Source organism: Theropithecus gelada, chromosome 1 (genome assembly GCF_003255815.1).
Source record: "Theropithecus gelada isolate Dixy chromosome 1, Tgel_1.0, whole genome shotgun sequence".
Classification (NCBI taxonomy): domain Eukaryota; kingdom Metazoa; phylum Chordata; class Mammalia; order Primates; family Cercopithecidae; genus Theropithecus; species Theropithecus gelada.
In genome coordinates, this window is record NC_037668.1 from 131,693,023 (window position 1) to 131,765,111 (window position 72,089).

The 72,089-nt window shown below is 35.9% G+C and overlaps 2 protein-coding genes and 1 pseudogene across 5 annotated transcripts in view; all 3 read left to right on the plus strand.

Moving 5' to 3' along the window:
• Positions 1-16,191: 16,191 nt before the first annotated feature.
• Positions 16,192-47,582, plus strand: RNPC3 (RNA binding region (RNP1, RRM) containing 3). 3 transcript variants are annotated; one of them, XM_025359268.1, is made up of 16 exons: positions 16,200-16,446; positions 16,577-16,772; positions 18,190-18,237; positions 25,303-25,421; positions 26,358-26,441; positions 26,953-27,064; positions 27,726-27,794; positions 28,866-29,008; positions 33,253-33,378; positions 35,177-35,328; positions 36,803-36,964; positions 38,118-38,212; positions 38,878-38,936; positions 43,254-43,386; positions 44,030-44,097; positions 45,589-47,582. In XM_025359268.1, the coding sequence occupies exons 2-15, from the start codon at positions 16,581-16,583 to the stop codon at positions 44,090-44,092; spliced, it is 1,557 nt and encodes a 518-aa protein (XP_025215053.1). In that variant the 5' UTR covers positions 16,200-16,446; positions 16,577-16,580; the 3' UTR covers positions 44,093-44,097; positions 45,589-47,582. The 3 variants fall into 3 exon arrangements, with proteins under 3 accessions (XP_025215043.1, XP_025215062.1, XP_025215053.1); XM_025359258.1 differs by having other exon boundaries at positions 16,192-16,772; positions 47,374-47,582; XM_025359277.1 differs by having other exon boundaries at positions 16,192-16,772; positions 35,180-35,328.
• A 15,850-nt stretch (positions 47,583-63,432) lies between these two features.
• Positions 63,433-64,558, plus strand: LOC112607939 (annotated as a pseudogene).
• A 146-nt stretch (positions 64,559-64,704) lies between these two features.
• LOC112607926 (pancreatic alpha-amylase) overlaps positions 64,705-72,089 on the plus strand; it is a 9,014-nt gene continuing 1,629 nt past the window's right edge. The window contains exons 1-10 of one of the 2 annotated variants that reach the window (XM_025359299.1): positions 64,705-64,867; positions 65,446-65,659; positions 66,006-66,152; positions 66,967-67,164; positions 67,614-67,844; positions 68,581-68,714; positions 69,512-69,634; positions 69,729-69,828; positions 71,814-71,932; positions 72,043-72,089. The exon at positions 72,043-72,089 is cut by the window's right edge and continues 79 nt beyond it. In XM_025359299.1, coding sequence (XP_025215084.1) covers positions 65,492-65,659; positions 66,006-66,152; positions 66,967-67,164; positions 67,614-67,844; positions 68,581-68,714; positions 69,512-69,634; positions 69,729-69,828; positions 71,814-71,932; positions 72,043-72,089 — 1,267 coding nt within the window. In that variant the 5' untranslated portion in view covers positions 64,705-64,867; positions 65,446-65,491. Of the gene's footprint in view, positions 65,110-65,445; positions 65,660-66,005; positions 66,153-66,966; positions 67,165-67,613; positions 67,845-68,580; positions 68,715-69,511; positions 69,635-69,728; positions 69,829-71,813; positions 71,933-72,042 lie in introns of both variants that reach the window. The other variant, XM_025359291.1, reaches the window with a different exon arrangement.

Below are 72,089 nucleotides of genomic sequence, written 5' to 3' on the forward strand. Positions count from 1 at the left end.
GGTTGTAGATGTGTGGTGTTATTTCTGAGGCCTCTGTTTTGTTCCATTGGTGTATATATCTATTTTGGTACCAGTACCATGCTGTTTTGGTTATTGTGGCCTTTTAGTATAGTTTGAAGTCAGGTAGTGTGATGCCTACAGCTTTGTGGTAAAGCAATCAATGCAATAAGAATAGTTAACTATCCTTAATATACATGCACCCCATACAAGAGTACCCAGATTCATAAAATAAGTTCTTAGAGACCTACAGAGAGACTTAGACTCCCACACAATAATAGCTGGAGACTTTAAGATTCCACTGTCAATATTAGACAGATTGAGACAGAAAATTAATAAGGATATTCAGGGTTGAACTCAGTTCTGGACCAGTGGGCCTAATAGGCATCTACAGAGCTCTCCATCTCAGATCAATGGAACATACATTCTTCTCAGCACAACATAGCACTTATTCTAAAATTGATCATATAATTGGAAGTAAAAACTCCTCAGCAAATGCAAAAGAATAGGAATCATAACAGTCTCTCAGACCACAGTTCAATCAAATTAGAACTCAGGATTAAGAAACTCACTCAAAACGGCACAACTACATGGAAAGTGAATAACTTGCTCCTGAATGACTACTGAGTAAATAATGAAATGAAGGCAGAAATAAAGAAGCTCTTTGAAACCAATGAGAACAAAGATATAACATACCAGAATCTCTGGGACACAGTTAAAGCAGCATTAAGAGGGAAATTTATAGCACTGAATGCCCACATCAGAAAATGGGAAGGATCTAAAATCGACACCCTAATATCACAATTTTTTTTTTTGAGATGGAGTCTCGCTCTGATGCCCAGGCTGGAATGCAGTGGCCGGATCTCAGCTCACTGCAAGCTCCGCCTCCCGGGTTCACACCATTCTCCTGCCTCAGCCTCCCGGGTAGCTGGGACTACAGGCACCCGCCACCTCGCCCGGCTAGTTTTTTTGTATTTTTTTAGTAGAGACAGGGTTTCACCGTGTTAGCCAGGATGGTCTCGATCTCCTGACCTTGTGATCCGCCCGTCTCGGCCTCCCAAAGTGCTGGGATTACAGGTTTGAGCCACCGCACCCGGCCCTAATATCACAATTAAAGGAACTAGAGAAGCAAGAGCAAACAAATTCAAAAGGTAGCAGAAAACAAGTAACAACTAAGAACAGAGCAGAAATGAAGGAGATGGAGACACAAAAACCCTTCAAAAAATCATTGAATCCAGGAGTTGTTTTTTTGAAAAGATTAACAAAATAGACCACTAGCAAGACTAATAAAGAAAAGAGAGAAGAATAAAATAGACACAATAAAAAATGATAAAGGAGATATCACCACTGATCCCACAGAAATACAAACTACAGAGAATACTATGAACACCTCTACACAAAATAAAACTAGAAAATCTAGAAGAAAAGGATAAATTCTTGGATACATACACCCTCCCAAGACTAAACCAGGAATAAGTCAAATCTCCGAATAGACCAATAACACGTTCTGAAATTGATGCAGTAACAAATAGCCTACCAACCAAAAAAGCCTAGGACCAGACGGATTCACAGCCTAATTCTACCAGAGGTACAAAGAGGAGCTGGTACCATTCCTTCTGAAACTATTCCAAACAATAGAAAAAGAGGGACTCCTCCCTAACTCATTGTATGAGGCCAGCATCATCATGATACCATAACCTGACAGAGACACAACAAAAAAAAGAAAATGTCAGGACAATATTCATGATGAACAGCGATACGAAAATCCTCAATAAAATACCGGCAGACTGAATCCAGCAGCACATCAAAAAGCTTATCTATCACGATCAAGTTGGCTTCATCCTGGGATTGAAGGCTGGTTCAACATATGCAAATCAATAAACGTAATCCATCACATAAATAGAACCAATGTCAAAAACCACATGATTATCTCTACAGATGCAGAAAAGGTCTTTGATAAAAGTCAACAGTGTATCATGCTAGACACTCTCAATAAACCAGGTATTGATGGAACATATCTCAATAAAAGCTATTTGTGACATATCCATAGCCAGTATCATACTGAATGAACAAAAGCTGGACCATTCCCTTTGAAAATGGGCACAATAGGATGCCCTCTCTCACAACTCCTATTCAACATAGTATTGGACGTTCTGGCCAGGGCAATCAGGCAACAGAAAAAAATGAAGGGTATTCAAATAGGAAGAGAGGAAGTCAAATTGTCTCTGTTTGCAGATGACATAATTATATATTTAGAAAACCTCATCATTGGCTGGGCATCTTAGCTCACACCAGTAATCCCAGCACTTTGGGAGGCCTAGATGGGCAGATCACGAGGTCAGGAGATTGATACCATCCTAGCTAATATGGTAAAACCCTGTCTCTACTAAAAATACAAAAAAAATAGCTAGGCATGGTGGCACGTGCCTGTAGTCCCAGCTACTTGGGAGACTGAGGCAGGAAAATCGCTTGAACCTGGGAGGCAGAGGTTGCATGATCCGAGATCACACCACTGCACTCCAGCCTGGGTGACAGAGTAAGATTCTTTCAAAAAAAAAAAAAAGAAAACTCAACCCAAAACCTCCTTAAGTTGATAAGCAACTTCAGCAAAGCCTCAGTATACAAAATCAATGTGAAAAAATCATCAGCATTCCTATACACCAATAATAGACAAGCAGAGAGCCAAATCATGAGTGAACTCCCATTCTTAATTACTACAAAGAGAATAAAATACCTAGGAATACAACTTACAAGGAACATGAAGGACCTCTTCAAGGAGAAATACAAACTGCTCAAGGAAATAAGAGAGGACACAAACAAACGGAAAATAATTCCATGCTCCTGGATAGGAAGAGTCAATATAGTGAAAATGGCCATACTGCCCAAAGTAATTTATAGATTCCATGCTATTCCCATCAAGCTACCATTGACTTTCTTCACAGAATTAGGAAAAAAAAAAAAAAAACTACTTTAAATTTCATATGGAACAAAAAAAAGGGCCCGTATAGCCAAGATAATCACTTTTCTTAATAAGAAGATGTACTAAGGTATGAATGTTTGTATCCTGCCCAAAATTCTTATGCTGAAATCTTACCGCCCAAGGTGATAGATAATATTGGGAGATGCATCTTTTGAGGTGGTGATTAAGTGATGAATGGATTAATGCTCTTATGAGAGAGGCCCTAGAGAGCTGCCTTGCCCCTTCTACCATGTGATGACATAGTGAGATGGCATCATCTTTGAATCAGGAAATGGTAAAACTCAGCAGATGCCAAGTCTGCTGGTGCCTCAGTCTTGGACTTCTAAGGCTCCAGAACAGTAAGAAATAAATTTCTGTTGTTTATAAGTTACCTAATTCATGGTATTTTGTTATCGCAGTCCAAATGGACTAAGACAAGAGGAAAAGAGGGAAAAAATATTTTAGCAGTTGTAAGAAAAGTAACCACATTTCTTTCTTTTATCCTATGACACATCAAGGCACAGAAAAAAAAAAACATATTAAAAAATAGTTAATTTTTTAGGTCTATTTTATTCAGTAGTTAACTTTCAAAAAGAAAATAATGATTCTTTGTAAATATTGCTGTACTAAAAACAATCAGCACCATATTAAAGGTACTATTATTTATGTTTGTTTACATGCCCACAATTTTAATGTATTTTGGTAAATTTAACTTGCCAAAGCATATATGTACATTTAACCAATTCTAAAATTTATATTTATAAAGATAATTGTAATAATTCAATAAGATGATCATTTAAAGATTGATTATCTAATTTATAGGTTACTTAACACTCTTTTTTGTTCCTTTATACCAGGAACCTTTTGATAATTTTGCTAAACAAAGGTGAAGTTGGACAGGTACAATAGCATTGAGCCTAATAGTTTCTTTTTCCAAGATGGTACACTGAGAGTTTAAAAGAATCAAAAGGGACATATACTTCACATCAATATAGGGTGGCTAGTAATCAGAAAAAAAGACAAAGTTCTTGCTCAAAAAGGTTAGCTTATGTCTTAGCCAAAATCAAAACATACATTGGAACCGGCAGGTAAAAGGTATGATTTTGAAAGACGTGGGAAACATATGTTGATAAAGAATACATTAAGGGACCTTTTGAAACATTGCTTTTTAAACAGAAACGTGTGAATATAGTAACAAAGGGTCAATGGCATGACAGTAATGCTAAAATGCATCACTATACAAAAGATGAGCTCCCCGGGAGGGTAGAGTACCTAATGAAATGAAAAAGAATAAGATACAGGAAATTATTATTTTTAAGTAAAGGTTTTATCATCCTACCAGTCTATTAAAACACATACACAAAATTTTCCCCTATTTAGGGCTACTCCTCAGTTTCTGGTATTAAAACATTTTGCTTTGGCTAGGACAAACTTGCCATCTAGCGACAACGACTGGTAACTACAGAATATGAAAATAGGCCCAGTGCACTCAAACATACGTGCACGCATGATCTCAAAACCGAAACCAGTTTTTTATTAAAAAGTTCAAAGAATATTTATAAAGTACATATTATGAACTGTGGCTTGAAGATAAAGTGATGGATAAAAATTAATATGGCTCCCAAAAGTCTAGTGAAGAAGATAGATATTCAAATAATCATCAATTAAATGTAAAAATAACAAATATAACAACTTCTATAGCACTCTGTGCCACATTAATTCATCTGATACTCATAAACCTATGAGACATACATATTATTATCTGTATGTTATATATTTGAACATTGAGGAAGACAGATTAAGTAACTTCTCCTAGGTCACATAACAGAGCAGGTATATAAGTCTCAGATATTTTGACTCTTGAATCTGTGATTTAGCCACTTCTGAATATAAAACTGAAAGTCTAATAGTGTGATAAACACGAGCAAGGTAAATATATGATTGGATAACTTTCATTCATTCAGTTATTCATCTCTTTATTCACTCATTCAACAAGTACTTATTGCATACCTATAATATGTCAGGTACTACTTTTGGCAGGTGAACGAAGTAGCAAACATGACAAAAACTCTTACCTCATAGAGCTTCTAACACACGTGCGTGCACGCATACACACACTCACAGACACACACACATTAGTATATATTTCTAGGCTGCTATTTTACAAGAAATTAATAAGGCAAGGTTAAGTTATTAGTGTTGGCTAGGTGAGGAGAAATGCTACTTCCAGAGATGGCATGAAAGTCCTCTCTGAGGAAAGCACATCTGCATAAAAACTGAATAAACATGAGGGATATGAGCATCTGGAAGAGGAATGTTAGAGAGATAAAGGACATTTGAAGAGATTAGTTTTTTTTATTTTATACCCCCACTACCACTGCTGCAAGAATGACTAATGGGGAGTGCTCATGAAGCAGAGAAGTAGGACATAAGACGATAGAAGTACCAAGAAAGACTTTATATGGCAAGAGAAGGACTGTAGGTCTTATTCTAACTGTGATGGGAAGCCAATTAAAGGTTGCAAACAGGAAAGTAATGTGATGTAATTTATGTTTTTAAAAATCACATGAGCTATTGTGAGGAAAACAGACTGTAAAGTGCCTAGAATGGAAGCAAGGAAACTAATCTAGAGTCTATTGGAACATTCCAGGTAAGAGAAAATGATGAAGACATATGATGAAATCTAAAAGTCAACCAAATTACATTTTCCAATAATTGTAATAAAAGGGAAACTATATGGGTCATAACAAGCCAAAGAGTTTACTGAAAATCAAATGAAAGGTCACATTTAGATGAGAATCAAGAAAATCATTAGCGGTATGGCATATGCAGCATATTTGAGTATAGAAAGACAAAAATACGTGGGTGTCTTTAAGAAAGTATAGTTTAGCTTCCATGTAGCATAAGATGAATGTAAGGGTGAAACATAAAGAGTCAACTAGATGGAGGGACTTAAAGGATTCGGGAGATAAAAATTAGGCTCTCCTTTATTTTATTTCTTTACTTTCTTAAGCAGCATTCAGCCCTATAACAACTCAGTCACATGCTGGTTTTCATCTACTGTGATATATGTCTTTTTAATACCTTTGAGAGTGTTGGGCACAGAAAATGTTATTCAGGCATGACTAATAAATCTGCTCAAAGACCACCAGACTATGACACATCTATGGTCTGACAAAGTAAGTTTATCATTTTGCAGCAGTAAAAAAACACTACACAATTGATGGGGCATTTTGCCAAAACAGATGAAGGAAGAGCCAGCATTCTGATTCATTTAAGAGTAAGGTGGGGTTGAAATAAAATTTAAATGAACACTTCTTTGACAGGCTGAAAGAACAGCCTGGCTGTATTAGCATCAAGCCTGGACTAAGAAGTGGCTATAGGGTTCTCTTTCCTTGAACACTACAAAGTTAAGATGACTGTGGAATCTTGTATCTGAAAAACATTATCTGCAGCTTTGCTCCTGGGTGGAAAATTGAGGCTGCTTCTCTGTGTTAAAGCACCCACAAAGCTTAGCTCCTCAGGCAATAGTGGGGTGTTCTTGTCTCACTAACATAATTTCAAAAAGCAAACTTTCTGATAGTTTGTAATTTTTACAGAACAAAGTTTTTCAATGCTGTCATTGGAGTTAATTAACAAAAGAAATCATTTTATGCTTTTACACCACTATAGCTTTTAATATATTTTATTAAAGTTTAATTTTAATACCTTGGTTTTGCTGTGAGTCAGGAGCATGCCTATCTTGTGACTGAATAAGGAGGACAGCAGAGGAGAGAGAGTGAAGTGAGGGAGAAATTGTCATTTGGTTAGGCCGCTCGGAAGTTAGTACTAAGAAGTTTGAGATTTTTTGGAAAATAATTGACATCTAGACTAGCAAATCACTGTAGGAGGTAGCTGGACTCTCTATGCATATAGGCCATACCCAAGAGGTTTATCTGTTGGGGTGAATGACTCAAAGGGGTTACAGACAGGAACTGAAGAAGAATCATAAGTGGTCAACCAGCAAGTATATTACTGATATTATGAAACTATATGGTGTAAATGCTACAGGGCCCTCAAAAGGACAACTACAGTGACTTGCCTTGGTAGGACATCAACAGCAAAGACAGAACTACTTTTCCTAGTGGATTCTAAAGCAGAAACACAAAGAGATGAAGAAAATGAAAGAAAAGACTACATCACCTTCCCCACCATAAGTTCCCTGAGCTTAGAGAAGGGTGTATATTTAGAAATGAGATTAGTATTAAAAACTGAACTGAAAGTGAATCTTAATTATAAATAATAGATTGTTTTAAAATAAAAATAAATAGGTATGCCAAGGGTGATTGCAAAGGAGATCCAATAAAGCATAGTGAAGTTGTAAAATAAAGAGTTTGTCTTCGGATTTTCTTTTGGTAGCCCCATTAGGTCCAGCTAATTCAACCTTACAGCATCTGTATACAGATGCTTTTATTTCTATAAGATAGATTTGAAAAGCAGAATTACTGGATCAAAAAGTACGTTAACATTTACCCAAATAAATACTAAGATTTACTTTTCTAAATGTCTGTGACAGACATTTGCCCTCAAGTGCACACCAACATTAAATTTTATAGCTATGTATAATGTTTTCCAGTTTGAGAATTGAGAATTGGTATATTCTTGTGGGGTCTAATTGGCATTCCCATTACCACTAGTAAGGTTAAACACCTTTCCATATGTTAATGGGCCATTCAGGTTTCCTTTTTGTAAAATCATCTATTTATATTCTTTAAACATATTTGTCTATTAATTTGTCTTTCTTTTTCTAATTTTTTGGTAACAGCTGTATTTTCTGACACTTCAGCATTTGTCTGTAATTTAGTTTTTACCTGAGAGAAGATAATCTAGCATTGTCATGTTACAGAAAAACAACTACTTATGCCAGTACCATTTATTTCTCTAGGTATCTTCTGAAATGTTTAGTACATTTTAATTTTTTGCTTGACTAATGTATTTTCATGCTGCTGATAAAGACATACCTGATACTGGGAAGAAAAAGAGGTTTAACGGACTTACAGTTCCTCATAGCTGGGGAGTCCCCACAATCATAGCAGAAAGCAAGGAGGAGCAAGTCATGTCTTACATGGATGGCAGCAGGCAAAGTGAGAGTGCTTGTGCAGGGAAATTCTTTTTTTTTTTAAATCATCAGATCTCATGAGACTTATTCACTATCACAAGAACAGCATGGGAAAAACTCACCTCCATGATTCCATTACCTCCCACTGGGTTCCTCCCACAAAAATGTGGGAATTGTGGGAGTTACAATTCAAGATGAGATTTGGGTGAGGACACAGCCAAACCATATCAACTAATAAATACTTAAATGTATCGGGAGAACCCACTCCTGATGGTTACATGGGTTCTTTTCTATTTCTTAAGTGATTCAGCTGGGTTGAGAAAAAAAGGGAAAGAGCACAAGAGAGAGAAATTTAAAGCTGGGTGTCTGGGGGACATATCACATGTCAGCAGGATCCGTGATGTTCCCCGAGCCATAAAACCAGCAAGTTTTTATTAGCGATTTTCAAAAGGGGAGGGAGTGCACAAATAGGGTGTAGGTCACAGAGAGCACATACTTCACAAGGTAATAAAATATCACAAAGCAAATGGAGGCAGGGCGAGATCACAGGACCACTGGATGGGGCAAAATTAAAATTGCTAATGAAGTTTTGGGCACGCATTGTCATTGATAACATATTATCAGGAAACAGGGTTTGAGAGCAGACAACCTGTCTGACAAAAATTTATTAGGTGGAAATTTTCCTCGTCCTAATAAGCCTGGGAGCGCTACAGGAGACCGGGGCTTATTTCATCCCTTCCACTTCAACCGTAAAAGGCGGCCCGCCTTAAGGGGGCCATCTATAAACATACCCTCAGGGCGCATTCTCTTTCTCAGGGATGTTCCTTGCTGAGAAAAAGAATTCAGCAATATTTCTCCTATTTGCTTTTGAAAGCTGTCTGTCTCACCGGCGGCCAGAAGTCTTATCTCTGGTTTTCCCTGAACATTGCTGTTATCCTGTTCTTTTTTTGAGATGCCCAGATTTCATATTTTTAAACACACATGCTATACAATTTGTGCAGTTAACACAATCATCACAGGGTGCTGAGGCAACATATATCCTCCTCAGCTTATGAAGATGATGATGGGATTAAGAGATTAAAGTAAAGACAGTCATAGGACATCACAAGGGTATTGATTGGAGAAGTGATAAGTGTCCATGAAATCTTCACAATTTATGTTCAGAGACTGCAGTAAATACAGGTGTAAGAAATTATAAAAGTATTAATTTGGGGAACTAATAAATGTCCATGAAATCGTCACAATTTATGTTCTTCTGCCACGGCTTCAGCCAGTACCTCTGTTCAGGGTCCCTGACTTCCCACAACATAAATGTATAGGTTTATATTAAGAAAAATAGCCTTCCAGGTTGCATACATTAAAAAAAAAAAATGTGCTATCCAAATGGATTCCAAATTACAAATGGAGTTAAGAAAGTGTTTTAGAACACGAATATTTTTTGGGTGCTATTTCTCTATCTTCTCTATGTTCCACCTCAGAGCAGCAGATATATAAGCAAGTTATATCCCAGTAGAAAAGGCTGATTAACCCTGCAATAGTCAAAAGTTCACATAAATCGTACCTCTGTTCACTTGTTATTTAAAGGAAGAGACTAAGTCTACAAATAACTATGTGTGAGATCCACATATTATTTAATCTATCAATAAATAACAAAAATAATAGTGACATTTTAACTTTCTGATCATTTTGCCTACGAATCTTTAGACTTGTTTCCTAAAGTCACCATGCAAACTGCTGAATATGTAATCCCTGGTTGTCAGCAGTGTTTTTTATTTTCTTGATAATAACATTAATTTATTCACTGATACATGTTTTAAAACATAAGTCAAATATTCATTAATACATATTTCAGCATTCAATGATCATTAATCTATTTGTAAGGTACTATGCTAATACTTGGAGGATATAAAGATGAATATAGAAATTCTTGTCTTCAAGGAGCTTATTAGTAATAATGAAATTATGTATACAATTATTTATAATAAAGTATATTTATGATAACTTTTATAGCAGAGGTGAAAAGTATTACAATAACAAATGGAATGAAGACATGAATTCTACCTTGGGAAAAAAGAAAAGACTTTGATGATGGTTGTTTTAAGTTACCAAGTAATTGGATGGCTTATTACACAGTGACAGCAAAAACACTGAAAAATCTAGTGTTCAGTTTTGTTGTTGCTGTTTTTGTTTGTTTGCAGTATGGCAAGAGAATAGAGGAGGCAGAGATGGTGTTGACTGACAATGAAGAATTTAACGAGAAAGTCGCATTTGAGCATCTGCAGAAAGTCAGGGAACTAAGCATGCAGATATCTGTAGGAAAAGCATCCCTGAACGAGAGAATGGCAAAGGCAAAGGTCTTAGTTATGGGTCTGAAGTGTTCAAGCACAGCCAGAAGGTCAGTGTGTTTACAGTAGAGGGAAGGAAGAAGGGAAGAATAGATGAAATCATAAAAATAATATACTGGAGGAGTCAGATCATGGAAATTTTCACAGATGAAAAGAACTTCAGCATTTACTCTAAGTGAGGGGAAATGTTACTGCAGAGTTTTGAAGATTTAACAGAATCACTCTAGCTGCTGTGATAAAAATACATTGAAGAAGCAATATATTTTTAATCATGTTAGAATGGACTTTGCATGGTAAAAATTAATCCTAAATTATCAATACCTTTAACAGAAAAAAGTTATTTACTACTTTGATGCAAAGTTTGGTGGGAGTGAAGTGATTCTGCGGGGAGCTGTCATCGATGTGGTGAGTTAGTATTCTAGGCTATGTTTAGCTTGAGGTTCTACCACCTCAATATGTGGCCTACATGATCACTGTTTTCACATCCAATCTTTCATGCAATACTCTGGAATTGACACATGTCACTTTAATTAACACCCCATCTACCAAAATTAATCATATAGTCCCAACTACCAACAAGAGAGTTGGGACATGTAAAGGAATATATGAAATAATTGCTGAGTCTTACTGTACTGTCCAGACAGCAAGGGCAAAAGTAGGAGACCAGTCATGAGGCTATGACAATATTCCATATAGATCATGGCTGCTTGGACAAGGATGGTAGAAATAGTGGGGGCCGTGAAAAATGGTCAAATTTTGAACACAATTTGAAGGTAAAGGGAATTTACGGAATGTCAAGGCATGAGATATAAAAGATATAGAGGAGTCACAGGTAACTGAGATGGGAAAAACTGAAAGAAAATTTTTGAATACTATCAAGAGCTCAGTTTTAGGTCTCTTAGTTTTGAAAGGCTTATACATAACATTGAGAAAATGTCAAGTAAGCAGTTCAATATATGGACTCGGAGTTTAGAGATGAGGTTCAGGCTAAAGATATGATTTGGTAGTCATCAATGTATGGTTCTTAAAGCCATAAAACTGAATGAGATGACCTGTCAAGTACAGGTAGGGCAAAAAGAGAAAGATTGAGCATGGGAAATTCCAACCTTTGGAAGTCAAGGAGATGAAGAGCAATCAGCAAAAGAAACAAAGAGAGCGATCAGAATGATAGGAGTAAAACTTGGCAAGTATGATACTCAGTAAGCCAAATGAAGTGAGTTTGGTTTATTGGTTGTTTGTAGAGTGTTGTTTGTTTCTAGAGCAGAGTAAACAACTGTGTTTAGTGAGCAACGCTTATAGATCAAGAAGGATAAGATCTAAGAAATGACCACTGGATTTAGCAGTGTGTAGAGGTCACTGATGACCTCAAGAAGGGCAATTTCAGAAAAACAATTGGGATACAAATCTGATTGGAATATTCTAAACAGAATATGGGAGAAGAAAATTGGAGACAATGAATATAAATCACCATTTCCAAGAGTTTTGCTATTAACAGAAAGAAATGAAATGGTAGTCAAAGAAGAAAGTGAAGAGAATTTTTAAAAATTATTTTATTTGCTTTTGGTTTTTTAAACAAAAGGTAAATAATCATATTTGTATATACTGATGAGAAAGGCTCAGTAAAGTACATGAAAGGCAGATTTACTTCCCGAGAGAGGTTAGCTTAACCAAGACTCACAGATACAGTTAGGATTAATAGACATGGGAAACCTCTATTATTTGGTTCATTTTTTTCCCCAATGAGATTAAGAAGCAAGGTCACCATTTAAGAATAAAAGTGGGGGCTGGGCACAGTGGCTCACGCCCATAATCCCAGCACTTTGGGAGGCCAAGGTGGGCGGATCACGAAGTCACCAGATCAAGACCATCCTGGATAACACGGTGAAACCATGTATCTATTAATAAATAAATAAATAAATAAATAAATAATTAGCTGGGCGTGGTGGCGGGCGCCTGTACTCCCAGCTACTCAGGAGGCTGAGGCAGGAGAATGGAGTGAACCCAGGAGGCGGAGCTTGCAGTGAGCCGAGATCACACCACTGCACTCCAGCCTGGGCAACAGAGCAAGTCTCCGTCTCAAAAAAAAAAAAAAAAAAGGAAGCATTCAAGGTGACAGGAAATAGGAAAAAGCACGGAGTCAAAGATTTACTGGAGTAAAGCAGAAGAGAAAGTGAGCTTGAACAGTAGGAGAAGTGGTGCGTTTTGGAAATCAAGGGAAGATAGTGCCTCAACGAAGTGGTCAGGTATGCCAAGCATTGCTGAAAAGCTAAAATGAGAACTGAAAAGGCCTACTGGATTTAGTAACTAGGAGGTAACTAGTGACCCTAACAAGAACTACCCTGTGGACTGATGGGATCAGAAGTCAGGTAGGAGCACACTTTGGAGTGCATGGGAGATGAAGAAATAAGAATAATTATGTCTCTCTCTTTAGAAGCTTGGCTGTGGAGGGTGAGGGGAATGCCTCTGGCAAGAAGCCAGGACAAATACTGGGATCAACCCTTCTCCCTACTGTGGTTCTCCAAAGCATGCCAGAGATAGGACCCTATCTTCATGTGGATAGGGTTTTCCTGTCTTCATGTGGAAAAATAGGGAGTTTTCCTGTCTTCATGTAGAAAAATAGGGAGTCTGGGGGGAAAAGGTAAGATGTAATAGGGAAGTACAAATAGCCACGTGGTCAAGTGAGAAAAATTAGGGACACAAACCAAAGGAAGTAAAAAAGGTATTTCTGTCTGAGAAGGTATTTAGTGACATGGAGGAAGATGAAGATGAAAATGAATCCAAGAAAACCATCACATTAGAGGGGACCTCCATCAACACACAGAACCCCTGAGAACAAGAATGAGATAAAGAATCAACAATTGCTCAGTGAAGCCGGACACTCCCAAGCTCCAGTACTTTTCCCTCCTCCCATTCCCCAACATAGAAAAATTAAGGCCGAAAATGAATTAAATTCACGGTTCTCAAACTGTGCTAAGGTGCTCCAGCTACCCTTACCACCTTATAGAGATACTATGGGATATTTTAAACATTTGAGGGAAACATAGCAATACTCACTGTTTACCAGACACTACCTGAACTACTAGCTTGAGATGTTTCTCAATTTGAACATTAGATACTGTTTAATTCCTTTTAAGAATGTCATGTCTTTGAAAAGCTGGGTTTTCGGCTGCTGCTCTCATATAAAACATTTGGGAGGCCAAGGTGTGTGGATCATGAGACCATCCTGGCTAACACGGTGGTTTTCTTGGAAAACCGGAGTAGAATAGGAAATAAGGTGGCATCAAGGGGTGCTAGAAAAAACTGCTGAGACAATAAAGGCACCAATAACTGAAAAAGTTTGGGAACTTCTGGGCTAAAGAGAAGGGAATGAGAAAGGTGCTTCTCAGATACGACCACACACACCTACACTCAGACACAGAAAAGATTAAAGTGTACTACATATTCCTGCAATCCTTTAGGTCAAGCCTGATATGAGGGGAGCCTAAGAGGAGACACCTTAATGGAGTTTGAACTTGACATCTCAAACCAACTGTACTGATAGCAACTGAAAGTGACTAGAAAATTATGACCTCTACCTGACATATTGTCATGGAAAGGATAAGGTAGATTTCATTTAGTACAACTAAAAGCAATTAAGTGGAGAGAAAATAAAATTCTGTCATGTAACTATTCCACTCAGTCATGATACCTGAATTACAGTAGATAATGACCATTAAACTCTGATAGCCCCTGTAGTAATTCCTAACTGTAGGAGATAGTGGTAAATATAAAAGTGAATTCCTTCATGCATTCATTTATTGAATAGATATTTACAGAATGTGCACTATGTGTGGAACATTTTACTAAACATAAGAGTTACAGGGAGGATGTGAGGGTGATTTTGCTGTGGTACCTGTCACCAACTAATCCCAATAGTTGATTTGGCTTATCTGGCTAACTAGCTGGGTTCCCCTTCCTTCCTAACTGCCCCATATATGTCTCTTCCAAAGCTGCACACTCTGCTGAGGAGGATGACTTTCCCCCATAGAGGAGGATGATTCTTCCGTTAAGGCCATACGCGTAGCAGTGTTCCCTTGCTAGAAGCTCCAAACAAGTCCTCAAAGAACACACACAAAAAGTCGGTGAAGGGCAGTGTTTAAAACAGCATGACCACTCCAATCAGTTTATATCACTACCCTATTTTTTCCAAAGCATTTATTATTCTCTGAAAGAACTTTATTTACATGTTTATTCTGTTTTAATTTCAGAAAGTAAGCATTGAGAGGGCAGGAATTGTCTTGTTGTTCCTCGCCTCAACTTCTCAACATCTGCATGTCCCATGACGCTATTCTGGGCACTATTCTATCTATACCCTTTGTCATTCTTTGGATATAAATAGGTTACTGCCATACCTAGTGGTGACCTTTCACAAGAATGCCAAACATACACATTCAACTTCCTACTTGAAACAGGGATACTGAATAGATACCTTAAACTTAATGTATGTTCTTCTATTTCCAATGTCCCACTTACACTTGGTCAATCTTCTCACATTCAGTAAATGGCAGATGGATAATATGGAGCTTAAGCCAAAAATCCAGAATTCATCCTTGCTTACTGTTCTTCGTCTGCAAGTTCCTATCAATCCTACTTTTAAAACATGTATCAACTCCAGTTCCTTCTCTACATGTCCACTTTCACCGAACTGTTTCTGGCAATGTTTTCTCCAGACTTCTACAGTAGTCCAACTGGCCTTTCCGCTTCTATTTTTCGCGTTGCAACCAGAGAAATTTTCATACCTAAACTTTGAGTCTCTCTAATATTTAAATAATTTGTCAGTTTCTAAACGTTCTTCAAATACATAGGGCTCCTAACAAATCTACAGCGTCTACATGGTCTGGCTCTGCCTATCTGGTATTTTGGTGTGTGTGGGGGGGAAGGTTCTTCTCATGTTTGTCTTCTAAGTTTTCATTAGTATCTGTCCCTCTCCTCCCCAGCCAATGCTGGATGACAGCAGAACATTGGTATACAGCTTACTGCTGTATCTCTAACATTTATTTAAGGGGCCAAAAAGAGCTGTAAGAGGAACTCTGGCTCTCCAGATTGTAGCAGCTACATCTAGAATAAAACCTCTCTTTAGAATTCTCAACACCCTCTCTGTATGGGGTGAGGGGTACATTTCTGACCCTCCGGGGATGATCTCTACCTCACTCCATTCAGAATCTACGCAGAACGGTGGATTAGAATGTAGACCCCAAGTCAGAACACCAAGGGTCAAATCCTAGTTCTTCCATTTTATAGCTGTGTGACTTAACCTCTTTGTACATCAGTGTCCTCAGTTGTAAAATAAGGAGAAAAGTACCTACACCTACACACACACACAAACACACACACACACACTATATTTATTAGGCGACCTCTTCCTAGAGGCTGCCATTTCTGTGAAATGAACCCTGGCGGGTACCTATCCCTCGGCTAAATGCTTACTGATTCAAGAAAAAAGTCTCAAGTTTTTGCCCTTTAAACTGAGTTATCCTCCCCATGGTGTCTAATAAGTTGACTGAAGAACTGGTTATTTTTAGATTTTACCATCTAAAGACTTTAAGAACATACCCGGTATTTCCACATCCAAGTTGTCCTACTTGATATCCAGGCCAATTCACTTTCTCAAGGCCAGGGATTAAGCGCCCCGCGAGCAGCTTCTGACTGCACTCGCCGCCGCGCCCCGCCTTGCGCCCGCCCCGCCTTGCGCTGCGCCCCGCCTTGCGCTGCGCCGCGCCGCGCCCCGCCCCGCCCCGCGACGGTCCCAGCCCGCACACGCGCAGTCTTGAGTCCTCGTGTCCTTGAGCATCCAGCTTCTTTCCCTCAAGTGGCTGGGGTTCCTGTTTCCTTCTTCGATTGACAACTTGTGGTAACCCTCGCACTTCTCTGGGCCAGTTTTTGCTTTTAAGTCTTTCCGGAGCTACCTGGAATTTAAATCATTTTGCTTTACTGTCATTAGCACCGCGCCCTTCCCCAAGAGTCTCCGAAGGGTTGCGGCTTTTCCGTGGCGCAGTTCTCGCGAGAAGGTGACTTTCTGCTCCGTATTTCCTGGTTTCCAGAATCCTTAGCGCGAGGCGGAAAAAATATCCCAGCTTGTGTTGATGCTGCGATTTTGACTGAGACTTCTTCCCACTATTTCTGTTTTGCTTCTCCAAGGAAAATGGCAGCTCCCGAGCAGCCGCTTGCGATATCAAGGGGATGCACGAGCTCCTCCTCGCTTTCCCCGCCTCGGGGCGACCGAACCCTTCTGGTCAGGCACCTGCCGGCTGAGCTTACCGCTGAGGAGAAAGAGGACTTGCTGAAGTACTTCGGGGCACAGTCCGTGCGCGTCCTGTCAGATAAGGGGCGACTGGTAAGGGCGCGCCCCGCCGGAGTCTCCCGGGAAGGCCTTTGGCAAGCGACCAGGGAGGGGGAGCGCTGACAGGAGTAAGGCGGAAACGAGTGGGGAAGATGCACTTGTGTGATGGGAGCTCCCCCATCCTACCTCTTTTGTATCAGAATATCTGCTCCGCGAAGTGGAGTTTTAATCGGCTTGAGTCTGGGTTAGTCATAGCACTGCAGAAAAGGGCAATCGTGAACGACAAAGCAGAAGAATAAGTTTAGCTTAGTTATATTGAGTTTTCAGATCCATCCTGAGAGCCTCACAACTTTTTTGAATTTGGGGTTATTGCTTCTGGACTCAGCGTATTCTTACAAATGTGCATCATGGGATTTTTAAAAGTCCTAGTTCATTTATAAGCCAATGTTAAATCGTTGATCAAAATAGAGAAGCTGCATTGGTGACTTGAGAATTAAATGCAGAATTTCAACTAGAAAAGGAGGCTTTTCATAAAAATTTCCCGATGGCATCTTTTAGGGAACAATTTTTTAGGACTGTTAAAAATACCTACGTAGGAATTTACACAATTACTTTGGTTTGCTTTATATCCAAAGATGTTTTGATTTCTCTTCATTAAAATAGGAATAGCGATGGGGCAAGACATCAGTGGTTTAAAAGTTTCCCCAGGTGATTTTAATGTTAATGTGCAGCCCATGCTGAGAGTGACTGAATTATAAGAAAGGCCAATTTTGATCAGTTTAAGTGTCATTTATACCCTCAAATTAAAAAAAAAAAAATTATGGCTCAATTACGTTAGGTCATCGTGGATCAGATTAGACAAAATTAGAGTGTGCAATATAATTATTGAAGTAACTTTTAATAAGCATTGACCAGAGCTCTTCCTTAGCATAGTGTTTCTTTTACCGTTGACTTGTGTTTCTTTTCTGATGGTTTTTAAAATCCTTATAATTTACGTTTAAAAATATGCTGCTCCCATTGAACATTATTACAAAGATAAAGCACAAAGGAAATATGCAGCTTGAAGAACGATTTCTCTGTTGGTGAATGTTTTTAAACTGTGCATTGTTATGTATAGAGGAAAGTTTAAAATCTTTAGGTCTGTCATAAATGAAAGAAATAAATTTTTAGTTGGTTGAAAGTGACCCTCTGTGTAGAAGAGGTCTTTAAACTTTTGGTCTTTTGAACTATTTGCATGTGTAAAACGTGTGTCTTTATATGATAGAGATTGCATAGCTTTCATCTCAAGTCTGCCTCAAAAAATGTTGAAAACCACTGGACTGAAATTAGTGATCAGTTAAATGGTTTTAACTTTTCATACTTTCCCATGATGTTATTAACATGTCACATTACTCCACTGGTAAAATGTCAGATTTCTTTATGAGAAACTGAAATTATATTGGAAGTAATTTGTACCTTAACTCTGTTTCAGAAACATACAGCTTTTGCCACATTCCCTAATGAAAAAGCAGCTATAAAGGTATGACTTTTTCTTGACTATTAAAGTTGTCAAAAGTATCCTCTTATCCAGTCTTGGTTCAGATAATGTTAAACTGTGGTTTTTAAGAAGCAAAAGCATTTGTATTGCAACAGTTTCCCCAACAGACTACATTTGATTTGTTAGTTGGTAGATATTGCCCAGTCCTTTAGTAGATTATCTGTAAACCAAAACTAACTGCATATGTAATTAAAATAATTTCTAAATGATTTAGATTGATAAATATCTCTGTGACTGTTACAAGGTAAGATGTTTCAAGTGTTAAAAGGAGAATATACATTTCTTTAAAATGCCAGGGAATCATTCACAAAGAAAGTGATCTTTTAGCTAGAAGTCTAATGATAATTGGATTTTTTCAACAGGAAACAAGGCGAGATGGGCCTTCGGGGCTTGGGGAACACCAAATAAAGCTGGGAGTCATTGCAAGTTATAAGTGGAGCAGGAGCTAAGGGTTGAGATGGAAGTGGGACTTGAAAAATAGATTGAGTCTGGGAGAGAGGTATTGAGTTTGGTTTAGTAGGTGTGCACTTGATACTTTTGAGCTGTCTCATAATATCAGGCCTGTGAAAGATATCTGGTATAGCTCGTATCATGGATGGATTGGATGCGCAGAATTATTACAGGTAGGAGACCAAATGGAAGGCTGTTATAATGGCCAAGGCAAGAATAACTATCTGAAGAAGACAGTAAGAAGACAAAGGGGGAAGTAGATATATACTTAATAGAGATTGAGTTTGTAGGTTTTGTAATATAGGGGTTGAGAGAGACGGGTTCAGGATATTTGGATTGAGGATTGAGTTATTTGGGTTGTTATATTAGCTGACATGAGGATCCAGAGAATGTTTGCAAAAGTATATGATGAATTCACATGTCATCTGTTAACTTGGAAGGGTCCCTGGGCTACTTTTGTGGAAATATTTAAAAATATCAGTCTAGAGCTGAGGCATGGTGAAGAATGGAAAGATTCTTCAGTCATGTAAATAGATATGATTGCCCAAAGGATAATAAGCTAGGAGAGAAGAATGGGAAGGAGCAGTTAAAGTAGGAGAACTAGAAAGGAAATTATCACTGATGCAAAGAGAAGTGTGTTTTAAGAAGATGAAATCCTGTGATGATGCAAAATGAGGAATGAACACCTCTATTAAAGTCTTTTTGCCATGAAACAATAGAAATGACCCAAATTTTCATTGGTAAAAGGAAGGGAAACCTTAAATCACATTATGTCCATATACTGGACTGCAGCTGTCTGAGAATGATACCAAGTGGTGTGTGTAATAGAGAATGATAGCCCAGAGTACATGAATGAAGTTGTGAAACATTATCTATGATGTAACCTCAGATTTTTTGAAACTAATAGTATACATGTTAGCATATGCACAGGAAAAAAATATAACAGAACTATACACCAAAATGTTAAAAACATCTTTCTCTGAGAGTAGGATTACAGAGGGCTTTCATATTATATTAATATGTACTTTTATAATGATAGGTAATTTTTTTTTTTCAGAAAAAAAGTCTTTTTAAAAATATAGCATAATACATTATAAATAAAGTATGGGAATGAAAAACACATTGTTTTAGGGTCAAAAATAACTTGGAGGAGAGCACATGGAGCCAGTCATTGTCTTTGGAAATGTTTGTAGTGAAAGGAAGCAGTAAGAGGTTAATGGCAGTATTGATAGGGCTTTTAGGCTAGAGAACATTTGGCCTTATTAGAAAGTGATAGATTAAGAAAACAAAGGGAGAAATGTTCAAGAATAGAGTAAGTAGCCAAGTTAGGTAGGAGGCGTTAACATTAAAAGTGAAAAGCTATAAATCTTTGAGAATAAGAACTTATGTGATACCCATTTTGAGAGGAAGAAAGTTGGAGTAAGTCGGGTTAGATGACCTTCATTTCATATCATCAAGCTTCACTGATAATGAAGAGGTCTAACATTCATTTAGGGTCTTGAAAATTATTGAAACATTTTAAAACTAACTTTGTATGATGATGTAAGGCAGGGATCCTCAAACCCCGGGACACGGACTGGTACCCAGACACAGCCTGGTACCCAGCCACGCCCTGTTAGAAGCTGGGCCGCACAGCAGGAGGTGACTAGCAGGCTGAGGAAGCTGTATCTCTATTCACAGCCTCTCCCCATGGCTGCCTGAGCTCTACCTCCAATCAGATCAGCAGTGCCTTGGCCACTGTTGTGATCTGCACATGCAAGGGATCTAGGTTGCACTCTCAATGAGAATCTGACTAATGTCTTATGGTCCGAGGTGAATCAGTTTCATCTCGAAACTATCTCCCCACCCCCTACCCCGGCCTGTGGAAAAATTGTCTTACACAAAACCGGTCCCTGGTTAAGGCTTGTAGTTTCATGTGTTGTAAAATATTAAGTGCCTACTATGTGCTAGATGCTGTTTTAGGTTTTGGAATTATATGTGAACAAAAACAAAGATAATTATAGTTTGTAGTCTCAAAAAGGGAGACAGAAAATAATCTTTAATATTTTAGAAGACGATAAATGCTATGGAAAAAGGACAAGTAGAGCAATAAGATCGAGAGTGCTAAGTGGGGAGAGGTCAGGCTGTAGTTAGGGTTATATTAGAACAACAATTTGAAGGATACGAAGGGAGTTAGCTAATGAAATTTCTGGGAGAAGTATGTTTGAATTAGAGGAACAGCTGGATCAGGGGCTCTAGGATGTGACCATGCCTGTCATGTTGTTCAAGGAAACCACTGTGACTGGAGCATACATAGTGGGAGTGATCTGTGGGAGCAGGGGTGGGAGTGAGCATTGGATTTGAAGTCAGAGAAGTCATAGAATCTATATTATGTAGATTATAGTAAGAAATTTAGATTACTGTCAGTAAAATAGGGAGCCATTGGAACAAGGGGGTGACCTGATCTGACATATTTCAAAGGATTGCTTTCTCTGTTGTGACTAGACTGAAGGGAGGGAAGGTAGAAACAAGGAAATCCATTAAAATGTTGTGGTAATTCAGTCCAGAATTGATGGTTGCCTTGACCACAATGGTAGTGGTTAGCGGTGATTAGATTATTTATATAGTTCGAAGATAGAAGCAAGGATTTCTTATTGTATTTATTCCAATAGGTTTTGGGGGAACAGGTGGTGTTTAGTTACATAAGTTCTTTAGTCATGATTTCTGAGATTTTGATGTACCTGTCACCCAAGCAATATACACTGTGCCCATTGTGAAGTCTTTTATCCCTCACCCCCACCCCCCACACTTTCTCCTGAGTCCCCAAAGTTCATTGTATCATTCTTATGCCTTTGGGTCCTCATAGCTTAGCTCCTGCTTAGGAGTGAGAACATATGATGTTTGGTTTTCCATTCCTGAGTTACTTCACTTAGAATAATGATCTCCCATTCCATCTAGGTTGCTACAAATGCCATTATTTTGTTCCTTTTTATAGCTGAGTAATATTCCATGTTTCATATTTATATCTATATCTATATATATCTATATCTATATATATCTATATATAGGTCTATATATATCTATATACATATATCTCTATATATATCTATATCTCACAACTTCTTTATCCACTCATTGATTGATGGACATTTGGGCTGGTTCCATATTTTTGCAGTTGCAAATTGTGCTGCTATAAACATGCATGTGCAACTATCTTTTTTGTATAATGACTAATTGTCCTCTGGGTAGATACTCAGTAGCTGGATCAAATGGTAGGTCTACTTTTAGTTCTTTAAGGAATCTCCACACTATTTTTCATACTTACTGTACTAGTGTACATTCTCACCAGCAGTGTGGAAGTTCCTTTCACCACATTTCTGCCAACATCTATTATGTCTTGATTTTTTCATTATGACCATTATTGCAGGAGTAAGGAGGTATTTCTTCATGATTTTGATTTGCGTTTCCCTGATCATTAGTGATGCTGAGCATTTTTTCATGTTTGCCGGCCATTTGTATGTCTTATTTTGAGAATTGTTTATTCATGTCCTTAGCCCATGGGCTTGTTTTTTTTCTTGCTGATTCATTTGGATTCCTTGTAGATTCTGGATATTAGTCTTTTTTTGGATGTATAGATTGCAAATATTTTCTCCCACTCTATGGGTTGTCTGTTTGTTGATTGTTTCTTTTGCTGTGCAGAAGCTTTTTAGTTTAATTAAGTCCCATCTGTTTATCTTTGTTTCTGTTGCATTTGCTTTTGGGTTCTTGGTCATGACGTCTTTGCCTAAGCCAATGTCTAGAAGGGTTTTTCCAATGTTATCTTCTAGAATTTTTGTGGTTTCAGGTCTTAGATTTAAGTCCTTGATCCATCTTGAGCTGATTTTTGTATAAGGTGAGAGATGAGGATCTAGTTTCATTCTTCTACATGCGGCTTGCCAATGATCCCAGCACCATTTGTTGAATAAGGTGTCTTTTCCCCACTTTATGTTTTTGTTTGCTTTGTGGAAGATCAGTTTCCTGTAAGTATTTGGGTTTATTTCTGGGTTCTCTATTCTGTTCCATTGGTCTATGTGCCTGGTTTTTATACCAGTACCATGCTGTTTTGATGACTTTGGCCTTATGGTATAGGCAAACAGGATTTCTTAATGGCTTGGATATGGAATGTGGGAAAGAAGCATTAAGGATGATTACAAGATTTTTGACCTGAATAACTGGAATGGACTTGCCATCATCTGAAACAGAGATGGCTCCTGGTGGAGCACATTTTTGGCTGGGGGAGAGATTAAGCGGTTTAGCTTCTGAAATGTTGATTTTGAAACGTTTGTTAGAAACCTATGGGGCACTATCCATTATTTGAATATGTGTTTCTTGACTTCAGGACACAAGTCTGCGCTGAAATTATAAATTAGTGAATCATTAGCATATAGATTTAAACTTCAGATGCTGGATTAAATCACCAAGATAATATGTTGAGATAGAGAGGAAGACCAGGACGAGAGCTCTGGAGCATTCCAACATTAAGAATGTGAGAGAAGGCACAAGTTAAAGAGATGGAGGAGTAGAAACCAGTGAGCTAGGAAGAAAATTATAAGAACGTATGAAGTCTTGAAGCCAAGTGAATGACATGTATCAAGGAAGAAGTGATTAACTATGTTAAATGCAATCAGGTGAAGACTAGGAGTTGATCATTAGCCTAACAATAAAAAATTTGTTGTCTATGATAAGCAGTCTCATTAAACTTATTAAAGCATTAACCTGATTGAAATAGGTTTGAAACTGAATAGGCAGAGAGGAGTTGTAGATAGAGGGTTTATATAACTTCTACAGAGTTTTACTGCAAAACTAATAATGCAAATTTAGGATGGGAGAAATAGGAGCATGTTTTCATACTGATACGGATAATCCAATAGAGGACAGAAAATTAACAGTTTAAATAAGAGTACCCCCCACACCCCCCACCACACACATTTCCAGAGCATAGCTAAATAAAGACCCTCAAGTAGATGAGAGGATGGAATTTAGTATATAAGTCAGGCAGCTGAATTTAGATAGGAATGTGGATAGTTAATAGATTATAACAGATAGAACATATAATTTTGGCATGCATATGCTGGTAGATGGGAAATCTGATATTCTCATGTCATCACTTCAGTTGTCTCAAAATAGGAAACCAGGTGCTAGGCTAACGGAATGCAAGAAAAATATTGTGAGGTTAAGGAACAAGGAGAAAGTACAAAATATTCTCTTATAGATGGGAAAAATAGACTGCGATTGTAATAAGTAATTTTGTGGTATCATTAAAGGTCACCCTGCAATTTGTGGTGCTGTTATAAATTGAAAGTAAGGCCAGGGAAATTTGTTTGTTTGTTTTCTAGCCATTTTCAGCTGTCTGGGTATAAGCAGAGCTGGCATAAAGTGGAATTTAGCGAGATTTTTATTTTCCTCAGTTATAGGAAGTAGTCCTTTAATAAGTACTAAAGGCTTGATAGCCTGAATTTAAAAATAAATTAGGAAATAGTCAAGGAAATGTTTACAGCATTAGCAAAAAAAAAAAGTATATGTAGGGACCAGCCCCACAGGGTCGGTGGGTTTTTCTCCCCATGTCTTTAGACGAGAGACTGTAGAAATAAAGACACAAGACATAGATAAAAGACAGCTGGGCCCGGGGGACCACCACCACAAGATGCGGAGACCAGTAGTGGCCCCAAATGCCAGGCTTTGCTGATATTTATGGGATACAAGACAAAGGGGCAGGGTAAGGAGTGTGAGCCATCTCCAATGGTAGGTAAGGTCACATGGGTCACGTGTCCATTGGACAGGGGATCCTTCCCTGCCTGGCAGCCGAGGCAGAGAGAGAGAGAGAGAGCGCGCTTATGCCATTATTTCTGCATATCAGAGACTTTTAGTACTTTCACTGATTTTGCTACTGCTATCCAAAAGGCAGAGCCAGGTGTACAGGATGGAATATGAAAGTGGACTAGGAGCGTGACCACTGAAGCACAGCATCACGGGAGACAGGCCTTTGGATAACTGGGGGCAGACCTGACTGATGTCAGGCCCTGCACAAGAGGTGGAGGAGTAGAGTCTTCTCTAAACTCCCCCGGGGAAAGGGAGACTCCCTTTCCCGGTCCGCTAAGTAGCTGGTGTTTTTCCTTGGCACCGACACTACCACTAGACCACAATCCGCATGGCAACAGGCGTCTTCCCAGATGCTGGTGTTACCGCTAGACCAAGGAGCCCTCTAGTGGCCCTGTCTGGGCGTGACAGAGGGCTCACACTTGTCTTCTGGTCACTTCTCACTATGTCCCTTCAGCTCCTATATCTGTATGGCCTGATTTTTCCTAGGTTATAATTGTAGAGCAAGGATTATTATAATATTGGAATAAAGAGTAATTGTACAAACTAATGATTAATGACATTCATATATAATCATATCTATGATCTAGATCTACTATAGCTCTTGTTGTTTTATGTATTTTATTATACGGGAACAGCTCGTGTCCCTGGTCTCTTGCCTCGGCACCTGAGTGGCTTGCCGCCCACAGTGTAAACATTGGTCTCTAACAGATCATTTTTAGTACAATTGTGAAATGTTTACTCTTGTTCTTTTAACTCCAGGCATTGACAAGACTCCATCAGCTGAAACTTTTAGGTCATACTTTAGTCGTTGAATTTGCAAAAGAACAAGATCAAGTTCACTCCCCATGTCCCACTTCAGGCTCTGAAAAAAAAAAAAGGTATGTAGATAATACATTTTGTAACATTTTTAAAGTTTTTTTTTTTTTTTAATCAGTTACACAGTTATTGTATTGGTTTCAGACTAGCCAGTAAGTAATTGGAAGAGTAGTGACAGATTTTTCCATTAAATCTAGCACAGTAAAACAATATCTTTATTTTTGCCCCTAATTGTGCATTAGGAACCAGATTTAATATTACAGTTTAATCAGTATGAAGTTGGAAGGGAGTGGGCTGAAATGAATTCATCTTCAACCTTCAATGGAGGGAAAATAACCAGTATAATGTCTTTGTATCAAAGATAACACAATGTGATAAAATCAAGACTGGCATTTGGTTTCCAGCTGTGACTTTTTATAGTACACCTTGACAAATTTGCTTTACACTAGTGGTTCTCAAAGTGTGGTCCCTAGATCAGCTGTATCATCTGTAAACTTGATCAAACTACAGAACCTTGAGCTTTTTTAACCCTGTCATACTGAATCAGAAATTTCATTGAGGGATGGAAGGGATGGGAAAATGCTCTAGAAGTCTATGAGTTTTAATAAACTCTCCAACTGATTATGACATACATTAATGACATTTGATTACCACTATTTTATACTATGTAAACTTTAGTTTTATTTTTGGTCAGTGACAATTATGCCATCTTCATAGTCTTGCTATGAAGAGTAAATGAAAATGTGTAGTGCTGAATAATAATTTTATTATTATAGCACTTCTGTAGTAATAATAATACAGAAGGGATTTAGTGAAAGTTAATTTTAGTTCCCTTCCCATTTATAGGTGTTTGCTTGAGAAATACTTGAAAGTTTTTTTTTTTTTTTTTAATCAAACTGTTTTTATAATGACATGTTTGAAAAGGTAATTTATCTTTTTTGTGTGCAGTTTTTCACTCTTTGGAAAGGTGAGATTAACTTTGATTCTGTATGTCCCAGGTCTGACGACCCTGTCGAAGATGATAAAGAAAAAAAAGAACTTGGTTATTTAACAGTGGAAAATGGAATTGCACCAAACCATGGGTTAGCATTTTTATTTGCTTTTCTTTTGCTTTTGTTCTGTGTTGTATACAGATACACAGATGTCTTACTGCTTTTTGCTTATGGTATATTGTGATATACAGATATCTTCTTATATATTGTGATATACAGATATCTTATTGCTTATTGTATATCGTTTTATATACAGATACCTTATTGCAAATAAGATAATTTAAGATAATTTTAAAAACAAAGATATTTATTTTCATGTATATTTTTAATATGTTGAATCACATTTTGAGTTACGAGTTTGTCACTGAATTCAGTGCAGCGAAAGCGTCTCTTGAAATGTTCAGAGATACAAGGTAAACCTCTGCCAAGAAATACAGTAGCTTATTTTTCTTTTTAAATGTACTTTGGATCTTTTAGGAACAAGGTAAATCTAATAGTACTGTATCATTTGAGCAGTGTGTTTGTTACCAGGTTACCTAAAATGAGTTAGTGATACGAAATTATTAAAACATAAGCATCTTAAATGTTTTTTATTTTATAGGCTGACTTTTCCTTTAAATTCATGCCTCAAGTATATGTACCCACCACCTTCCAGCACAATCCTTGCAAACATAGTAAATGCCTTGGCAAGTGTGCCTAAGTTCTATGTACAGGTAAGTAGAATAAAACTTTTCCTAAAAGGACTTGTTTATATAGCTTGCTATTTTATTTTTCATGCTGTTTCTCATAAAAGTAATCAGACTAATTCTAGACAGTCAGTGATACACTACTTTAAATGTAATTAAATATTTACTACTTTCAAGTAAAGACTTTTATAAGGTATAGTATAAGTGGATACTAATAAACAGAAGCTAGTTTGGGAAATGTAATTTGTGCTAATTCTGTTACTTTAGAATACACCATTAAATAGAGATTCAGACCCCTGAGCAAATGCTTAAAAATATTGGCAGTAATAACATGTTTTTTTGAAGTACAAAGTATAGATGTATTTTAATGTATTTCTCTGTTTTATAATTTTACAATAATTGGGGTAAAGATATAAAATCATTTCAAGTAGGTTTTATATTACAAGAACATTACATTCTTAGCAACGGGACTAATTGAACATGTAGAATTGACATTTTAGGAAGGTTAATCTGAGATACACCAATGCCTTGTTTTACCTTATGCAGAGATCCTAAAGTCAAGAGATGGGCAGGTCTTCCTTTACACTCAATTAATAAATAGTGTTATTGCAAAGTTTCTTAGTATGTAAAATACAAGATGTGAGTTGAATCAATTTATATGTGAATTTAAATGTTTTACCATTTTAAGGTCCTTCATCTTATGAATAAAATGAATTTGCCCACACCTTTTGGACCAATTACTGCGCGACCTCCCATGGTAAGACAGCTCTTAGAATTATGAAGTCAAAATTTCTCTTCCCGAATGGGATTATTGAGGCTGAATTATACAGGTGTTGTAGCAACCTCTGATGTACATTGAAAATAAGGAACAGATACAAAGTAATATGATGATAATAGAAGAATTGAGAACTGTAAGTGAGGAAAAGCCAGAATATGAAAGAAATGCTTTGGGCAATAAAGACTATCATATCATCCAGCATTGTTAAGTTTTTTGAGCCAAAACATTGTGCCATCGTATAAGGTAGTTACGCTTAACTAGATTACCTAAGGATTTCATTGTTCTGGTTTTGTCACAAATAGAGCTTTGTTTGCAAAAGACGAAAAAGGGTGCTGGTATTTTTATTAGACTTGACTATGCAAATCTGTCAATAATTTAGAAGTAGGCTATACCTGCTCTTGAATAATTTTAGTTATTATTTTGCTCTAGTACTCTTAGTATATTTATAAATAATAGCAATGCAAAATTATTAATACATTGAGTGTTCATATATGAATAGAAGAGAATTTGGTTGGGGATTTGCTGCTTTTCTAATGTATGTACTATTAACTTTAGGATTTGTTTGTTGTTTTTGTTTAATTTAATATTTTGTAATATTAAATTTGTCATAAAAATGATTTTTTTGTCATGTCACATCCTTTCCAAAAGTAGAGCAGAGGGATATTTTGCTCTACTGAGCCATGAAAACACCTGAATTGTTTTGACTGTGTGCCTTCTCAGATTGATGAAGACATTGCTACACAGTCTGCAGATCAGGAAGGAAAAATTATATGTGGGAGTTTCTAATTGTCTCATTTCATTGGCTATAACTCAGTTACAAGGGGAAATATAACTACAGAGGATCTTTGAAAATTTAGTTCAGCTGAGGGTGAAGGAAGAAGACGCACATTTTGTGATCAGCTAGTGATCTACCCTACAGGGTGTTCGCTCAATATGTGTAGAATGTGTTTTAAAAAAATGTGATAGAAATGAGAATGAAGTATTCAAATGGAGTTTGTTCTATAAATATTTTAGACTGCCGTAGTATTTTTGTTTTATTCTTTTAATTAGTATGAAGACTATATGCCGTTGCATGCCCCTCTTCCACCCACATCTCCTCAGCCACCTGAGGAACCTCCTTTGCCAGATGAGGATGAGGAATTATCTAGTGAAGAATCAGAATATGAAAGCACTGATGATGAGGACCGACAGAGGTTTGTAACATGAAATATTTGTTTAGTTTCCAAGAAACATAGAATGTAAGAAAGAGACTCTTGCTCTCCCTAGATTTTGTGTTTATAATTCTTCATAGTTTTTAGTGATTAGAATTTGTCCTCAGCCCCCCAACACCTCAAGCATATATAGCAGCTATAAATTAAGACCTGAGAATAGATACCAAGACTTAAGTGAAAATTTTTGGATTATGCATAATTTTTTAGATTGATGATTATGGTATTATAAACTACGTTCGAGCCTTGTTATTTGTGGTTTCCATATTGGCGAATTTGCCTATGTGCTAAAATTTATTTGTGACTCCAAAATCAATAATTGATGTGCTTTTTATTTATTATTATTCTTCTTATTTTTTCTTTTGACATGGAGTTTTGCTCTTATTGCCCAGGCTGGAGTGCAATGGCGTGATCTCAGCTTACCACAACTTCCACCTCCCAGGTTGAAGCGATTTTCCTGCCTCAGCCTCCCGAGTAGCTGGGATTACAGGCATGTGCCACCATGCCCGGATAAATTTTTGTGTTTTTCTTTTTTTTTTTTTTTTGAGACGGAGTCTTGCTCTGTCGCCGGGGCTGGAGTGCAGTGGCCGAATCTCAGCTCACTGCAAGCTCCGCCTCCCAGGTTTACGCCATTCTCCTGCCTCAGCCTCCCAAGTAGCTGGGACTACAGGCGCCCGCCACCTTGCCCGGCTAGTTTTTTGTATTTTTTAGTAGAGACGGGGTTTCACCGTGTTAGCCAGGATGGTCTCGATCTCCTGACCTCATGATCCGCCCGTCTCGGCCTCCCAAAGTGCTGGGATTACAGGCTTGAGCCACCGCGCCCGGCCATTTTTGTGTTTTTCGTAGAGATGGGGTTTCTCCATGTTAGTCAGGCTGGTCTCGAACTCCCACCTCAGGTGATCCGCCTGCCTCAGCCTCCCAAAGTGCTGGGATTACAGGCATGAGCCACCATGCCTGACCTTGATGTGCTGTTTAAAGTTTTTGGTGGAAATGGACATTGTGCCATGTGGTGAAAAATTTGAGTCAGTCAACACACAGGTTCCCAGATGAAGTCATATAAAGACACCCTCTAAGAGCCTTTTGTTTCAGTTCTCATACTACAAACAAGTATCCTTTTCATGGTCTGTTCAGCACTACCTTTTTTTTTACATTTTTGAGTTTTTTTGTTGTGACTCTTGTGTTTAAAATGGCCTTCGAGCATGGTGTTGAAGTGCTCTTTAGTGTTCCTGAGCTCAAGAAGGCTATGTCAAGCCTGATGGAGAAAATACATGGTTTTCCTTCAGTCCAGAGTTATGGTGGTATTGACTGTGAGTTCAATGCTAATGATTCAATAGTGTATATTAAGTAAGGTGTTCTTAGACATAAACATATATTAAACAAGGTAATGTATTGATCAGATGACAAGATGTTGTAAACAAAGGCTTCCAGGAACCTAATCCTGAATGTTCCTAGGGACAGTGATTTAGTGTTTATGGTAACCTTAGAACATAACTACTGCAAATAATGAACTTCGACTGTGTTCATGTTTTGACAGATGCTTATTCTTCTGGACTTTATTTACCTCAGAATAATTTCTAGAGCAATTCTTTAGGATTTTATACAAAACTATTCATAGTAACTACTGCAGATGAATTATTCTTTTTATTGATAGTTCTTGACAATCTACATATTTTATTTAAGGATTCTGACAAACAATAGTACATTGTTAATAATGTTCATGTATATAATCCACAGCCTGACTTAGAACAAGAGTTGCCAAACGGTTTCTTTATAGGTCCAAAGAGTAAATATTTTTGACTTTGTGAGACATGTGGTCTCTGTTGTGGCTACTCAGTTCTACCCTTGGAGTAGGAAAGCATCCATGGATAGTATACGTAATGAGTTGATATGGCCTTATTCCAACTAGACTTTATTTATAAAAACAGGCAGCTAGCTGGATTTGGTCATTGAGCTGTAGTTTGTCAACCCCTATCTGCAGGACTCTGATGGTAAAATGATCGAAATCTTAGGTGACTATGCACAGAAGAAGTGGTATATAGGAGGAGTGAGTGGTTGGCATGAGGCAGAACCCAAGCAGAGACTCTGAGCAACATACACAAATAATTGCAATTTGACTGAGTTAGTGTCCACCTAAGTAGTGGTACAATGTGCAGTGTATTCTCTTTGTAAGGAAAGAGTTACAATCAAAGCATAGATGGGGCTGAAACTACAAAATGGGAGTGAATACAGTATCTGTCTTGGACAGAGACGTTTAGGGAAGCTGGCAGTTCCTGATAGATGGTTACTTTAACTTGTTGCTAAAAGAAAAAGAATAGTATAGAGTGTTAACTCTGATTTAATTACTTAACCTCTGTGAACTTCACTTTCTTTATAAAAATAATAATAGTAGTTAGAAATGCTATGGTAAACTGGCCAAACCCTTTTTTGTTTGTTTACTTAGATTTCCATTAAATGATGTAGTGTGGAATTCTAACAGTAATTCATCTTGAGTCCTGAGAGAGAACATAGCCTTCGCATGTACCAAGCTCTAGTTTCACGCTTCTCTGTTATCTTCAGGAAATGTAATAAGACCTAAACAAAACAAAAATGGTACAGGTTGAGTACCTCTAAACTAAATCTGAAATCCAGAATGCTTCAAACTCTGAAATTTTTTGAGTACCAGTATGATACCACATATGGCTGGCTTAGTGACACCTTTGCTTGTTTTCTTTCTTTCTTTTTTTTTTCTTTTTAAGGCAGGGTCTTACTCTTTTGCCCTAACTGGAGTGCAGTGATGTAATCATGGCCTACTGCATGCTCAACCTCCCGGGCTCAAGCAGTGTGCCCGCATCAGTCCCAGTAGCTGGGACTACAAGCATGTGCTACCACACCTAGTTAATATTTTTAGTATTTTTGTAGTGATAGGGTTTCACTATGTTGCACAGGCTGGTCTCAAAATCCTGGGCTCAAGTGACCCGCCCTCCTTGTCCTCCCAAAGTGCTGGCATTATAGGTGTGAGCCACCGTGTCCAGCCAACACTTTTGCTTTCTGATGTTTCCATGTACACAAACTTTATTTCATGTACAAAATTATTAGGAATATTATATAAAATTATCTTCATCTTTTGTGTATAAGTTGTATATGAAACGTAAATGAATTTTGTGTTTAAAGTTGTGTCTCATCCCCAAGAGATCTCATGTATACGCAAATATTACAAAACCGATGTAATTCTGGTTCCAACCATTTTGGATAAGGAGTGCTCAACCTGTACTATTCATTTATTCAGCAAATAATTATTGATTACCGACTATATGTCTAGCACTCTTGTAGAGGCTTGGTGTACTTTGGGTCAACAATTTATAAATGTAGACATATACTGTGAATAACTAAATTTTTTCATAAAATTTTTAGTAAACCATGGTTTTTAGAAAGAGTTTAAAAATTTATAGCATATGTTTTCATTTTCCCTCAGGGAAAAAGGTTTAAAGCTTATTTGAACAATACCCTCCTTCCTCTCTTTTGTATTTTGTTATGTGCATATGTTTATTTTGCTTTCAAATTTTACAAATATAACCCTGAGAAGTAGATCTGGGACTAACAGTTTTCAAGTTCCTGCTCTGTAGATGATACAGAAATACCTAGACAAGATCTATCTTTAATATTAAATATTCATACTCTTAATAGAGAAAAGCTATGTACAAAGTGTTATCACTTCCTGAAACTACTTCAGAGCATAGTACAGGATTTGAAAACTGTTCTCAAGTAATTTAAGTTACCTTATTTATAGGATGATTGATTTGCAACAGTTATGCACAAAAAGCTTTTAAATGACGTATTTCAGTCCGGACTCTGTTTAATAATTAGAATATGAATAAAAATCATTTAAGAACATTAATATTATATCAATTTTATTATTGTATCTTGTTCAACTGTTTGGCATTGAAGTTCAACCATTTTATTTGGGCAACTGCTTATGATGAGACATACATTTTAAAAATTGATAACATATAATTAAGTCTATTTTTAATTTTTTCCAAGTAAGATGAAAGCTGAGCAAGGCAATTTAGTATTTGAGCTTTTCTCAAATTGATTATCTCTTAATTGATGGTGTTCTGTATATTTGATATAAGTAAAACATTTTAAAATTTAAATTATATACCAAAATATAAATTTAACTTTAATAGAAACAGTGGTAAATAGCTATGGTTCTAGAAAGGAAATTTTGTTTATCATTCTTCTCCTCATTGTAGAATGAACAAATTAATGGAACTAGCAAATCTTCAGCCCAAAAGACCAAAAACAATAAAGCAGCGCCATGTGAGAAAAAAGAGAAAAATAAAGGATATGTTGAATACACCTTTGTGTCCTTCACACAGGTAATTTTATTTGAACTATGAAATGAGGGTTGTTTGTATGTACTTTGTTTATTTGCTTAATTCACATCATTCTTCAAGCTGGCATTTGTTTCCTTTCAATGTTCTTGGTTTACCATTGGCTTCCTAGTTGCCAAATTTATAAATATTCATAGTTCTCTCACAGTTGACCAGTACTCTCTTCTCTGTCCTAAGCCTTCATGTATTTTCTTCCAGCTTCCTGTCTGCAGACTCAGAATTTCTTATAGGCACTTAGGATATTATTCAAAACAAAATTCATTTACTTTCCTTTTACCATTTCTTTGCTCTTTCTCCTTGTGCATTTATAGTTTTGTTAGTGATATTACTGTCACTAGTGTAATATATTAGTGAATAATGTCACTAATATAAACGTGAGTGTGTTTATATACAGTTATTTAGTTTCTCTTAACTCCATCACCTGATATCAGACATTTTTTATTTAAAAGGTACCCAGCAGATAAAAATTCACATATCTTTTCTTGGCACACAGGACCCACCAGAGTGCCTTTAAGTATTTGTTGAATGTATGGTAAGGTTCTCTGCTAAATATTGTGTGTAGTTTAAAGCATGCTTCTAAAGTTTAATGCTGTCTTTTCAAAGAGTGAGTTAATAGTCTTAAGGATAATAAGCCAGATGCACAGATGATTATTGCATTAGCATTTATAATACATGACATAGGAAATATAAACTAAGAACTAAAAGATTGTGAGAAAAGAGAGGCTACAGCCAGTTGAGAAATTTGGAAAGGTTGTAAGAGAGAGAGGAGACGTTTGAGCTGGCCCTTTAAGGAGGAGAGACAAAAATTAGGCAGGGAAACTGTAACCTATGTGAATGGAAGAATAAAAGGAAAGTTTCCAGAGAAGAAAATTTATTGAATAGGAATAGAAACAATGAAAGAGAAAGCTAGAAGGATTTGAAACCTCCCCTAAATGTTAGGCTGTGAAGTTTGAATTTATTGAAGAAGCCATTGGAATGCCATTGATATTTTTAAAAATTAAGAATTCCTTTTGCACTACTTTATCTTGTAATAAACTTCCTAAGGAATTTGCAGATTTGGGATAAGGGTCAAACCATAGTTATCCAAGAATGTTAGTAGACATAAGTTACCTTTCCATTGTGTTTTGCACATTTTATTATAGTCCGGAAGTTGTCAGTAAAATGATACTTGTTTTATACATGTTTGAATTATTTTACCTTTTTTCCCCTTTGAATCTCTATAGTGACACTGAACAATAGAAATTAATGTGAGCCACATTAAAATTGTATGAAGACATAATGTAAAATATCTTGATAACTTTTTATATTGATTATATGTGGAAATAATATTTTGGATATAATGAGAAATAATAAGTTATCAATATTTCATCTGTTTCTTTTCATGGTTTTAATGTGACTATTGATAATTTTAAGTCATCAAAATCTAGTGTTATCTATATGTTTAAAATATCAAACATAGAATGCACTATTTTGCATATTGGTAAATATCCTGGGGTTTAGAATCAATAGTCATCAAATCTCTGTCATTTCCAGAATGACCTTATACAAATTATTAACATTGCTGAACCTTTTTATGTGTAAACTAATAATTTATTAGTACCTATATGAGAGTATTAAAGTTTATTAAACTAATAAATCTAAGTCACTCTCTTTATTCAATATCAAAAGTGTAGTGAATCCTTTGTCAGTGTTAACTTTTACAATTTAAAGTAAACTTGAAATAATATTTTACTCAGGATTTTATTTGCAATTACAAACTAATGCTATGATTGTTTTTAAATAGCAGCTTACATCCAGTGCTGTTACCTTCAGATGTATTTGACCAACCACAACCTGTAGGTAATAAAAGAATTGAATTCCATATATCTACTGACATGCCAGCTGCATTTAAGAAAGATTTAGAGAAGGAACAAAATTGTGAGGAAAAAAATCATGGTAAGGATATTCTAGTTATTTCACATGCTGAAATCAACTTTTTGTGTTAGAATTAAGTTTTACATATAATGTTTTGTATTTTAGTATTTGTCAACTTTATTTAAAATATGCAATTAGTGTTTCCTCAAAATCATGGAATAATATCCACTTTCAACTTTTTTGTATAACAGAAATTGATGGTAAATGGCGAGATTGTCACTGTTACCCTTTGCTAATAATGACTTCTAGAATGAAATATAGTGCTTTTTGCTGATGTTTACACTAAAAATATAATGTAGTATATTTTACTGACTTTTTCATTGCTTGTTTCATGTGGTGGCCTATGGTTTTATTAGTGTAATTATACTAATATTACTGGTTAGAAAACAAGCAATGTGACTATTTTGTGAGTTGTAGACTTAATGTAAATGTATATATTTTTAATCCAAAAGACATGGATGATTGTTGCCAAGAAAACTATTCTTAAGTTTAAAAAAAAGTATTCAAATTGCAGATTTTTTTTACTTGTTTTAATCACGAATTTGATGTTATAATGGTGTTCTTTTGTTCTTTAAGTCTTTATTTTGAAATTTCTGAAATAATCCCAGTTGATCGGAATGTAACCAAAACAAAGTAAAATTGTTAAAAAGTTAACACCTCAAACCTCACTCTCCTCTGTCCTACTACCTAAAGGCAAATACTGTTAGCAATTTGGTATGTGTATATATGTACGTGTGTGTGTGTATGTGTGTGTGTGTATCCTTCCAGACCTTATCTTGTACATGTATGAACACATTTCTATCTTATTTTTTAAATGAACGTTATGTTTTGATGGTATTTATCATTCACTCAGTAGTGACTTGTTGAAAGTTTGTTATCTAGCAGCCTCCATGGACAAGTTTGCCATGGTCTCTTTTTTGAAGTTTACAATCTAGTTTGAGGTAGCTTACTATGTCAAAATATAATCATATACTTTACATTTTTTAGCTGTATAATAGCCCATAATATAATTTTGTCAATACTTTATCATGTTTTTTTCATAGAAGTTGAGGTTGTTTCCCTTCTTTTACTATTACAGAAAATAGTGGAATATGTCTTTGCACATATATCTTTGAGCACTTGTGTGAATATAGGATAGAATTCTAGTAAGTATTGCAAACATAGTGAGTGGAAAACTGTGACTAGTTTTCATTCCTGTCTTGGATGTTGAGTGTGAATGTAGTGCCTTTTCAGGTAACTCCTTTTTTGTGCGTTTATTTAACATTTTTCTTTTTATAAATTTTTCTTATCTCATGGCTAGTCACCCTTTAACACAATTTTTTTACTATTTGAACCTTTATAGAAAATGTTTACATATGCCTCTTTCAGTATATTGAGAAACACCAAAGAATTTTAGTGCCTAAAGATATATTATTAAATATAAACTGGGAGGAGGGGGCAGTAACTGTTTTTAAAGGAGAGATTCTTATGGTTAATGTTAACATTTAACTCTTAGATTTACCTGCTACTGAAGTTGATGCATCCAATATAGGATTTGGAAAAATCTTCCCCAAACCTAATTTGGACATCACAGAGGAGATTAAAGAAGACTCTGATGAAATGCCATCAGAATGTATTTCCAGAAGGGAATTGGAAAAGGGCAGAATTTCTAGAGAAGGTAATATCACGAAATAAACTAAGCACATATTCCGTTTTACATATCTTTGACTTTACAGAAACAAAACAAATTTGTCATGCCATTTACCTTAATTTAAGGCACATACTTTAGAACATCTCTCCGATTAATGTTTGTAATCACTTCTTCTGTTTTTTTTTAATATTCATACTTTATAGTGGAGAGAACATTTCTTTCCATACAGTGTTTCCAGTCTATATTTGGGAAAAATTTTTGTTTTCATTCCTAAAACTTTTATGTGTCATTTAAAATAAGTCAGTATGTCCTACAAGTCTGGGGTTATATATTCCAAATGCAGCCGAAAGACTGTCACAAATACTGTGTCTGAGATACATACAAAGCGATGTTAAAAAAAAATGGTGATTAGAAATCTATGATTTTAGGATTTTATATCCTAACATGATAGTTTTCTACTTCTCAAAGACTTTTACTGTTTTAGTATATTGTCAGAAAATATTTAGAGGCTTTAGATTGATGTGTAGTTCATAATTTTTCCTACAGTAATGGGAAATAGACTTCCAGCTAGGATTTTTACACAAAACATCTATCTGATTTTCTATAACAGACTACTGACGTTAAATGAGAGGAGCTATACAGGGGTTCTTAGGCCATGGTTTGTCATTGTACAACAATCACCTGGAGAGCCTGGAAAAACAGTTTTATAGGCCCACCTGCAGAGATGCCTGATATTGTGCTTATTTCATTCTTGCATTTAAATATGGAGGTGGCTGATGGTTTGGGAAATTCACTTTAAGCAAAATAATTACCCAAATCAATTAGCATATATACTTTACTCTTTTTTTATAACATGACTCATCTTAATGGAGTTTTAATAGTAGATATTTTATTGGCCAAATTTTAGTTACTCTAGAAGTCTGAAATTTTTTAAACAAAAGTTTTTTATATATATAAAAACTTAAAAGTTTTATATATAAAAAGTTTTTTATATAATCAATTCAGATTTTCAGTGAGTATATTTAAACCCATTTGTAACATTGTTACTAATTTTATAGTTTTAACATTTTCATAAAGCTTAATTTGTCTATTTAACAGTTATATTTGAATATGATAATTACATTTAAAAACTTGGTTAAAATATTTTAATTGTATATCTTTGTTTTTGTTTTTTAATAAGAAATGGAAACACTTTCAGTTTTCAGAAGTTATGAACCTGGTGAACCAAACTGTAGAATTTATGTAAAGAATTTAGCTAAACATGTTCAAGAAAAGGTAGGTATAAATTGATTTTTTTTCATGTAAATGAAAATAATTTGAGGTTTTATACTTGGTGTGTTAAAATCTGTGTGAAACTACCTTTAAGAATGTGTTTTTTTTTTGTTTTTTTGTTTTTTTGTTTTTTTACTGTGCTTCAGGTCATGACAAATTATTGTTTAGTATTTTCAGGTTAATTTGTTGTTAAAATAATATTCTCATAGCTTGGCTTCTCTGGCAGTAAATACTGAGACAGTGTTTGGGGTGTGTATTAATTTCCTAGGGCTAAGTGGCTGAAACAACAGAGATGTGTTGTCTCACAGTTCTGGAGGCAAACTGAAGGCAAAAATGTGGCAGGATTGGTTCATTCTCAAGGCTTTGAGTGAAGGATCTGTTCTGTGCCTCTCCCATAGCTTCTGCTGGTATGCAGAAGCTGGCGATCTTTCACCTTCCTTGGCTTGTGGCAGCGTCATCACAATTTCTGCCTTTGTACATAGTGTACTCCCTTTGTGAGTGTCTGTGTCCAAATTTTCCCTTTTGAAAGGCCACCAGTCATATTAGATTAAAACCTTAGTCCAATATGACCTCTTCTATTGATGTATTGATGTATTTATTTATTTATTAACAGTTTTTTTTTTTTTCCCCTGGCTTTGTTATTTGTCTTCTTCATATTGAAATTCTAGGACCTTAAATATATTTTTGGAAGATATGTTGACTTTTCATCAGAAACACAGCGGATCATGTAAGTGACAGTAAAATATAATCTTAAATTATGTTTTGTTTTTGTCTGTTACAAATTTACTATTTTAATTCCATCATTTTCCTTTTAGAGATAAAAATTATATGAAAAAGTTGGTCTGTGCTGTTGCACAATTGATCTTTTAAGATGTCTAGAATAGGAGTTAGCAAACTTTTTCCATAAATGGGCAGATAGTAAAAATTTAATATTTTTATTTTGTTTCAGACCATACTGTGTCTGTTGGAACTACTCAGTTTTGTAGTTGTATTATGAAGGCAGCCATAAAACCTGAATGAATATTCATGGCTGTGTTCTAATAAAACTCTTTGCAGAAACAGGCCTGTGATACATTCTGACCTTAATCTTCTCTCTAAATACATGGTTCTCAGACTTTAACATTGCACAAGAATCACCTGGAGAGCCTGGAAAAACAGTTTTATAGGTCCACCTGCAGAGAGTCTGATTTTCTAGGTTTCATGGGTAGGACTCATGAATTTGTGTTTCTGTGCTTTGAAAACGATTCTTTCAATGAATCATCCAGGAATATATAGCAGTGAGGCAAAACTTTTTAGATTCTTACTCTGACAGTAAATTGTCATCTTTTAAAGAACTTCATTGAGCAAGGCTTCCAGTTTTGTGAAAGCAAAAGAGAGGGTTGTGATTTATAAATGTTATAAAAGCTAATGTGTTAGTCTGTTTTCACACTGCTGATAAAGACATACCTGAGAACGGGCAATTTACAAAGGAAAGAGGTTTAATGGAAAACTCTCAGTTCCATGAAGCCAGGGAAGCCTCACAATCATGGCAGAAGGCAAGGAGGAGCAAGTCACATTTTATGTGGCTGGTGGCAGGCAGAAAGAGAGCTTGTGCAGACAAACTCCCATTTTTTTTTTTTTTAAACCATCAGATCTTGAGACTCCTTCACTACCACGAGAACAGTGCAAGAAAGACCCACTGCTATAATTCAGTCACCTCCCACAGAGTTCCTCCCACTACACATGGGAATTGTGGGAGTTACAATTCAAGATGAGATTTGGGTGGGGACACAGAGTCAAACCATATCAATCTGCCCCCACCCCTCCCAAATCTCATGTCCTCACATTTGAAAATGAATCCTGCCTTCCCAACAGTCCCCCAAAGCCTCAGCTCATTTCAGCATTAATTCAAAAGCCCACAGTCCAAAGTCTCATTAGAAACAAGGCAAGTCCCTTTTGCCTAGGAGCCTGTAAAATTGAAAGCAAGTTACTTACTTCCTAGATACAATGAGGGTACAGGCATTGGGTAAATACAGCCATTCCAAATGGGAGAAATTGGCCAAAACGGGTGCTATGGGCCCTGGAGAAATCATCCAAACCAGAGGGGCTACAGCCCTTGTGCAAGTCCAGAATCCAGCGGGGCAATCAAATCTTAAAGCTCCAAGGATCTCCTTTGATTCCGTGTCTCATATTCGGGTCATGCTGATGCAAGAGCTGGGTTCTCATGGCAGTTCCACTCCTGTGACTTTGCAGAGTACAGCCTCCCTCCCATTTGCTTTCATGGGCTAGCATTGAGTGTCTGCAGCTTTTCCAGGTGCATGGTGCAAGCTACCATTATGGGGTCTGGAGGATGGTGGCCCTCTTACCACAACTCCGCTAGGTGGTTCCCTAGTAGCAACTCTGTGTGGGGACCCCAACCCCACATTTTCCTTCTGTACTGCCTTAGCTCATGAGAGCCCCATCCCTGCAGCAAACTTCTGCCTGGACATCCAGGCATTTCCATATGGCCTCTGAAATCCAAGTGGAGGTTCCGAAACCCCAATTCTTGACATCTGTGCACTGCCAGGCTCATCACCATGTGGAAGCTGCCAAGGCTTGAGGTTTGCACCCTCTGAAGCTACCACCCAAGCTCTATGTTGGCCCCTTTCAGCCACAGCTGCAGTGTCTGGGGGGCAGAGCACCAAGTCCCTAGGCTGCACACACCACAGGTACCCTGGGCCCGGCCCTAGAAATCACTTTTCCTTCCTAAGCCTCAGGTGATGGGAGGGGCTCCCATGAGACCTCTAACATGCCCTGGAGACATTTTCATCATTTTCTTGGGGATTAACATCAGGCTCATCATTACTTATGCAGATTTCTACAGCTGGCTTGAATTTCTTCTCTTTTTGTTTTCTGTTGCATTGTCAGACTGCAAAATTTCTGAACTTTTATGGTGTTTACTTTTAAAACTGAATGCGTTTAATAGTACCCAAGTCACCTCTTGAATGCTTCGCTGCTTAGAGATTTCTTCCAACAGATACCCTCAAGTTCAAAATTCCATAAATCTCTAGGTCAGGGGAAAAATGCCACCAGTCTCTTTTTATTTTAAAACCATCAAACCTTGCGAGGCTCATTTACTATCACGAGAACAAAAGAAAGACCCACCCGTATAATTTAGTCACCTGTAACAGCATTCCTCCCATTACACATGGGAATGTAGGAGTTACAATTCAAATGAGATTTGGGGACACAGAGCCAAACCATATCAGCTAATGTTTGGAGTTAGAATTTCATTCTTTACAATACTGTATTTGTTAATTCCAAAGTATGAAAGACTCCCTGTCATATAAATTAAAAGTAAGAAGAAGTAGAAAGGATAAGGTAAGAGGCTTTTGAGTGCAGATAAAATAAATAAGTGACTGTAACTAAGTTTTGTTTTAATCTTCAAGTGACATCAATATTTTAAAAATCTTATCTGGCCTATGTGTTTTTTTAGATAGGTATACACAAATGGAACCATGTTTTATAATTCTCTATATTCGTTAGGAACAAATACCTCTTATCAGGGTGCCAAAATATTTTTTCTTTTGCTGGTCATGCAAAATGCTAGGTCTTTTTCTCTGTTGCCATCTTTGAGTCACGATTATAAGAAAAAAAATAATTTACTGCATTTTTTGATAGTTTTTTTATGTTGTATTATTTTGGTAGTCTCGTAGACTAAATATTAGGTAATATTTCAGTTGTAAATTACAATCTGGTTTTTCTAAGTAGCGTTTGACTGATTTTCTTTCAAAAATTTCAAAAAAATGAATACACTATGGAATAGATCACTATATTAGGAAATTAAAAATTTGGTTTGTGTTTCTGACTTTAGATCTTAGCTGTCTGCTTTGAAGAGTCACTCACTGTCTCTAGACATCACCTGTAAAATTATGGTTTTGGGTAGATAATCATTGATGTTCCTTTCTACTTCGAAGTTCTGTAATTGCTTATAATAATATAATGAACTCTAGGCCGGGCGTGGTGGCTCATGCCTGTAATCCCAGCACATTGGGAGGCCAAAGTGGGTGGGATCACTTGAGGTCAGGAGTTAAGACCTGCCTGGTCTACATAATGAAACCCTATCTCTACTAAAAATATAAAAATTAGCCAGGTGTGGTGGCAGACGCCTATAATCCCAGCTACCCGGGGGTCTGAGGAAGGAGAATCGCTTAAACCCAAGAGGTGGAGGTTGCAGTGAGCCAAGATTACGCCACTGCATTCCAGCCTGGGCAACCGAGCAGGACTCTGTCTCAAAAAATAAATTAATTAATTAATTTTAAAAAAAATGTAATGAATTCTATAATTGTTTATAACTGGCTGTTAATCCTTTTTATTTTTCCATTCTTCGTTATATAGTGTTATTTTGTTTTGTTTCTTTTTAATCACTTGAACAGGTAGTGCCAGATTATAAGGAACTTAAAAAATTGAGATAAATAATAATTTAAAAAGTTTGCAGCTGGGCACCATGGTTCACACCTGTCATCCCAGCACTTTGGGAGGCCGAGGCAGGTGGATCACAAGGTCAGGAGATAGAGACCATCCTGGCTAACACAGTGAAGCCCCGTCTCTACGAAAAATACAAAAAATTAGCCAGACGTGGTGGCGGGTGCCTGTAGTCCAGCTGCTCTGGAGGCTGAGGCAGGAGAATGGCATGAACCCAGGAGGCGGAGCTTGCAGTGAGCCGAGATTGCACCACTGCACTCCAACCTAGGTGACAGAACGAGACTCCGTCTCAAAAAAAAAAAAAAAGAAAAAAAGGGAAGTTTGCTTTTCTTATTACTAGTAGTATAATTTTTAAATCACATACTTTTATGATAGTTGAGAATAGTTAAAAATACATCTTAAACAAATACTACCTACTTGTAGAATCAGTTTTAGTGCAAGAACATGAAATACATTTTTAGAAAACTGAATAATTGACGTGCCTATCAAATGTTTTAGTCACTTTTATTTGAAATAGCAACATTTTAAATTGTTCAACACATTTTCATTCACATCATTGAAACTAACATTCTTTGAATCAAAGTTCTTTTCTTCCTTATAGGTTTGATATACGTTTGATGAAAGAAGGTCGTATGAAAGGACAAGCTTTCATTGGACTTCCTAATGAAAAAGCAGCAGCAAAAGCCTTAAAGGAAGCTAATGGATATGTGCTTTTTGGAAAACCCATGGTGGTTGTATCCTTTAAATCCATCTATTTCAAAACTATAAGTTTTAGAAGGGTATAACTGAAATTAATTTTCGTGTTATCCTTTAGAAATTTCCACAATTTGCATTCTAGCAGTAGATATTCATTCAGTTACAGTTAAACCCACCTTACTGAGTCAAATGACAGTGTTATTTAGATTTTTAGTAAAGGAGCTTCAGCAGCATGAAGTTGTTCAATTTTAGCCAAGTTTTAAGTGTTTCACTTATGCAGCTCAAAAGCACATAGTTATGCGAAGAGAGTAGAGTATCCAGAAGTACATTTGGAGTCATAAAAGAACTAATTCACTTTATAATTTTATTGTAATTTATATTTCTACATGATAATTTTAATAACCAGAGTATATCATTGATTAACCATCTTGCTTTTAGTAATCAATGCAGTTTGCAAACTAGAAATCAGCAAGATAGGTAAAGAAGCAAAGGCCCAGGTATAAAAAATAATGACTACAAAGGAAAAGTTAATTATTAATTTCCTCTCAAGTCATGGAGTCAGGAGACACTCAAGGTAAATTAAAAAACCATACTCCCACCATACATTAGAACGTTTTTGAGAATTATTTAGAAAAGATTACTTGCATATTCATGAAGGAAACCTTAATTTTAAATTATTAGCAGTTTGCTCGATCTGCTAGACCAAAACAAGATCCTAAGGAAGGAAAAAGAGTTAAAAATTAATAAAGGTAAGTGCGAATAAAATGTAATAAAAAGACAAGACTAATTCTTTAGATACAATTAAGAATAAAAGTTTGATAGAGTAGTAATTCGGGTATCTCTTATGTATTTTTTAAGGAAATATCTATCTGTGCAGTTAAGTCCCATTAAACTTCAAAACTATAACTACAGATTAAAACCCATTTTTATGTAAAAGTTGTCTGGAGAATGAATCTTATAAGGGGAGTGTGCCAGTTACTCTTTTTTTAACTTTTTCTGCCTATAGTAAATCAATAGTTCTTAAACTCTAATATGTATCATAATCACTTGGAGAGCTTAATAAAACACAAATATGTACGTTCTTTCCTTCCCTGAAAGAGTTTTTGATTTGGTAGGTCTGATGTGGGGACCTAGGGAAGCTAGTTATACCAGTTTTCCTTTTAATGAGGGGATTTCCAGAAAGCCGGACATTTAGTGCTGAAATGGGGAATGTGTCTGGCAAGCCAGGACAAGTTGGTCACCCTTGTTGGCACCTGAAAATTTACAAAATTAATGAGTTTTCAGGTAATCATGAGGCATCTGATCCAGAGACCACAGCTTGAAAACTCCTTGGATAAACACTTACAGATACATTTTCTAACTCTTAAAATTAACCTAGAATAAATGTTAAAATAAAAGTTAAAAAAGGTCAAACTGTTACTAAAAATAATTCTGGCTGAGGGTGGTGGCTCACCTTTGTAATCTCAGCAATTTGGGAAATGGAGGTGGGCAGATCACAAGGTCCAGAGATCAAGACCATCCTGGCCAACATGGTGAAACCGTGTCTCTACTAAAAATACAAAAATTAGCTGGGTGTGGTGGTGCATACCTGTAGTCTCAGCTACGTGGGCTGCTAAAGCAGGAGAATCTCTTGAACCTGGGAGGCGGAGGTTGCAGTGAGCCGGGATCACACCACTGCACTCTACCCTGGCGACAGAGCAAGACTCAACTAAAAAAAAAAAAAAAAAAAAAAAAAAATTTCAACAGTGCTGAGTATATAAAATTATTAACACACTTCACAACAATATATGTTTGTGGACTTACATCTTTTTTTTGTCTTTAAAACAAGTAATTTTAGTGCATACTTAATTTGATGATTAAGTATGGTAGAATTAAGCATTTTAAATGTTAATGTTTGCTACATTGTTCAAGAAATAAGTGGAAATATATTCCTTTGTTTTTTATTTAAATTTTTCTTCCTCTGTAAACTAAAAGAACATAAAGTAAATTGGTCACAATCACAATTGGTGTTTAATTGACAAATATGAATAAATAAGAGAAAATTTTGTTTAATGTTTAGTCCCTCTGAGATGGCTTGAATATTTGAATTGTGTTGTATGTCTATACTGGGTAGTCACAAGTCTTATAAACACTTTAGAGGAAAGATGGATTTCAGTCTGTATTTTTAAAAATCATTTATTTGTAAATCTGGTGCTGAAAAATAAAAAAAAATTAAACTGCATTCTGCTGTTCTTCTTTAGAAGCATTCCTGCGTAAATACTGCTGTAATACTGTCATGCAAAGTGTATCCTTTCTTGTCGTATCCTTTTTGGGGCAGTGTTTTTTTATTTTTTTCTTAGAAATGTTTGTCCTTCCCCCACCTGTTGATCCAGGTTAAGCAATACTTTTTTACACTTTATTCAAATGAAATATTTCTAAAATTGTTTGTATAGATTGAAAAATCTTTTATGTGTTTTTAGATTTGTTGTTGAATTTTCTGTGCTGTCCTTTAGGTTATATAATTTTTTTGAGGGAAAGTTAGTGAATCAGGTCAACTTAGAGAATGTGTTTATTTACTTTAACTCAGAATACAGTCTTGTTTCTTCAATTTGTATATTTCCTAAACTTAATTCAATAACATGCTTTCTGTTGTATAATGTATCTGGTTTAGGTATTTATAATATGTTTAAAATTTAATTGGGCAAAGGACATGTTTTTCTTTTAAAAAGTACTTATATTGAAAATTAAGATGTCTGGATTACTATGTAAATTCTAAAGAGTAGCAGACCTCTCATTTAAAGTCTTAAGTGAGTCTCTTTTGACATAGATAGCAATAGAAGTATCTTTCTTCTTTCCCCTTTCTTTTTCTAAACAAGGGAAGAAAAGTGTAATAGAGGGGAGAACACATAATGCCGACTAAGGGTAGTGCATTAAGTGAAAAACAGTCTTGGCAGGTATATAGGAATAGTGGTTTCCCGACTGGTTGATGACCATAATCGCCAAGAACAGTGGTTCCTAGTCTTGGCTGCACATTACAGTGATCTGGAACTTGAATGAAATACTAATTTTAAAAGGGTGCAGTGGTTCATACTTGTAATCCCAGCACTTTGCAAGTCCAAAATGGGAGAATCACTTGAGCCCAGGAGTTTGAGACCAGCCTGGGCAATGTAGGGAGACCCTGTCCCTACAAAAAGATACAAAAAGTAGCCGAGTGTGGTGGCTTCCACCTCTGGTCTCAGCTACTTGGGAGACTGAGGCAGGAGGATCACTTGAGCCCCAGAGGTTGAGGTTGCAGTGAGCCATGATCACACCACTGCATTCTAGCCTGGTGACAGAGTGAGACCCTCTCCTTCCTAAAAAAAAAAAAAAAAAGAAAAGAAATTAAGAAATATATTGATGCCTGGTTCCCTTGGTCAGAATTTTGATTTAAGGTATTGGGAGTGTAGTACAGATGTTAGAATAAACCTCTCAAACAGATTTTAATGTACAACCAAGGTTGAGAACCACCAAGGAAGAGTTTTCATACATAAAAATTCCTATACTCTACCCTAGAACCAATACATCTGCATCTCTGGGAATGGAGTATAAGAATCTTATTTGAAAAGGTTTCCTTAGTAATTCTAAGAACTGACCATTTTAGACACTGCTTTGTTAGAGTAAAATGGTTAGGTACCTAGTATCAACCTAGCCATCCAACCTTATATTAATAACTAGGAAAATAAAGGGTTGGAGCCTCCGTATTTCTTTGTTGAAAAATCTGCTACTATTATTAGTTCTATGAAAACAATTCAAAATTTGGTTATTATCATCTTAAAAGTACAAAACCTATAGATATTGAAATTGTAATTATTTTTCTATAGGCACAGTTAAAATGATTTTGTAAATGTTATAAATCAGTTTCTTTATAAGCTGTTATTTAGATAAATTTTGTTATACTGACATGATTCACTAATTTTCTAAATATAAATGGTTCAGCTTTCAGTTATTTTTAAACTAATGAACTGTGTTATACTTACTATTTTTAATGGGCTTTTGTGATGTTTTAGGTTTCTTTTGAATCCGGCGTGTCCTTCAAGTGCTTTCCAACTTTGAGAGGAAGAAATTGACCACCTGGACTATGGAACTGTGCGTAACAGCTTTGAAAGTGTATTTAAAAATTAAATTGATATGCCTTTAAATCAGTGAATTGGAAATATATTACATGTATTTTAATGTCTTTCCTCAAATATAATAAATTGTTTTCTTTCCAATAAAATGGTGTTTGTATTTTTTATCTGGCTTAACACATCTAGGAAAACATAGTATTATAAAAATATATAAAATTTATAATTTTTTTATGATTACAAATACTGCCTTTAAAAATTAAAAGGCAGTATTTGTAATTACCTGGATACCAGTGTGCTTTCACATTTTTTTAATTGCAGTCTTGTTTTTGTAATTATTTTATATTTGTCTGGCTTTGAGTTTTATTGGGCTTTTGGTTTTTCGGAAGCGGGCGATTTATCCCAGTTTAGAAAATTTGTATCCTTGCCGTAATACAGTCTTCCATTTTTGTACCCCCAAATCTTTCATCTGTCAGAACATCACTCAAAGGTGAAAATGTTTCCCATGTAAAATTATTCTGTTCCTTTAATGAAATTAGTTTCAGCTGTATATACGTAGGAAAACATTCTTTTTTTAATTTGATTTATTCTTGCAGATACTTTCCTGAGTCTGTGACTACACCTGTACCTTAGAGGCACTGCCCAAAAAGACTCAGCTCTTCTGTAAAAATGCTGTTGTGAATCATAGCTTCTTACCTTTACAGCATTGTGAGGTAGAGAGAGTAAGAACATTAGAGACAGGAATTAGAAGGATGGAGAAGTGAACCCTGGAGCATCCAAATGGTGAGATATCAAATAGTTAAAGAACTGTTAAAGAAGACAAGGAGGAATAACTAGAAGTTAAATGAAGAAAGTATCTCAAATAGGAAGGAGTAATCAAATATATTAGCTCTCTTGATGAGTTAGGAAAGATGAGTTCTTAGAATTAAGCATTGGGTAGAGCAACATTTGGGACCTTGATGTTGACAAACTTGGTGGATGTCAGGAGTAAGAGGAGGTATTCAAGAGAATGTTGGAGAGGAATTTAATATAGTGAGTATTGAAGACAACTCTTGAGGAGTCTAGCTTTCAAAGGGATGTGAGAAATGGGTTGTTAATGGAGAGTAATGTAATATCCAAACACTGTTTATTTTAAGATCGATGATATAGCAGGTTTGTATGCTAATGGGACTGATTCAGTAGAGAGGAAAAAAACATAATGCAGGAAAGAGAGGGATATTGCTGAAATCATAGATCTGTTATACAAATAGAAGGGTTAGTTTTAAAGGTAGGCACATAAACAGCTCATTAGTAACAAGATAAAGGGCAGATTATAGAGTTCTAGATGTTTGTTGTTCAGTAGATAGGAGTAGCATGTCAAATTTTTGTTATATTTTCTCAGTGAACTAGGAAACAAGGTCATAAAGAGGGAGGAAGTCATGAAGGATTAAGGAAGAAAAAGGAGATGTAAAATGGATAACCAGGAATGCAGGAAAGTAAACAAACTCTTAGGCAGTCTGTGGTTTATTTAAGTGGTATCAGTCAACGTGGTTTTGTGTTTTTCTCCAGTTGAGTTTAGCATAGGTGCTGTCACTGAATAAGTACAGAATTCAGTTTAAAGTTGAGATTTCCCTGGGTGAGTAAGACGGTAAGTAATGAGATGTTGTTACATTTAAGATAATGACTATAAAAGAGGGATATGGAAAGTAATCTGGGTTAAGGAATGAAGTGAGAAAATAAGGTTGAGACAGTGGAAAATCGTATGATCAATTGTAGATTGCAGTGTGGCTGAAGATGCATTGGAGTTCTTGAGGTAGGAACTAGAAATTTGGGAGATTTAAATAAGAATGGGGTGACTGAAATTGAAAATATTACAGTATAGTACTTAGTGAATATAAGTTTTAGGATGTGAAGATAGGAGTAGCTTAGAGGCAAGGTGATGATGGAAGGAGATGAATTCAAGAAATTGAGAACCTAGTAGACTGAAAGGTTATGTAAATGAATTTTGAAATCTCAACAAGAACTGTGCTGAGTGCTTGTAGTAATTATTTTATCTTTACTACCCTGTGAGAAGACAGCACTTCCTTTTGTGAGTAATCGAAAGTTCTTTAATGTGTCAACTGTAAGATACTTTATTACATTTAATTATCTTTAGTAGTGCATACTAAAAAATAATGACCTCAGTAGGATTATTCAGTAGATATGTGAGCTAACCCCCTGGGTCAGACACTTAATTTAAGGGTAGAACTGATGGTTTTCAAGAGGAATAGAAAGTTCTCACCCCTAGTGCTTAAGCTGCTAAATATCCCGTCTTATATTTTCTGAAAACAAATGGTATATAGAGCGTCCACATAAAAGCTAATAGGAAATCTTAAAACACACACACACACACACAAAACATTGAAAAACATCAGGAAAGATATACCCTGTACCCAATATGTACAAGGTCTAAGCAATGAAGGAAAAGGTAGGAAATTAAATAAGACTAGAACATCTATGACTAATGTATAAAGACTTGAGGCGGTTGTATCCATTTAAAAAGTATCAATTAGAAATGAAAAAGGACGCCAGGCGCAGTGGCTCACGCCTGTAATCCCAGCACTTTGGGAGGCCCACGCAGGCAGATCAACGTCAAGTCAGGAGTTTGAGACCAGCCTGGCCAACACAGTGGGACCCTGTCTCTACTTAAAATACAAAAAAAATTTCTGGGTGTGGTGGCTCATGTCTGTGGTCCCAGCTACTCGGGAGGCTGAGGCAGGAGAATCATTTGAACCCGGAGGGGGAGGTTGCAGTGAGCCGAAATTGTGCCACTGTACTCCAGCCTGGGTGATAGAGTAGGATTAAAAAATATATATATATGTATATGTATGTATATATGTACATATATTTATGTATATGTATATATGTATATATATTTATATATTTATATATTTTTATATGTATATGTATATATATTTTACATAAGAAAATTTATTTTAATTTTTTGTAAATTATAAAATAGGACTTAATATGGTATTTATATACCAGGATCTTTGAATATCCAAAAGTTTAAGAAGATGTGAGCAATTTTATGAAACTTTTCAAAGCTTAGAAAAAGATAACTACTTAAAAGACTATTATATGTTGTTTAAGGAAATGTTAGATGAAGTAAGTCACAAAAACATGCATAGAAATGATCATATAAACTCAGAAGAAATTGAATGTCTTGCTGTCGAAGGAAAGGATGGAGGTGTAAGAGACTGAAGTTGAGTGTGAGAAGCTCTGTATATATTGTATTTTTCTTTTAAAATATATATATTTAAACTCGCATTTCTTGTTTTTCAAATGTTCACTCCAATGAAAATTCTTTTATTTTTCCTGTTTATTTCTGATTTCATATATGCAGTGTACTATTTTTCACAAATATTAGTGATCCTCCCTGCAAATGAAATACTTCCATCCTGTTGAATTTGGGAATGTCCATGTGATTTGCTTTGGCTGTGAAATGTGAGCAGAAATAATGTTTTACTTTGGGAACTTCCCGACTGCTAAAGCGTGTGTCAAAATGAAGTTTTTGTGACATTACAAAAGGACTAATAGAATGCCTTTGTTGATCCTAGTTGAACATGAGAAACTTGGTTATTGTAAGCCATTGAAAAATTTTAGTTTCTTTTATTACTGCAGAATAACCTCTTCTGTCCTGATTGATACAGCCACAAAATTTCCTTAAGCTCTTTGATTTTCATATTTCCATTAGGATGTAGAAAGCCAAGAGAAGAATAAACATAGGATCAGAGAATGTTAACAGTGAAAGAGACTATTGGAATAAATTTGTTCAATGGTTTCCAGACTTTGGGTTCTAAGTAATCAATAATATTTCAAAAAAAAAGTATTAAAAGATATTTCAATATAAAAAATAATGGCATTTAACTTTGTAAACAACAGCAAAAATACCATTGCGGGGCATAATAGGTCATGCTTGTAATCCCAACAACTTGGGAGACTGAAGAGGGAGGATCACTTAAGCCCAGGAATTTGAGGCTGCAGTGAACCATGATTGCATCTCTGCACTCCAGCTTGGGTGACATAGGGAGACTTCAGCTAAAAAAAAAAAAAAAAAAAAAAAAAGTTGTAATTAATACATTGTTCCTCTGTCTCTTTTCCCATCCTCCTTACCACTTGGTCTTTAATCTTATTAAACAAGATCTAAGGATAAGACAAGAAAAAGGATGGTTGCATCTATACTGAACATGTATTGATTTTTTTTTTTTTGTCATTTTCTAAACAACGTAATATAACAACATTTGACATAGCATTTACGTTGCATTAGTTATTATAAGTAATCTGAGATGATGTAAAAGTTATATGCAAATACTACATTTTATATAAAGGATTCGAGCAGTTAAAAGTATCCATGGGGAGTTCTGGAACCAATTCCTCATGGATATGGAGGGACGAGGTACCACTGTAGTTAAACAAATAATCACTTTAAAAATTAAAACCTTTTGCATGGTGAATACAGTCATGCACTGTATATATGATGGTGATCCAGTTAAGTTTATTATGCCACATTTTTATCGGAAGTTTCCTGTTTAAATATATTTAGATACACCAGTACATTGTGTTACAGTTGCCTATAGTATCCAGTGCAATAACATGCTTTACAGGTTTGTAGCCTAGGAGGAATAGGCTATGCCATGTAGGTTTATGGAAGTCCAACCTATGACATTTGCACAGTGGCTTAATTACCTAAAGACTTACTCTTCAGAACATACTCCTGTCATTAAGCAATGCATGACTGTAGTTGGACAAAAAATAATAATGCAGGCATACCTTTGGCACTGTCCTAATTCTTACCAGCATCCATGATTACTTAATTTTGCAATAGAAAGACTTCAAAAAACAACAGTGATCTATTAGGACAATATATTTGCAATACATGACAAATGATAACAACATAAGAACTCCAAACATTCAATAAGAAAAAAAATAATAAAGCAAAACTAGATGGGAAAAGGAAGAAGCAAATTTCAAAAGAAAACGCAATAGGCAAAAAAAAATGTGAAATGATGTTCAGCCTTGCTAGTAATTGGGAAAAACAAATCATTTTTAATCTATTAGGCAAAAATTAGAGCTATAATAATAATTTTTAGTGGGAGTGTTGCAAAACGTACTATAATATTTGCTGCTAGAGAGTAAAAGTTGATACCTTTGTAAGGACAATTTTGCATAATATGAAAATATAAAAATATGCTTGAAGTTTCACATACATTTAGCCTACAGAATTACTCACTTGTGTGTAAACATGTATACAGATGTTCATTATAAGACTTCTTATAACAACAAAATACTTGGAAATAAATTTTCATATTAACAAGAGCATGCTATATGATCTTAGTCCAATTAGAATATTCTGTTTTATTTCAGTCCTTTAAAAGACCCAACTTCTGACTGTATAGAGACAATTAAAAAAATAATGTGTTCTCCATATGTGCATTTGGTCGGGTTAATTAAAACTTGTTCAAATCTGCTTGTTCTTAATATGGTTATTTTGTTAAAACTCTCTCATAATGGTGGATTTCCCGATTATTGTACTGTCAATTTTTTTGTTTTAGCAATTTTAAACATGTTATAAGGCGAGTAAACACATATATTTGTTGAATTTCTAGTCAGAGAGTCAAACATTTTTAATTATGAATGTACGACCATTTTATTTTGGCATTAATTTTGCCTTAGATCTTTGTGCAATACTAATAAAGCTACACTCTCTTTCCTTTGGTTAGAATTTACATTGATTATTTGGTTCTAGCTTTACCTTTACCTTTTTTGTATCTCTTGTTTTTAAAAAAATCTGTCTGAAAATGCATTTAGCAGAAACAATTTACATTGGATATAATTATTGTTATATTTGCTATATTCACTTTATTCACTCATTTTTTGTATTCTTCCCTTCTTTTAAATTATTTTTATTAATCTATTTTTTTTAACCCTATACCACAGGAATTAGGCACACTTTCTGTTTTGTTAATGATTAGCACTGATTATACCCATGCATATTCTCAAAGTCCAAGGTTAATGCCTATGTCCATTGCCAAAGACAATAAAGTGACCTTAGAATACTTGAACACTGTTCTATTCCAGTTTGCAGTCGTTTTTATTTTTGAAATTACTCCTGTATTTTTAATCTTCCAAGACATTATTTTTGAAGAATTTTTACTACTGTTAATCTTTTAAAAATCAGATTAAGCAGAACTCAGATTTTAAAATATTTTCACATAATATTTTATTTGATTTTTCTAACAATCCAGTGAAAGGGAATATAATACTGATTAGTAGGTAAGAGCTCACTGTGGATTTAAGCTTCTTGGCTTTGAAATTCAGTCCCAACATGTACTACAATTTGGCCATAATAAATTTTTAGTGTTTCTGTTTTCTCATTTTAAAAATGGGGATAATCATATTTCTATCATGTAGGGTATGCATGTGTGAGAAGTAAAAGTGATAATGTTTGGAAATGGCACATAGTAACTATATGTTAGTGGTTATTTTATTTATATATATATACATATCAACAATATCCTCATTTTCTAATTGAGGATCTAGTATGAAATCCATAGACTTTAATTTTTTTCTAAGGTTCATATAGAAAAAAAAAATGTTCATGGTGAAGCATCTAGTAGATGGTGACGCATGGAGTTAAATTTTGTTTGTTTGTTTGTTTTGAGACAGTCTCGCTCTTGTTGCACAGGATGGAGTGCTGTGGCAGGATCTCGGCTCACTGCAACCTCCACCTCCTGGGTTCAAGCAATTCTCCTACCTTTGCCTCCTGAGTAGTTGGGATTACAGGTGCCAGCTACCATGCCCAGCTAATTTTTGTACTTTTAGTAGAGACAGGTTTCACTATGTTGGCCAGGCTGATCTCGAAGAGTTAAATTTTTGATTTTGTGACTTTGCTTACATTCTAGTCTCATTTAACTAATTTAACCCAGTCCTATGTCAATCTGGTCTTTAAGGTTATTTTATTAAGGAGGCTATTTTATTTTATATATATATATATATATGTGTGTGTGTGTGTGTGTGTGTGTGTGTATGTATATGTATATGTATATTTAAATTATTTTATTAAAGTTATTCCATATATGTTTATTCTCTATATATTTCCTATATATTGGTATAAATATAAATGGTTCAGGGGAAAAAATTAGAGATTGGGAGAGGGTATTGTGGAAAAAGGAAGGAAGACAAAAAGAAAGATGAGATATAGTGTAGTAAGAAGAGGTGGCAGGGCAGCAAATTGAGCAGAGGAGAGAAGACAGTGGTTTGCTTAGGAAACGAGTGTGGTGACCAACCTGTTGTAATACTGGAGTTCAGAGAAGACTGCTTGTACGAATCTGATTTGGAGAATTGGAGTAGGACGGTAGGGCCACATATTGAAAGTAAGAGGTTATAGAAAATCTATAAAATTCTAAATTCAGCATTTTTTTTTTTTCCAACTGAAGAAAAACCAAAACCAGAACTGTGAGACTTTGTTATTTTATGATTGTAAAACACTGAACTGTGGGTTTGGGAGATTGCTGATTGAAAGAAATTAAAGTGGTAAGTTATTTTAATGTTTTTTTGAGTATCATGTAAGTCCTCTGCCAACTTTTTGTCTTGAAATAAGTGGTTTCTGTCACATGATTTGATATAGAGTTTCACAATCTATTTTCAGTTTGTTGACAAATCATGTTTCAGTGCTGTGCTGTACAAAATGTACTATTTATATTGAAAATGTGTCTTAACCTTGGCTCAAAAGGTGTCTCTGATTTCAGAGATCTGGTAGGCAAACTTGATTATCTGTGCTTTCTTTCCTCTAACCTTCACATGCAACTTATCCTGAGTTCAGGTTTATTTTCTTTGTTATTTTATTTTCAGAAGAAAAATAGAAAACTGTTGGTGGAAGGGCTGGTGGTTGAAGGTTTATTCTTTTGAGAAAATTGTACATAATTTATTGCAAAACTCAGAGGAATTCAGACTTTTTATTTTTTAGTAAGAGAATCAACTAACTTGATCAAGTTCATAAATGTGACATTAAAGTATTTCAATTGTAATTTTTAATCACATTAAATTACTTCCAAAGATATTTATAAGGCATCTAGGCCAAGAACTATGAATGACATTAATAGATAACTTGTCTTTTTTTGGTCAATGTTAATTCATTAGCATGTTAAAAACTATAGTATCTGGTACAAATGTGAGGCTACTTTGGCTAGGAGGAAAGAACTTGTAAATAACTGATACTTATATAAGTAGAAAGGAAGCTCTAGAAAGACAAGTTATTTGGAAGTTGCTACTTTCTGCTTAACATTTTAATAGAGCTCTTTCATTTATTTAAGTCATGGCTTTGGTGTGATTTAGGTAAACTTTAAATGATTAAATTTATGGTACTTGATGTGTTAAGAGGAATACTGCATTTACACTAGAACTGTTTTCCTATAATGCCATGTGTATTATGGATGTCACATAAATACCTCATATATGATATTGATTGAAAAAATACTTTTGAAACCCTCAGAAACTGGCTAATTTTGAGTTAATTCTTGACACTGGATATATATATATATATATATATATATATATATATATATATATATGTGTGTATATATATATATATATATATATTTTTTTTTTTTTTTGTATGAGCCCAGATGAGAAGAGAGGATATGTTTTGACACTCCAAATACAAATACTCTTTAGTGACTATTGCTTTGTTGTCAGGATATTATCAAATGTCCTATTTCATATTCTCAGGGAATTCCCAAGATATGTCATTTGGCACATTATAGTAACCATTAGAGCTTTAGAGTAAAGGCAGGTTTTCTCTTTGTAGCGCATTCTAGGAAGTACAAAATATGGGCAATAATGCTGTATATTACTAATAACTGGATAGCTTCTCTAAGGATAACTCTTTTAGCATAACTATTCCAGAAAGTAGATATAACAACTATTTTAAATCCTTATTTTTTGTGGTGTTGTTTTTGATGCCAAAGATGCCAAGAATTGTTTGTGCAGATTTTTATTTCAGAAGGCATAAATATACTTTAACTGTTGTAATGCTTCTCCTATGGGGTATATAGCACTTCAGATTGCTTGTTTGAGGTTAAAATTAAGATTGAATGAGAAAATATATGACAATGCCTGATCGTGGTAGAAGCTTATTATATGTGTGTTTAACTCTACCTTTCGTGTAGTGCTAATTCCCTAAATTATGTCTGCAAATTATCCCTTGTTTTACCAACATTCCAAATGCATTGTGAAAAATGCTGATTTGTTATTACAAGAACAGAGTTCATTAATGTGGCATAGATGAAAAGTATATTTCAAAACTAACGTGGATATGCCAGAAATCCTAAGCCAATAGGCTATTGCTTATTGAATAGTAAGGGAATAGTGTGAGGGAAGGAAGGAAAAAATTGCAGGAATAAAATATTGGTGATTTCCTTTTCATCTCTGCCCATTCTTTTAGTAGAAATGAAAATAATTCTGAGAAGCAGAAAACATTAGAAGTTCAGAAAAGTAGAATGGGAAGACAGAAGGGCCACGTGTTAGTAGAGTGAAGGCAGGAAGACAGTATGAGTTGATAGGATTTTTAATAGGACCAGGTAAAAATACCAATACAAAAATAACTATCAACCATATTGAGCTGTTGCTGTATCCATGCAATGGGATAACAGCTTTATTTGCATTATTTGTTTAATCACAATAACTCTATGAGGTAAATATTACTTTTTCTAGTTCATAGATACATTTAGAGAGGTTATTTTCCAGCATCACAGAGGTTATAAATGGAAAAGTCAGGATTTATAGTTTGTTTTAACTCCTAACAATTAGATTTTCACATTTGGAACCTTGAGTCAAGCATAAAGTTCAAATGGTGCCCCTCTTCTCTAACTGTCAGCTCTTTACACCATCAGCCCTGTATCCCTATCTAGTCAGTTTTCTATTTAGATTATGATACTCACCCATATCCAGTTAATATCTTGTACTGCCTGCAAATTGTCCTTCCCTATTTGTTTTTTAAAAATCATCTCAGGTAATAAAACTCCCTTTGCTACTTTGAAGGCACCTCTTTATTCTCTCCTTCCTACTCCCTATAACCCATCATTTGTAAAGATGGTGGCTTCACCTAACATGTTTTTTGGTATTTTGTCAGCCCTCAAGGATGCAACTCTCCAGGCCTGATAATTCAGCCAGTGTGCACTGCCCTCTATATAGTAGTTGATTAGGGATAGCATCTGTTCCGTTCAGTGTCTGTGCTAAATCAGTTAAGTATTTAGTGTTCCATTTCTCACAGTCATTGCTTGTTGAAAACTCCCAATTCTCTGCTTCTTTCTTTTTTATTATTATTATTATTATACTTTAAGTTCTAGGGTACATGTGCATAACGTGCAGGTTTGTTACATATGTATACTTGTGCCATGTTGCTGTGCTGCACCCATCAACTCGTCAGCACCCAACAACTCGTCATTTACATCAGGTATAACTCCCAATGCAATCCTTCCCCCCTCCCCGCTCCCCATGATAGGCCCCGGTGTGTGATGTCCCCCTTCCCGAGTCCCAAGTGATCTCATCGTTCAGTTCCCACCTATGAGTGAGAACATACGGTGTTTGGTTTTCTGTTCTTGTGATAGTTTGCTAAGAATGATGTTTCCAGCTGCATCCATGTCCCTACAAAGGACACAAACTCATCCTTTTTTATGGCTGCATAGTATTCCATGGTGTATATGTGCCACATTTTCTTAATCCAGTCTGTCACTGATGGACATTTGGGTTGATTCCAAGTCTTTGCTATTGTGAATAGTGCCGCAGTGAACATACGTGTGCATGTGTCTTTATAGCAGCATGATTTATAATCCTTTGGGTATATACCCAGTAATGCGATGGCTGGGTCATATGGTACATCTAGTTCTAGATCCTTGAGGAATCGCCATACTGTTTTCCATAATGGTTGAACTAGTTTACAATCCCACCAACAGTGTAAAAGTGTTCCTATTTCTCCACATCCTCTCCAGCACCTTTTGTTTCCTGACTTTTTAATGATTGCCATTCTAACTGGTGTGAGATGGTATCTCATTGTGGTTTTGATTTGCATTTCTCTGATGGCCAGTGATGATGAGCCTTTTTTCATGTGTCTGTTGGCTGTATGAATGTCTTCTTTTGAGAAATATCTGTTCATATCCTTTGCCCACTTTTTGATGGGGTTGTTTGTTTTTTTCTTGTAAATTTGTTTGAGTTCTTTGTAGTTCTCTGCTTCTTTCTTCATATCTTTTTTTTAATTGTTTTTATATACCCATTTGTTTTAAAAGTGGTACCTCTACCTCAGTATGTCCCCATATTAGTTAATTGGTTTCTCTAAACCAAATCTGCCTTTAGATTGCACTATCAGTCATAAATACATGGCCTTTCTAACATTCACCCAAACTTTAAATCACAGAGTCCCCATTTCACTCTTTATATTTGCTATTCTCTTATATCTGATTAACCACCATTTTCTGTACAGTCTCCACCAAGTCTGTTGTATCTCCCCTGTCTGTTTTACATAAACATTTCCCCCCCTGTTACAGGGGTATATATTCCAAGACCCCCAGAAGATGCCTGAAACCACAGATAGTACCAAGCCCTGTACAGTCATCTTTCCAGTATCTGTGGGGTATTGGTTCCAGGACCTCCCATGGATGCCAAAATCTACCTTATATAAAATATAAAAGATGCTCAGGTGCCTTATATAAAATAGCATAGTATTTGCATGTAAACTATGCACATCCTCCTGTATGCTTTAAATCATCTCTATATTGCTAGAGATGTAATATCTACTGTAATACAAATACTATGCAGACAGTTACATTGTTTAGGGAATGATGACAGGAAAGTCTATATGTTCAGCACAGATACAACTATCCTTCTTTAAAAATATGTTCTTCCGTGGTTGAATCTGGCGATGTGGAACCCATGGATATAGAGGGCTGATTATATACACCATGTTTTTTCCTGGCATATCACTCAACTATTAGCTGGTGAGTCAACTCAGATTGTTGGAATGACTAGGGACAACTAGACTTCAAGTGATCTTTCATCCCAGTTATGCTCACAGCACAATGTATGATCTCAGAGTTTCAAGAGATCAAACTCCCTTCTGCAAACCCCAGTCAAACTTTGCTTGTGTCTTGTTTGCTGATACCTCGTTGGATAAAATAAATATCAAGCTAATTCCATAGTCTATTTAGAAAGAGACTTCATATAGGTATGAATACTGGGAAGTGTCATTCATTGGATGCCCTTTAATATAACAATCTATCACACTTCCCTAATTTTCATTCTTACTGCTATAATCCAAGTTCAGATTTCCATCACTGCTCTGCTTACTAATGTTCCTATCTCTGTTTTCTGGCCCATCTGATATAATTAAAAGTTTTTATTATTACTTTCCTGTTTAAAACAACCAAAAAACCTTCTGAGGAAAGTATTTTTTTCTTCTCCCTGATTTTGAGTGTCTCCAATATACTTTTCCAAATTTAACTGCCATGGCTCCCTCACACTTGACTTAAGTTTCTAAAACACTGTATTGACTTCTTGCTGTTCTCCTTGCTCTTCTACATATTTTTTCTTACTTAAAAGTAATTTTACCTATCTCTTTTCATTGCTGTCAAACCTGTTCTTCAAGTCAATTTTGTCTCCCCTTATTCCCATCTGTCAGAAAGAACTTTTCCTATCAATTAAATCCTGAAGCACTTTACTCGTAACCCTCTTAAAATTATGTTCATATCTTTCACTTTATTGTTTGTTTTTGTGTATGGACGTATCCCTTCTCTAACTGAACGTAACTTCTTGAACAGCTCTAATAGAAATAGAATGTAAATCATGTATGTAATTCAACATTTTTTACCAACTGCATTAAAAGAAACAAAAAGACACTAGGGATATTAATGTTAATGGTAAGTTCTATTTAGCCTAATGTATCACAATATGTTATTTCAACATGTAAATGTCATAAAAATGTATTTTTTTACATTTTATTTTCACACTATCCAGAGTGTGTTTTACATTTATTACTCATCTCTGTTCAAACTACATATATTTCAACTGGTTAGTGGCCAATTGTTTCTAGTGGCTACCACATTAGACATCACAACTCTAGAATTCTAGGAGAAACACTAGTGTAATACAGAGAATGTTGACTTGCAATAAGACTTATTATCAAATCCTGTCTTTGTCACTTACCACATGAGCCTGGACAATTTACTCAGTCTCTTTGGGCCTTAGTTCCATCATGTGTACAACACTTTTGCTAGGATTAGAGTCGAGTGTATTGAACAATTTCTAATATAGAGTTCATTGATTTTTAAAAAATCAATGAGGACATAACCCATGCTATGCCAATGTTTTGCACAATACCTGGAACCTAGAGTTTTCATGTTATAGCCATTTACTGAGCACATAAGACAATGTCAATCATTGTACTAGGATTTGGAAATACTAGATATGAAGTCTGCCTTCAAGAAGCTTGGTCCAGAATGACAAGTAAATTGTTAATTATTTATAATATAGTTACAATAGAAGTCAAATATAGCTTAATGTCATATAAATTAAAAAGCTTTCATACAGCAGAGAAGCTAACTGTGCTTGGTAATATAAAGGTAAGCTTCATAAAGTTGTGGTTTCAACTTAATGTGGAAGGAAAATTAGTTGCTTCCACACTAAGTTGGATGTGGAAGGGGATGATATGGGAAAGAAAACCATTAGGAAAGTCATGGAGGTATGACATTGCATATAAAGTATGAGGAACTTCTAGTTTTGCAATGAATAGAGTTCACAGGATTGGCTGGGGGAAGGACCAAAGGGCAGCATCAGGATCGAGAGTGGAATAGGTAAGATCCACAGCTCTCTTGATACTCTTCACCGAAGCTGGTACTTACTCATTTTTTCTCATGTTAAAAAATGGTATCACCCCCAAATACCTATATATTTAATATTTTTTCCTCATCTTTCAGCTCTAATCTATTCATAAACCTACTGCCTGTTTACCTCTGAAATAGACTTTGTCTATGCCCTAGTACAAGCCACTCACCTCTTTCCTGGGCCACTGTAAAAGTCTTCTAACATCTACCTCTTTCCACTCTTATCCTCCTATAATCTGATTTCTTCCCAGAAGCAAGGGTGATTTTCTTTTTAAAGTCGATTAGTCTTTCAGTTCCCCGAGTTACAGCCTTAACAGCTCTCTCTTTCTTCATGTTCTACAAGGTTCTACATGATCTGGCCTACCTCTCTGATCTCATCTCGCTTTATCCCACCCTTTATCACATGTGCTGTAGCCACACTGATTTCTTTTTAATGTGTCTCATGTATTAGCTTTTTCCTTTCTTGGGACATTACTCTTGCTGTTTCCTCTATCTATTGCTCTTTCTCTGATCTCTAAATGACTGGACACTTCTAATCATTTAAATCGCATCATAAAGTCACTCTTTAAGGGGTATCTTCCCTTACCATCCAGTCTAAAATACGCTGACGGAAAAGTCACTCTCTATTTTATGATTTTATACTAGTTCTTATTGCTATCTGAAATTATTTTTATCATCACTATTAGTACTGTTGCTATTACTGTTATTTACTAATATATTTTCTTTCCACTAGAATGTAAGCTCTCTGAGAACAGAAACCTGTCTTTTTTATCATTGTCTCCTGAACATCACCTACAGTGCTTAGCAAAAAACAGACACACACTTAACACTTGTTGAATGGATGGATGAAGTTTTTCCTACATGTACTATTACTCCCTTTCATAGCATTTCACTTACATTAAGAAGGAAAAGGTATGCAAATTTATTTATTTAGCGTTTCATCAGGTACAATAAATATTTGCCTACAGAGAGAAAACCACCACCACCACAAATCCTACTACTATATGCACTATATTAAGCACATGACTTGCTCAAGGGGAAAAAAGTTAGTTTCTCCAATTCATAGGCTTTCAGATTTTAAATGTTTTCTTAAATCTTAATGCAGAAATTTAAATAACAAAAAATTTGAATTAAGGATGGGAAACAGGGCTGATTTAAAAAATGGAAATGTCACATAATATTTCTGTTTGAAATGGAAGCATGACAAAAATTTGAAAATATACAGTTGAAGCAATATTTTGAGAATTCAGTTGGTTTCAATTGTTATTTTCCATTAGTGACGGATATCAGAAATAAAATACAGTCCTTATTTATTTAATTAGGATTTATATATATACACACATATATAAAGAATTTATATATATGGACAGTATATGTACAGTGTTATATATATGTACTGTTATATATATAGTACAGTGTGTGTGTGTATATATATATATAGTTTGTTCTCATGCTGCTATAAAGAAGTATCCAAGACTGAGTAATATGTAAAGGAAAAAGATTCGATTGACTCACAGTTCCACATGGCTGGGGAAGCCTCAGGAAACGTACAATCATGATGGAAGGGGAAGCAAACGCAAACACACCCTTCTTCACTTGATGGCAGGAAGGAGAAATTCTGAGCAAAAGGGGGAAAAGCCCCTTATGCAACCATCGGGTCTTGGGAGAACTCACTCACTATCATGAAAACAGCAGTATGGGATAACCGCCCCCATGATTCAATTTCAATGACCTCCCACCAGGTCCCTCTCACAACACATGGGGATTATGGGAACCACATTCAAGATGAGATTTGGGTGGGGACACAGCCAAACCATACATATATATACATATATATACACACACACACGCCCACATACACAAGGACTATATAGATATGTGTGTATATGTATATAAAAATATAGTCCTTATGTATGTAAACATATATTTACTGTCCTTATTTATGTGTTATATCTGTGTGTGTGTGTGTGTGTGTGTGTGTACACACTGCCAGAGGTTTGTAAAGGTTAAGATTGTATCAGTAAGAAAAAAACAGGGTCTCAGTCACCTCTGTCAGCCCACACACCAGGTTGTCCCGCCACTCTGCTGTCCCACTCCTCTACCAGTCTCAATGGAAGAAGAGATCGCCGTGCTGGTGATTGACAATGGCTCCGGCATGTGCAAAGCTGGCTTTTCTGGGGACGACACATCCCAGCCGTGTTTCCCTCCATCGTTGGTGCCCCCGGCACCAGGGTGTGACGGTGGGCATGGGCCATAAGGACTCCTATGTGGGCGACATGGCCATGAGCAAGTGCAGCATCCTGACCTTGAAGTAACCCATTCAGCATGGCATCGTCACCAACTGGGACGACATGGAGAAGATCTGGCATCACACCTTCTACAAGGAGCTGCACGTGGCCCTGGAGGAGCACCCGGTGCTGCTGACCAGGGCCCCCCTGAACCCCAAGGCCAACAGAGAGAAGATTATTCAGATCATGTTTGAGACCTTCAACACCCCGGCCATTTACGTGGCCATCCAGGCTATGCTGCCCCTCTACACCTCTATTTGCACCACTGGCATTGTCATGGGCTCTGGAGATGGGGTCACCCACATGGTGCCCATTTATGAGGGCTATGCCCTCCCCCACACCATCCTGCATCTGGACCTGGCTGGCCAGGACCTGACCAACTACCTCATGAAGATCCTCACCAGGGGCGTCTATAGCTTTACCACCACTGCTGAGCGGGAGATCAGTCACTACATCAAGGAGAAGCTGTGCTATGTTGTACTGGACTTTGAGCAGGAGATGGCCACTGCCGCATCCTCCTCCTCCTCTCAGTAGAAGAGATATGAGCTGCCTGATGGCCAGGTCATCATCATCGGCAACGAGGTTTCGGTGTCCTGAGGCGGTGTTCCAGCCTTCCTTCCTGGGCATGGAATTCTGCGGCATCCACCCAGTCCACCTTCAACTCGATGATGAAATGTGACGTGGACATCTGCAAAGACGTGTAGGCTAGCACGGTGCTGTCCAGTGGCACTGTGTACCCGGGAATCACTGACAGGATGCAGAAGGAAATCACCACCCTCACACCCAGCACCATGAAGATCAAGGATGATCGCACCCCCAGAGCACAAGTACTCGGTGTGGATCGGTGGCTCCATCCTGGCCTCACTGTCCACCTTCAAGCAGATGTGGATTAGCAAGCAGTGGTACAACGAGTTGGCCCCCTCTATCATCCACCACAAATGCTTCTAAATGGACTGTGAGTAGATGCCTAGAATTTGCTGCATGGGTTAATTCAGAAGGATAAATTTGCCCCTGGCAGAGGCATACACCTCATGCTAGCCTCACCAAACTGGTATAAGGCTTCGAAAATAAGTTGTCCTTGAAGCTTGTATCTGATATCAGCACTGGACTGTAGAAATGGTTGCTGATTTTGACCTTGCGTTCAAATTAACTGTTCCCCTTGGTATCTGTACATATCTTGGATTTCAGTCTTTAGTACATGTGGCTTGGTCACTTCATGGCTAAAAACGTGCTTGTGGAAGACAAGTCTGTGGCTTGGTGAGTCTGCATGGCCAGCAGTCTCTGATCTGTGCAGGTTATTAATGTGTCAGGGCTGAGTGTTCTGGGATTTGTCTAGAGGCTGACAAGGACTCCTGAACCAGTTGTTTCTGTCCTGTCAATCTGTCAGGGTTGGAAAGTCCAAGCCATAGGACCCAGTTTCCTTTCTTAGCTTATGTTGTCTGCCAGAACCCTGTGGGCTGTTACTTGCCTTAAGTTGGAAGCAGTTCACATGTATAGCTGTAAATGTATTCCTCCTTTTAATTTATGTAAAGTTTTTTGTACGCAATTCTCGATCTTTAAAGAGATGACAACAAATTTTGGTTGTCTACTGTTATGTGAGAGCATTAGGCCACAGCAACACGTCATTGAGAAAGGAAAAATAAAAGTGCTGATATAAGCAAAAAAAAAAAAGAAACATTAGTTTCTAAAAGGTCATTTATTTCCATGAGAGACTTTTTAATGTTCTTCACCTGTTAAAATTATTATTGATAAACCTTTTCAGATTACGAATAAACAGTTTGCCCTCAAGTATTTATTAATGCTAATATTTACTTTGTAAAATATGTTTCTTACAGGAATATAAATAGTTTCTGGAAAGGACACTGACAACTTCACAGCAAAATGAAGTTCTTTCTGTTGCTTTTAACCATTGGGTTCTGCTGGGCTCAGTATTCCCCAAATACACAACAAGGACGGACATCTATCGTTCATCTGTTTGAATGGCGATGGGCGGATATTGCTCTTGAATGTGAGCGATATTTAGCTCCCAAGGGATTTGGAGGGGTTCAGGTGGGTATTATTCATAGTATAAATTGCAGAATTCACTGTGCTTGTAGTAAACAGTGTTCTGATCTGATCTGTGAAACTTGGGCAACATTTTACTTCCCAGGTAAGTATTCTAAGTAAAACAGTTTTCTGAGGAAAGAACAAGGTAGTATTTTTGGCAACTTTATATTTTGTTTCTGAGATAATCTTTCTTCAACGAGAATCCTCCAATGTGCTGTTAATATTTTCAAAAGATAGCTGCAGATACAAAGATTCAAGAATATTTTTATATTATTGATTAGTTTCTAGAACATCCAATGTTATAGGGTAAGACACAATTTGGTGCTTATTAAGACTGTTACATTTGTAGGTCTCTCCACCAAATGAAAATGTTGCAATTCACAACCCTTCAAGACCTTGGTGGGAAAGATACCAACCAGTTAGCTATAAATTATGCACAAGATCTGGAAATGAAGATGAATTTAGAAACATGGTGACTAGATGTAACAATGTTGGGGTAAGTGAATTCTAGTTTCCTTTAAAAATAACACATAGGAAAATGATTTCTCTCTTCTTTCTTGCTCCCTTTGAGCAGAAAGTTTTCCACATTTTATATTTTTTTAAAATTTTACTTCATGCTTTAAAACTTAAAGTTAAATGTCTTATGTTCAACTTTTGTAAATATTTGTGTACGTGTTCTCTATCTACTAAAGAGATAAGTTAAAGTTTAGAGCAGAATTTACTTCTAAAGCAAAACATCAAATTTTAACTCTTATAACTATCCATATTTCCTGGAAAGACTTTTCTGGTTAGGAATTATAATTTCAGTTACAATATTTGCTATCATTTTTAGGTGACTTGTGTTTCCATTAGTAATTCCTGGGTTTTTCGTGATGAATAGCTCGCTTCTGTATTTAATGAGCAGCATAATTGGAGACTAATATCTACCTTATTTGTCTTCAACTGCTAAGTAGAGAGTACAGGCTTTCTCCTGGTGACCCACTGACATTTCCAAAACAGTAACCTTTCCAGTCTCATCTGAGTTTTGTCTCCCCGAAATGGGCTTTTTGCGTTTCCTCCTATTTATGGTAGTTTCTGGTTCTCTCAATTTATCATTACTCTAAATATTTGACCAAGTGTCTAGAATGAATGTAGGTGTTTAGTTCACATTACTTTCCTTTCACAGTTGACTTTTGATCTTGTAGGAAAATAGTTATAAGATATAATGAAATATTTTGGAGTTTTATTAACATACTATAAACTTTAATCAATACTGCTTTAAATGTCTACCTCTCTGTCAGTCACACTGAAGTAGAAACTTTGCTTTCTAGGTTCGTATTTATGTGGATGCTGTAATTAATCATATGTGTGGTAATGCTGTGAGTGCAGGAACAAGCAGTACTTGTGGAAGTTATTTCAACCCTGGAAGTAGGGACTTTCCAGCAGTCCCGTATTCTGGATGGGATTTTAATGATGGTAAATGTAAAACTTCAAGTGGAGATATCGAGAACTATAATGATGCTACTCAGGTAATTTTTTTTTAAGACAGTGATCTGAATAAAGAGTGATATATGCCTTTTATTATAGACATGTAGCTAATGGAGCTTCAGTTTAAATACTAATTTAGATCTCTTAGGGACACAGGTTAACAAATTTGACTATGAAACTCAAATCCATATTAAAACTTTTAAATATTAATTTAAGAATTTTAATCAATACACACTTTTAAAAGCTCACTTTAAAAAATCTTCCAACCAATTCAAAAGCTCATCGACTTTATTTCTTAAATTCTCTATTTTCTACTACAAAATATTTCAAAGATACATCTATAGTAGAATGTGAGCATCCCCAGGTCCTAATGCAAGGAAGTCCCTATAAAACATCTATTGAGGAATTACTGAATATATGAATAAGCAAATGGATTATCAGGTGAAAAGTGAGGTTTTATGAATCAGTCGTAACATTTTTACCTCAACAGGTCAGAGATTGTCGTCTGACTGGTCTTCTTGATCTTGCGCTGGAGAAGGATTATGTGCGTTCCAAGATTGCCGAATATATGAACAATCTCATTGACATGGGAGTTGCAGGGTTCAGACTTGATGCTTCCAAGCACATGTGGCCTGGAGACATAAAGGCAGTTTTGGACAAACTGCATAATCTCAACAGTAACTGGTTTCCTCAAGGAAGTAAACCTTTCATTTACCAGGAGGTACATTCAATGCATATATGCATATAAAATATCATCTTATTCATTAGAAAATTAATGGCAGATTCAATTAAAAATGCAATTTCTGTAGGATAAGGACTGAGTCATTTATGTAAAACACTGTTCTTTAACCTCCTCTTCTTCAGATACAGCATATCTAATTCTTTATCACAACAGGTTTTATGGAGCACACAGAATATAGGATACTGACAATAGTTATGTCTTTATTTTCTTTGGAAATGAAACGAGTTTATATTTATCAAGAAATGTCAGTCAGATAGTAAATGTATTAATGTGATCTGTTATTATCATTGATGTACAAGACTAAAAATTAGGTAAACATTCTCACAGGACAGCAGGTAACTTTGACATTATGTGTCTTTCAATATTGTAGTGTATACTTTCTCAAAAAAAGAATATAAGAATCTTACCTATTGAGATAATAAGAATAGGAAAACCATTTTGAGCATTTTACATAACAAATAGCACTGGGTGTGGTGGCTCGTGCTGTGATTTCACGAATCACAGCACTTTGGGAGGCTGTGGCAGGAAGATTGCTTGAGGCCAGGAGTTTGGGACCATCCTGGACGATATAGCAAGACCCTGTCTCTGAAAAACAAAACAAGACAAAAACAAATAATAAATAACTTAAAGCTATTTGTTATATAACATTAAATTATTGGTTAAAATGCTTTAAAGACCTTATGAAAAATGTTATTTTTTCCTAAATTTCTACTAGGTAATTGATCTGGGTGGTGAGCCAATTAAAAGCAGTGAGTACTTTGGAAATGGCCGGGTGACAGAATTCAAGTATGGTGCAAAACTCGGCACAGTTATTCGCAAGTGGAATGGAGAGAAGATGTCTTACTTAAAGTAATTAAATACAACTTTTCCCCTGAATTATTTCATAGATCTATTATTCATACTACCCCAGTGTGAGTTATCTTCTGGAACATTCTTATTCAGACAACTGTCAAGGAGGCAATTTTTAATGATAAGTATTCTAGTGCCCTAAACTCGAATGAATCATCTTTTGTATTTAGAGTGTCTGTCACAAGACGGTATGCCTAGGAACCCTAAACATTCCCTAGGAATTTTCATCTAAGTACGAGATGAATATACAAGATTTGACTTATGTTTGCATATAATCTTTTGAAGCCGGTTTATTTTTAAAATGATCCTGTCATTTACAAAGTATGTACAAAGTGTCCATACTTTAGAATTTACATATATTAATTTAAAATATTAAAATATGTATATGGTAACAATACAGTATTGAAGCCTTATTTTAATCTAGTTTGACATTCTGTATAATGTGATATGGATATTGATCCTTCTGGAGTGCTTCTAAAGTATAATGTGCTGAAACCTCTAAAAGGACCTTTTTTAATAACAAAAATCTTGTATTTCTAATATGAACATAAGTATTCCAAACATGTATAAACAAATATGGACTATATATGTAGATTACACACGTGAGTGTGTATGGTATGTAGGTAGACACACATATATATATGTGTCTGTAAATATATATCTTACAGAATAACCATTTAATTAGAGAGAGAATTAATCTTCAGATGCCATGCCCTACAGAAAGAGATGCGCAGTTAAATTACTCTAAAACAATTGTGAAATGATACATCAATGTATATCTTATTTTTCAAAAATAGGAACTGGGGAGAAGGTTGGGGTTTCGTGCCTTCTGACAGAGCACTTGTCTTTGTGGATAACCATGACAATCAACGAGGACATGGGGCTGGAGGAGCCTCTATTCTTACCTTCTGGGACGCCAGGTAGAAACCAAAGTTCTCTATTTTTTTAACACATCTTTTAATGATGGTAAGAATATTCTGATATTCTATGATAATATAATTATGTAACTTTCAGGCTGTATAAAATGGCAGTTGGATTTATGCTTGCTCATCCTTATGGATTTACACGAGTAATGTCAAGCTACCGTTGGCCAAGAAATTTTCAAAATGGAAAAGTAAGTTTTGGAGTTGTTCAAAATATCCTTTTCTCAAGAAAAAGGAGGCAATCATGTTATAACTTAATATGACAACTATTAATTATGTATTTATTCAACAAATATTTAATTATGTGTAAACCTGACACAGGGCTCTGATTTTAGGCAGGTTATATTAAAGGAGTAAAATTTATATTCTTCGTTGAAAAAGAGTATGCAAGCTGTTTCAGAGATACGAAACATCCCCCTAGCCAACAGGAAAAAGAAAAAAAAAAAAAACCACCTAAAAGTAAGAGCTAGACACAGGGAGTAAAATATGTATTTCTAATAAGTATCTACCTCAGGGTTGATAGCAAGATTATATATGCCAACACTTGTAGAGAACTTAAAACATCATCTGCCCGTAGTGAGAACAACATAAATGTTTGTTAAGTACTTTTAAAATGTTACATGGAATACAAAGAAATGAGTCAGTTGAGCTAAGTTAAATAGGCAAAGTGTCCTATAAGAGGAAGGAAATTATATGTACTAAAGAATAGAAATGTATAGAGTATTCCAAAAAAGGTAAGAATGAGAAAAACTTTTGGGAGTGTGGTAAAGACATTAATCTGATGAGTAGTTTCAAAAAGGAACAGAGAAATAAGAGTGTAAAGATATTTGGAAAGCTAGTAGAAGGGTTTCTTTTAATCTAAAGGGTTCAGAAACAGCATCAGAGACTTCATGTCTAAAGCAGAAATTCCTCCTTCCTATGAGTCACACTGATATCTAGCTAGCTTCTTTTAGATTCCTTTCAGTTTGAGAAGTCGGCTACTTTGTACGGCAACTGATTCTATTGTTAAACAGCTTTAATATTTAGAAGGTGTACTTTTATATCGAGCCAATTTCTTATAATTTCTACTAATTGGTCTTATTTCTGACGTTAGGAGTCAGAGAGTACTTTTATTTTTCCTATTACTATAACGTTTCCACTTTGCCAGGACTGCTGCATGCTAAAAACTCTTAGTATTGTTCACTTTTCACCATATGACATGATTCTAAGGTCAACACTGAAAACCTTCCTAGGGTTACTGTGTTTTTTTTTTAATTTGTATTTTTTAAAGTGCCAATCCAAAACACATAGTATTAACAATGTGGTCAATTAATAAAAAATATTCAGATGTATTATTTTGTCCATTTATCTAAAAAGAAGCATGAAGGACTCTAAGATTTATTTAGCACATGTCACGTTCAGGGCATTTTCAGATATACTACTTAATTTTTAGAGCAAAGATAAACAATATTCCCATTTTACAAATGACAAAACAGACACAGTGAATTATGTATATTGATTAAGTTTTCTTAGCTACTAGTAATAGAGCCCGTGTTTTAATCTTGGTGTTTCTGGCACTAATGCCCTGCCCACTACAAAGACATTGCATGGCTTACAGTGATGTTAAGAAGCCCTTGCAGGCCAGGTGCAGTGGCTCACAGCTGTAATCCCAGCACTTTGCGAGGCCAGGCGAGAAGATCACGTGACCTGAGGAGTTCAAGACAAATCTGAGCAAGCTAGCAAGACCTCGTCTGTACCGAAAATTAAAAAAAAAAAAAAAAAAAAAAAAAAAAAAAAATGAACTGGGTGTGGTGGTGCACATCAACAGTCTTAGCTACTTGGGAGGCTGAGATGGGAGGATCGCTTGAGCCTGGGAGATCAAGGCTGCAGTGAGCTATGATTGTGTCGCTGTACTCCAGCCTGGGTGACAGAGCAAAGAAGCCTTTGCATGTCCTTGGAATGAAAACGAGAGTATAAAAATTTGTTACCTTTGTTTTTAATACGGCAGAAAAGAACCTGAGCATAGAGAGATGATGAAGACCAAGTAAAGGGCTATAAAAATTAATGAAGGCATTGGATTCTAGATCAAGTCACTGACTGCAGAGACACAAGTAACAGGATAGGTTGGGTTTGGTATAAAGGAGAAGGAAGAGGTAAATACATGTATGTTAAAATTTGGCTTCCCCCCCCAATTCAGGATGTTAATGATTGGGTTGGGCCACCAAATAATAATGGAGTAATTAAAGAAGTTACTATTAATCCAGACACTACTTGTGGCAATGACTGGGTCTGTGAACATCGATGGCGCCAAATAAGGTGAGAATATTTATTTTGACATGTCCTCTAATAGGAAACTTTCTTTAGCATTTTATTTAAAACAGTTGAAGTTTAAGAATATCAACTTTTTTATGTTACTGTGTTTGTAGGAACATGGTTGCTTTCCGCAATGTAGTGGATGGTCAGCCTTTTACAA

Excerpts from the sequence above, each read along its gene's own strand:
- RNPC3 (XM_025359258.1), top strand. The coding sequence starts at position 16,581 with ATGGCAGCTCCCGAGCAGCCGCTTGCGATATCAAGGGGATGCACGAGC. Across the intron at positions 16,773-18,189 it reads TGTCAGATAAGGGGCGACTG|AAACATACAGCTTTTGCCAC; the intron begins GTAAGGGCGCGC and ends ACTCTGTTTCAG. Across the intron at positions 26,442-26,952 it reads GGAATTGCACCAAACCATGG|GCTGACTTTTCCTTTAAATT; the intron begins GTTAGCATTTTT and ends TTTATTTTATAG.